The sequence below is a fragment of the Leguminivora glycinivorella genome, chromosome 18, assembly GCF_023078275.1.
Source record: "Leguminivora glycinivorella isolate SPB_JAAS2020 chromosome 18, LegGlyc_1.1, whole genome shotgun sequence".
Lineage (NCBI taxonomy): Eukaryota > Metazoa > Arthropoda > Insecta > Lepidoptera > Tortricidae > Leguminivora > Leguminivora glycinivorella.
This window is the reverse complement of record NC_062988.1, coordinates 3856286-3920578: the sequence shown is the minus strand read 5'-3', so window position 1 is coordinate 3920578 and position 64293 is coordinate 3856286. Positions and strand designations below refer to the sequence as shown.

Here is a 64293-nt window from a genome sequence, read left to right as displayed (position 1 = left end):
ATCCAAAGAGCATTGAATCACTGCGTTTTATAGATATATGTATCTAGGTACAAACATAGGTTACATAGGTTACTGCATTACTGGGGTATATCAATGAAAATGTCTGTATAAATATATAATTCAATTCCCTTCTTTATTCAGTATAGTATACAATGGGTTTATACAACACAATAATGTTATACAAATTAAAAGAACGTCAAATAGGTATTTATATCACTCACGAGGTACGCTGTATTCAAAAATAAAGTAAATTAGGAGTTATGCACTCTGTTTTTCCTATAGTTGCCATGTGAACTATTTAATATCTTACATATTTTAAAGAAGTCTCACTAAGAGCTTCGGATAGATCCAGATGTCGCCAAATATTACATTACGAAACACAGAATGTGTTGACAAGGCAGAAAAAAACACTTTAAATAAAGCATGTGATATGACAGCAGCTGTGTGTCGCCAGTTCGCCACCTGGCGTGATAAACGTCAGTTTGCCTCTTAATTTTAAGAATATTAATTAAATCTTCCAAAAAATATCAAGTAACCATATCAATTGGCAAATTTATCACATACCCTCCCCTGTATCTATGATCCACCTAGCATCTAGCATAACTTGCGTGGTAATGCGCGACTCCCGTATATTGGCATTAAGTCAAGCGTCACATTAAGTACGGAGTCGCGCAAGACAACGAAAGTCATGCTAGGGGCATCTATATGTTTTAAGCCTATAGTAACCAAGACTAACAATCTAGATATTTTAGGTCACAACAAAATACATTTAGGCTATACTGCCAAGTGTGCCTCGATAGATAATCAGACATCCTTGAAAACAACACGGAAAAAACTTGAGCAAAGAGTACACAAAATCAGATCTAACACTACACAAATTCTGGCACCGCAATGGCTTATAATTTATAATACTTAATACAGGCAAAACATTGCTACTGTGATAACAGTGTGTAAACATACTCATTTTTTATCTCACTAGTCCTGGATGTGTATAAACTAAACTTAACTAATCGGACCTTAATTTTCTTCATAATAAGGTTTAAAATTCGTTAGTTGTCTGTATAGACGTTTGTTTTCTTATTGGTTGCAGAAAAAAACTAGGTTTAAGAGAATTATAATCTGATAAATTATAATTATAATCAATATTATTATATTAACACAGACACTTAAATTTATAATTTGGCCTGACTTGAGTTTGCCTGTGACTACTGACGACATGTCACGTCCGAAACGTCGGGTCAAAATATAAACGTAAGTGTTACGCGATGAAGGGCCGGTTGCATCAAACCGTCTGTCTCCGGTAAAGCGTTCGTTAAATTTTATTGTATGGGAAGTTCCATAGACGTCTGCTGCGTGACAATGATGTGTCTGTTAAATGTGGTTGATGCAACTGACCCTTATTACTCCCGTGTTAATTTAATGAGTGACGATCGTGTTAGTTTATATCAGTAAACTTCTATATCATAGATCTGTATTTCAGTTGTCAACTGCTAAAGACGGGCAGAAAATATACGAATTTCTTTCACCATAATCAATTCTATGCCCAGCAAATTGAAATAGCTTCACGATAGAGTCTATTGAATAAAGAATACCTACACTGTCTGTGTAGCTTGTTATTGATACATTGACTTGGAATACTTGTTGACACAAATGAATATGCAACCCGTAACATTTAATTATAAGAAATAACTGAAATAAGTAAAGTTCTTAGTAAACAAGACACATGCTAAGAAATTATTATTTTTTTTCATAAGCAGGATTAATAAGAGCCTTATTTGAAAACTTTTACTTGGTAATTTATCTATGTTTTATCATTTTTTTCATGGTCCTTTTCCTTCACCCTCTATGGCGAATTTACCTTAAAATTCAGACCAAATTGCTTTCATTGCTAAGGAAAGAATACACATACATCATATAATTGAAAATGATGTTTCACAAATTGCCACCACTCCTTAATATCAAAAGGTATTAACTGCTAACACAGATTCTATATAAATTCAATCTTCTTTGACACACTTGATATGAACACAAAATTGGTTTCTTTTGATGTTAATGCCTCCATAATCAATTCTCCTCACACATTCCCACAACCATATACAAAATTATAAGAAAATAAGCATTTCTTAACTATTGTTGACTCTATATTTAAATATATAGAAAGATTGATGTTGAGTTTTAATTTTCATACCTATGTATAGTCACACCTCGGACACTGGCGATCAAATATATGAAAGGGGCGCGTTCCTAGCACACAGTCTAAGCTCCTGTAGGTGAACGCGTACTATGCTTGTATGAGTGAAATATGACAGGTCGACTGTCCGCGTTTTTGACAGGTGGTAACTGCGAGGTAACCGAGAGGGGGTGGGCGGCACTTTTAGTGGGGAGCGGGAGTGGCCATACTGTTTGATAGTACTCTTTATTATACTGTGGTATAGTAGAGCTAATATCGGGTGAATTTATGGTTTAAGTTTTTGTAGTAAACAAAAAATCACCTGATATAAGTTCCCCTGTAAATTGTATTCAAAGTTATTTAGGGTAGATGGTCCAAATAAATCTAATAACAAGTTACAATTCTGCATATTCAGGGTAACAACATTTGTCCAAAGACAATATTTTCTGAAACTTTTGCAAATCAAGGGTGGTCAAATCCGATAACTTGAGCAAACTGGTTTTTGAAATTTGAACTGTGAAGTTCTAGCAAGTTCTTGTTTTAATTAATAAAAATTTAATTGCAGTTTATTGGTTTTTTATGTTTCTCTCTAAAAGAAATTGTTTATACACTTGTGACATTATGGTATATGGTATACCTTGATAACTTGGTTGATATTTTACACAATGAAAATCCTAGACACCCCCACATAGGCATTTACAGAAAAGTACATACCTAAATATATAGAAGATGGTCAACTGTGTAACAATATTATAACCCTTCTAAATAGCAATTACTTTTATAGAATTAACATTAGATAACTAAATATAGAAAAATGAGTAGTAAATGCATAATTAACTATTGCAATATCATAAATGATAAAATGTCATGTAAATTATTGCACTGGGAGTGTTTTGTTCATACTAAAAGTATTGGTAGCTAAAAATATCATAAATCACACTTTAATATTACAATACAAAATAAATTTGTGAGTCAACAATTTTATCCAAGAGTTCAACACAATTTCGCTGTGTTTTTTCTTATCAGTTAAGATGTTACAATATTTTATTGCCCTGCCAATTATTTCTTAACAATAAAAAAATATTTACATCTGTGGATCAAAACCTTGATCATCATTCAGCGCATTTGTGTCATCAATGTCTTCCTTGGCATCATTGTCAAGGATAGGTTCGTTAAGCGGTTCATGTGCATTCAAAGCAGGACTCAACTTAGGAGGCTGTGCAGCCGGGGTAACTTTAGAGGACACTATGTTACCTGCCGGTTTTGTAGCCATAGAGGCTAAAGTTGCCTTCAAATTCTCTACCTGCTTCTCCAAATCTTCTATCTTCTTCTTCCTATCCGCTAATTGATCCGTTAAAGTAACTTTTTCTAATCTCAAAGTCTGGATCACACCTTCTTTGCTCAGTTGAAGATTTTTTAGAGACTCGCGTTCTGCCACGCACAGTTGTTCGTCCATTTTCGTTCTATTAACTTTCAATTCGGTCTCTGTTAACTTATGTTTATAGTCTTTGATGTCGTCAAACAGCTTCCCTTTTTCTTTGTCGAGATCATCGAGTTTTGAAACGTAACCGTCTTTTTGTTCAAGAAGTCGTAGAGACTCTTCCATGCACGAGGTCTGCTGTTTAGAGCATTCTTGAAGTTGTACGCTCATTTCGGCGACTCTGTTTCGCAACACGGTGAGCAAACTTCCACTATTTAATAGTGAAAGGACCAGCAGGATGCACACGGCGAACATCAAATACATGGGCCAGCGACGCATGTTTTCTATACCCATATTATTTCACCTATCGTAATGGAAACTATCACACTTATTTCCACTCACAGTAACATAAATAAAAATATGAATTTATTTATATACCACCAAGACCAAAGAAAAATGCTACACTAGCCAATGATTGACATAAGCCAAAATTGATAAGTTTTGACGTTATGCTTGTTCATGAAGGTTGTCATATGTCAATTTTAAATAATATTTTTCTGTTGCTTAAAACATCTTTATCTCAAATGATTTAATTTGATTTTCTTAAATTGTATTCATGTCAGGTAAAGCAAAGTTAGAAAAACTCATCAGAAACTATTTGCCTAACCTTCATTTCTTAGAATACTTAGTAAACTGGACATATTTCTTATAACGTTCTCTGTAAACGCAACTCATCGTAATCATAGACAAACAATATTTACTTTTAAATAAAGACGACTATTGATGGTACGACTGTCGTTATTACATTTCAACTGAGCTGGTATCACCCAATTTGGTCACGTGACCCACTTATCATCTTTCCGAAAAGCCCATAGACAATCCTTCATCGACTTCTTTGGTTTATAGCCACGAGGTTTTTAGCTATATTTCAATTTATTAGTGAATTAATAAAAATACGCTTCGTTTTCTTTGAACAAAATGCCACCCAGTAATCCTTTGCCGCCCAAAGAAAATGCGCTATTCAAAAGAATTTTGGTAAGTCCAATTGTAAACATATATTTTGGTTCACTATAGCTTGTCATCCTCGGCGATTATATTGAATTATAAAATAAAGCATATCTTTTGAATGACAACCCGGAGCTACATGCAATTGCACTACGCTATTTTTATTTATTGATACTTTCATCTATTCCTGTAATATAAGTCTAGTATCATTATTTGTATCATATATAACTGGCCTTGCATCTTCCGAGTGCCTGTATCTAATAATAAATAAGGTTAAATAATAACTAACTAATGCCTGTTTTTTCAGCGTTGCTATGAACATAAACAATATAAAAATGGTTTGAAATTTGCCAAGCAAATCCTCTCCAACCCAAAATTCGCAGAACATGGAGGTGAGTGTTTTTGCGACTATTTTACGTATAAATAAGTGATTATCTGTGTAATTCAGTATTGTTTTCTGTTATCAATACTTACTTTTTTCCATTTTTGTAGCTGAAAAATATTTTTGTCTAATGTTTGTGTAGTTCAGTGATTCATGTTTGTTTTTTTTTTTCAGAGACCTTGGCTATGAAAGGTTTGACGCTAAACTGCCTGGGACGTAAAGAAGAAGCATACGAATATGTGCGCCGAGGCCTCCGCAATGATCTCAAGTCCCCAGTGTGTTGGCATGTCTATGGTCTCCTGCAGCGGTCTGATAAGAAATATGATGAGGCCATCAAATGTTATCGGAATGCTCTTAAATGGGAAAAGGAGAATATACAGATTCTTCGGGATTTATCCCTTCTTCAGATCCAAATGAGAGATTTGGAAGGTTACAAGGTATTTAATTTTTTTTTAAATACTAATTATAAGACATGCAATGCTGTCTCTAAAAGTTTAAATAATGTGTTACTAGAACATTTCATGCAACATGATAGACATGAGAATTTTTTTAAAAAGCAAAAGGGAATGTACAAGTTTCTAATGGGGTGGCAACGCGCATGTGACACTGATTGTGTTGCAGGCGTCGATGGGTTGCGGTGGCCACTTTACATCAGGCGGGCCGTATGCTTGTTTGCCACCGACATAGTATAAAAAAAAACTACATATTGATTTGAATGAGACAATGCTTTTATTTGAAACATAAGTGTTTTGATACTAATTCATAACTAGCATTGCGTTGTGTCACATGTTTATACTTTATTGTATTCCTACATGAACTACTATTTTCCTATCCTTAATATTTGTATTGAACCACTGGTTACATAATTCATGAAACATTTTTATATATGGCAATAAGTTCACAATAAGTACACTAATTCCAGGACACCCGTTATCAGCTGTTTATGCTCCGACCAACACAAAGGGCTTCCTGGATAGGCTTCGCAATGAGCTATCATCTGCTCGGGGACTATGAAATGGCCAACAGCATTCTCGACGCCTTCCGTACAAACCAAATGAAGGGCCCATACGACTATGAACATTCAGAACTGCTTTTGTACCAGAACATGGTTCTAGCGGAGTCCGGACAGTTTGACAGGGCATTGTCACATTTACACAAGTTCCAGACGCAGATTCTTGATAAATTATCAGTGAAAGAAACTAGTGGGGAATATTATTTGAAGTTGAAAAGGTTTGTGTCAATACCTAAGAAGTTTTTAAGCCACAAAGGTTTAAATTCGCTTTCTTTAAAATGTTAGAAATCCATTTAACTAGTTCACACTGCAAATTCGCTAGTGTGTTAATATAGACATAATGATAACACATGCAATGCACAGCAGTACTGTAATTAGCATAACAATGCCAGTTTTCATTTAGTTATTGTTAAGAACCTACTCTGCCCTGTTATGCAAAACAGTGTATCATATTTCCAATTTATATATGCTGTTTTGTTCTAACAGCAATACCAGATACCAATTTGAGTCTACATTGCATGTGGTCACAAATTGAAATACTAACAAATAATTTCTTTCTGTTCTTGGGCTAATCAAATATGGTCAGTTAAAATATTAGTACTATTGTGAACTAAGATGTTATTCATAATATTGTACTATTCCGTCTATTGTCCAGGAGCTGTAAGTTCACATTTTTGACACATTTGTTTTGAGGTATATTGCGATGTGGCTAAGCCTTACAAGGACGCGAGCGCCTTACAAGGGCGTTAGGCCCTACAAGGACGCGCTAAATTAATATCATAAAATACTCACGAATATCCGCAAAAATGTAACATGTGTTAGATCATGTTTAAAGTAAGCGAAATATTGTTTTTAAGTACTTGATTTTTTTAAATGTTATTACAGGATTATATTTAAAATTTCATTAGGTCGCACGAGTTTACGTTTTGTGGACGCTGTCATGTGTCAAAAGAGGAACTTACAGCTCCGGGACAATAGCTTACTAGTTACTCTTATTGTATGATGGGAATCCTTATCAATAAATTCATGTACTATTTTCAGATTTAAAGAAGCAGAGGCAGTTTACGAAGACTTATTAAAGCGGAACCCTGAAAATGTGATGTATTATCAGAAACTTATAGAAGCTAAACAACTTAGTGATCCTGATGAAAAAGTGGCCTTCTTCGATGTATATAAGTAAGTTTAACCCAGTATTTATAGCTATTGGTTTTAACGTAGAGGACGAATCAATGTACTGATAGTTTTTGCTTCTCTGGAATGAATTTCCAAATAAAGACAAGACAAGAATTTATAATATTTCCAGACAGTCTCATTTAACAGTTTGCCATAATCTAATTAGCCGCCGTATAGAGACACAACTTATTTGTTTGTGTGTGTGTGTGTTTTCTTTAATTTTAATGTTATTTTATAGTGCATTCGTTGAATGTGTAATTATGTAGGCTATTACTATAAAGTTTGTATGAGGAATAATAAATAATTTCTTATGTAAGGTAGAATAAAGCTATATTTGATGCTAATGCTGCTGCTGGCTATAATAGTACAGTTTGTATTAGTAATTACATAATAATTGTACCCAATAAATAACTATAAAGTGGCTTCAAATCTAACAGATTATTACGCAGTCACTGAGATAATACTTAATCTATGTTATTTAAAACCTAACATTGTGAGGCTGCCATGTACAATGCAGCGAGTCAATGCCACTGTGATTGCTGGACAGCGATATAATAATGCGTTTGTAAAAGAGGTAGAACAAATGGTTAAATGTTAAAAGTTATTCATGGTTTGTGTCTTTCAGACTCCTGACTTTATGTAAACTTCATTTTTTTTTATAATCATGCTTGATGATTTTTCAATATTTAAAAAACTAGGGAAAACAAGAGGAATTCCTGGAGGCTCCCTAAATTTATCAGGGTCCCCTTCTACATCTCGACACTATTGCTAGGTTGTCTGTACCTAACCAAACCTTGTAGGCCTAAACAAAAATCTAGACCCTGCATGTATACGTACGCAAGCCTGTTTCCCAGAGGGGTAAGGCTTCACATACTTTCATATGAGCAAAGATATTTGTTGCTGAGTCATGGATGTTTTCTATGTATATAAGTATGTAGTTATTTATTTAAGTATGTATATCGTAGCTTGGCACCTATAGTACAAAGCTTTGCTTGTTTGGCGCTAAGTTGATCTGTTTGAGGTGTCCCCAATATTTTTTATTTATTATTTATATCATTCCTCATATATGCTCGTCGGTCTCGAGTACTTCTGACCTGGCCTTTTTGCAATATTTCCCCGATTTGGTCGAGAATAGTTCGCCTAGGTCTTCCTCATGCAACCGACCCTTCCACTCTTAACCAATCTCTCTCGCTTTCTTTCTCTGTACCCTTCGGGTGTAGGCCTCCTTCAACGTGCGACACTCGTCACGGTTCTGTGCGATCTAGAGCCGCTTCCTCCCAGCATACCTTTTGATATCGTCCGCCCAACGCATCTGCGGTCTTTTTTTCTAACGCATCATATATCACTTGCAGGAAAGAGTATCCCAAAGCAATAGCGCCCCGGCGGCTGCAACTGTCGGAGGCTGGTTCTCCGGCCGTGTTCGCCAAGCTGGTCGATGAGTACCTACGTCACGGCCTGCACAAGGGCATCCCACCGCTGTTCGTTGATATTAGGTAAGGTGACAATGGAATGATGCTCTGATGAGAACTTGGTAGAGATTTCGAAAGCGAATTCTTTGAATAAATCAGAATATTACTGAATAGGTTGTGAAGGTTTCAGGTGTTTTTCATTGCTGACAGCATTTTAATGGTCGGGCTGTTACAGTCTGGCAAAAAGGAATAGAAATAAAAAAGTGGCAACATTGTAGTGTTGTCTCTTAAAATAATCATCAATATACGACCGGTCTGGCGCAGTCGGTAGTGACCCTGCCTGCTACGCCGCGGTCCCGGGTTCGAATCCCGGTAAGGGCATTTATTTGTGTGATGAGCATAGATATTTGTTCCCGAGTCATGAATGTTTTCTATGTATATAAGTATTCATATATTATATATATCGTTGTCTGAGTACCCACAACACAAGCCTTCTTGAGCTTACCGTGGGCCTCAGTCAATCTGTGTAAGAATGTCCTATAATATTTATTTATATTAATATATTGATTAAGTGAATATTATTCAATATATGCTGTGTAAGACACCGGGAAGACACTATCCTGTTGCCACTTTATAATTTCTACTAGCCAGGCTATATAACACTTGTAGCTATATAATAATTATATGTATTTGGGATATTCAAACCCATTAATATCACGTTGTCAGGTGTTGAACAACAAATACTTACCTCTCAATCCCAGACTACCACGCACCATAAATGTCCTGGTACACAACTAACCATATTTTAAACTATTTCATTCCAGATCGTTATACGCGGATAAAAGCAAAGCCGAAACGATAGAAAACCTAGTACTGCAATACATAGAAAACTTATCCAAAACCGGCACATTCAGTTCCGACCCGAGCGAAGCGAAGCAACCTGCAAGCGCCCTTCTATGGGCGTACTATTACGCCGCTCAGCACTTCGATTATAAGAAGGATACGGACCGAGCCTTGAAGTATATTGACGCTGCGATAGAACACACACCGACTTTGATAGAGCTGTTTATTGTTAAAGGAAGAATATATAAGGTTAGTAGACTTTTATTCGGCAGTTTGTGTATTCAACGAGCGTTAGATTAAACCGCTCTGCATTGCCATTCTAAGTCGCATGTAAAATGGGTCATCATCCTCCTTGCGTTATCCCGGCATTTGCCACGGCTCATGGGAGCCTGGGGTCCGCTTTGACAACTAATGCACTAGTTTTACGAAAGCGACTGCCATCTGACCTTCCAACCCGAAAGGTAACTAGACCTTATTGGAATTAGTCCGGTTTCCGGTGATGTTTTCCTTCACCGAAAAGCGACTGGCAAATATCAAATGACATTTCGCACATAAGTTCCGAGAAACTCGCATGTAAAATGGGTATTAGAATTTATTGATGCAACGATGCACACGCCTACGTTGATAGAGCTGTTTGTGTTTATTGTTATTGGAAGAATATGTAAGGTTGGTAGCTTTTGTATACAAAATCTTGTGTATTGAATGAGCATTCGATTAAACCGTTCTGCATGTCCATTATCATCATCTCCTCCTAGCCGTTTTCGGCTACGGCGACTGCGTTTTACAGTTGAGAGCGTCGTTGGTGTGCTCTCAGGTGGCTGACGTAGCCAATTTTTGCTACGAATGTGCGGCCACACTCGCGGCAGGTCAGCACCCCTCCGAAAGTAATAGCCACAGGTGGTCTGGCTTTTAGCTCATCGCGCTTAGCGTCGAGTTCTGTGCGCCGTCTAGCTTCAAACTGACGCACCTGTGTCTGCACAGTATATTGATGCTGCGATTTTCTTTATACAATACTAGCGTTTTTCTGCGGCTTCGCTTTTTTTTAACCGCCTTCCAAATCTCAAAGGAAGGGGTTTTCAATTCGTCTGTATTTTTTTTTTTCTTTTTTTTTTCTTTAATGTTTGTTCCTCGATATCTCCGGATTCCTCAGGGTCGGCGGTAGTATAAATCGGGCTAATGTACCGTATGATGCCAAGCATCAGATTCTGCTACCCAAGAAACATCATTTCACAAATCTGCTTATAGATTTCTATCACAAAACACAATTGTGGGACCTCAAACTTTGCAATTTGCTCTCGCACAGACCTACTGGATCCTGTGTGCTCGCGATGCAGTACGTATGCGTACGCGACGCTGTATATCGTGTATTCGCGCTCGACCTGTTGCGCCACAGCCGTCAATGGCTCAATTGCCTACTACTAGGGTTCGATCACTTCGTCCCTTCGACGAATTGATAACATAATCCAACATTTGAAAGTATTTATCACCAGAACCCCAAAGGAAGGCGGTTTTTTTTTCTTAAAAATTATTTACCCTATATTCAGTGAAGGCTATCACAATGTACCTTGTTTTAACGATACTTTTGTAATATTCCAGCACGCCGGGGACCCAGTCTCAGCCTACCAGTGGCTAGAGGAAGCGCAGGCCATGGACACAGCGGATCGCTACGTGAACAGCAAGTGCGCGCGCTATATGCTGCGCGCCGGGCACGTGGCGCGCGCCGAAGAGATGTGCGCCAAGTTCACCAGAGAAGGTACTAGTACTACTTTTTTTTTAATTCGGTGTTTGGTGAGGGTCAATCGGCCCTCGCTAGGAGTACAGTACACTAGTATAGCAGGCTATTAAATATGATCACTGATCAGCTACCAGTGTAGAGGATCTGCCATGAATGAACAGTACAGGCGTGGTCATAACAGCGGCCGATCCGCAGAGTTTCTAATGGGTTGGCAACGCGCATGTGACACTCCTTGAGTTGCACGCGTCCATAGGTTACGGTGACCGCTTCCCATCAGGCGGACCGTATGCTTGTTTGCCACCAACGTAGTATTAAAAAAAAGGGTGCGGTGACCGCGACACCGACACCACCTTTTCTGCACTGTTAAGTAAACCCCACGACCTCGTACAATTATTAGGGTTGACGTTCTTTTGCTTGCACTCTCACAATTTTGACAATTAGCCAAAAGGGACAGTCTCATGTATTTGAAAAGAACACCATTCGACCCTGTACCGCTGTCAAACTTCGGTTTAATATGCAGTTTATTTTCGGTACGGTAGTATGACATAAGTATTTTTTTTTAACAGGTGTTCCGGCCACAGAAAACCTGAACGAAATGCAGTGCATGTGGTTCCAAACGGAAGCCGCCGCGGCCTACCAGCGCGCGAGGCAGTGGGGCGAGGCGCTCAAAAAAGCACATGAAGTCGATAGGGTAAGTACAATCAAACAACTACGCGATAGTGCTACGAGTATTTTGGCAGGGTCGCCATGTAAATGTATCTAGTGAGTGAGTCTTTTAAAAGGCTGAAATATATATTCTTTTCTTTTGAACATTTATTTCAATACGATAGAGAGTACCACTAATTTAATGTGATGAGCTGATGAGGAGACACACTTTTTCCCTATTTTTTTTCTGGAATATTGCCTTTCATCACATAATATGTATGTAGGATATCAATGTGACTATCTACTTTTGACATTGATGTCCTATTTATAGTATTTTTAGTCTTTGGCCAAAATCAGTTTTGTTTTCATTCAAACTGGGATCCAACGCTGACGAACTGCAACTCAATTACAACTAGTGTCAGTTGCTGGCACAACATACCATACTGCCGTGCACCATAAGGATGAAATTTACTGGCACATAACCTAGATAAACTTTTAGACCTTTCCTCGTCCTTATGCTTAAGTGACAATCTGAAACCTTTTGCTCAAGAACGCCAAGTTGTCATAGTTTTCAGTAGTTGTAACATACCATTCTCCTCTTCCAGCACTTCTCCGAAATAATGGAGGACCAATTCGATTTCCACTCCTACTGCATGCGCAAGATGACTCTCCGGTCATACGTAGGCCTACTCCGGTTAGAAGACGTCCTGCGCGCGCATCCATTCTACTTCCGAGCCGCGCGCGCCGCCATATCCGTCTATTTGAGACTCTACGCCAACCCGCTACAGGATAACGTGCAGCCTCAGGAGCCCGACACAGGTAAGACTATATCCGACTCTCTCACACTAGTGCCGTCTCTTACACGCTCGTGACAAGAGTCAGCCATCGCCAGATGTCATATACACCTTGTTTTTAGGGTTCCGTAGTCTACTAGGAACCCTTATAGTTTCGCCATGTCTGTCTGTCCGTCCGTCCGTCCGTCCGCGGATAATCTCAGTAACCGTTAGCACTAGAAAGCTGAAATTTGGTACCAATATGTATATCAATCACGCCAACAAAGTGCAAAAATAAAAAATGGAAAAAAATGTTTTATTAGGGTACCCCCCCTACATGTAAAGTGGGGGCTGATTTTTTTTTTCATTCCAACCCCAACGTGTGATATATTGTTAGATAGGTATTTAAAAATGAATAAGGGTTTACTAAGATCGTTTTTTGATAATATTAATATTTTCGGAAATAATCGCTTCTAAAGGAAAAAAAAGTGCGTCCCCCCCCTCTAACTTTTGAACCATATGTTTAAAAAATATGAAAAAAATCACAAAAGTAGAACTTTATAAAGACTTTCTAGGAAAATTGTTTTGAACTTGATAGGTTCAGTAGTTTTTGAGAAAAATACGGAAAACTACGGAACCCTACACTGAGCGTGGCCCGACACGCTCTTGGCCAGTTTTTTTTTGTTTTCCGTTAAGTTCTACACGTTAAGTTCATTATCAGGAACCACCCTATATATCACTTTTGAACCACCCTATATTCACCCTATTAAACTCGCAAAAACATTTTTTTCATCGTTTTCATACATAATAAATGAATTAATCAGTGTGAGAGACCCTTAGGGATAACATTTAAGTTGTGTCAAGTGATTGACGGCACATGTCAAAACAAATAACATTAGGAATTTGTAAAGGCTGTCACACACGTGTTCAGTTATTATTTTTATTTTTTTAATAACTGGGTAACCATAAGAGTTTCTTAGAGAAATTAATTGTATTTGATCTAAAGAACCTTCCCTTAAAGTTACAAAATTCAATAAAACACGATGTATACCAAAGATCAAGCAAACGTATCTACTTAGCGTGTCAAATGAACTCAGTAAAATCCACTGAGTTGTCCGTCTTTAATCGCAGCTTGCAGTTTTCGGGCGTTAATTTTTGTAAGTTGAAGTCAACAAAAACATTAAAAATGCCTCGTTACGTCATATGTACAGTCAAGTGTAAAAATATGGGTGCGTACAACTTATCAAAAATATGTCCCATAGCACTTTATGTCGGCGGAATAAGGTCTCGGTACATATTTTTGAGCGCATAAAATCGATACGTATTTTTGCACTTGACTGTAATTGCAACAACACAAAAATTATGAACACTCAAGGGCCTGAGACATATTTAAAATCACAGACAAGTAACAACTTCAGTACAATATCTGGGTACGTAGCCGAATGACACAAACGCTCACGAAACGAAACGCTCGTAGATATTTATCTCTATCGCTCTTGCGTATTGGCGCGCGAGCCAGACTACCTTTCGCGGCGTTTCATTTTCGTTTCGCGTCGCTGAAATGCCATTCGGCTACGGCACCTGATACGCTCGGCCCCTATACAAATAGATGAACTTGTTTTTTTTATCTAAATTTGTGACTATATCCGACTCAGTCACACTAGTGCCGTCTCTTACACACCTGTGACAAGAGTTAGCCATCGCGGGCTATCTGCGACTGTACGGACCCGCTGCAGGACGACGGGCAGCCTCAGGAGCCCGACACAGGTACGACTATATCCGACTCTGTCACACTAGTGCCGTCTCTTACACACCTGTGACAAGAGTCAGCCATCGCGGTCTATCTGCGACTGTACGGATCCGCTGCAGGACGACGGGCAGCCTCAGGAGCCCGACACAGGTACGACTATATCCGACTCTGTCACACTAGTGCCGTCTCTTAAACACCTGTGACAAGAGTCAGCCATCGCTGTCTATCTGCGACTGTACGGACCCGCTGCAGGACGACGGGCAGCCGGGAGCCCGACACAGGTACGACTATATCCGACTTGTCACACTAGTGCCGTCTCTTAAACACCTGTGACAAGAGTCAGCCATCGCGGTCTATCTGCGACTGTACGGACCCGCTGCAGGACGACGGGCAGCCTCAGGAGCCCGACACAGGTACGACTATATCCGACTCTGTCACACTAGTGCCGTCTCTTACACACCTGTGACAAGAGTCAGCCATCGCGGTCTATCTGCGACTGTACGGACCCGCTGCAGGACAACGGGAAGCCTCAGGAGCCCGACACAGGTACGACTATATCCGACTCTGTCACACTAGTGCCGTCTCTTACACACCTGTGACAAGAGTCAGCCATCGCGGTCTATCTGCGACTGTACGGACCCGCTGCAGAACAACGGGAAGCCTCAGGAGCCCGACACAGGTACGACTATATCCGACTCTGTCACACTAGTGCCGTCTCTTACACACCTGTGACAAGAGTCAGCCATCGCTGTCTATCTGCGACTGTACGGACCCGCTGCAGGACGACGGGCAGCCTCGGGAGCCCGACACAGGTACGACTATATCCGACTCTGTCACACTAGCGCCGTCTCACACAACACGAGTCAGTTATAAGAGGCCTACTTCGGTTAGAAGACATATACTGCGCGCGCTCACCCGTTCTACTTCCGAGCCGTCTATGGCCGATATTACACTATCATAAAAATATGATCATAGACAACATGCCGTCCTTTTTTTTCAGCACGTTGGAGAAAAAGGCAGGCATACAGACCAATGATCATATATATGATAGTGTCTGCTACTTTACGCGAACCCGCTACACGACAACGTGCAGTAACCGAACTATTTGGCTCAATACGAATATTAAAAAACTACTGAACATGCCGAATACCAAATATTCGGCCCATCTCTAATCCATACTAAATTGTTGCCCAGGAAAAACTGTGACAATTACGAAGAAAGTGGCGCCCTCATTAATTTTCTACTATTTCACGCTGTGTACTGCACTGCACTGTACTGTATCTCTGGCCTTATGCGTACTCGCTATAGTGACGGCTACAGGAAGCTAAATAGGTATATTCTCCTCTCCTATCTTTATCGTGAAACCCCCTTACGTCTTCATAACCCACAGGGTGAAAATATTAAATTTTCAAATAATTAATTTCTTATTTTCGGCAACTTTTGGAAGCAAACATCATCAATATAAATTTTCATCTAGTCCATATCAATACAATATCATTGCTTAAAATATTCTACTGCTGGCCGGATTACTAGTTCATCTTACCCGTCATATCTATTTAGTCACGTATTGTATAAGAATTCTGATTCTGGGACTATTTGTTTACAATGTCATGTTTTTTTAGTCCCACCCTGGAATCTGAAGAAAACAAACTTTCAAATGTTTACATTGTTTTATTTTATTTTTATATTCTTTGTATTAAAAATACAGTACAAAATCACAATGATTTGTTATTATTAATTTGTTAAAAATAACAATCATCACCATAATTACAACACATCGTCACTCTTATCATAATATCATATCACACATTCCTAACATTTCGAAAATACTGATATAAATAAATAACAAACTATGCATGCACCGCAGTCTCTTAAAATAATTTAATAAATAATTACGAGCGTCCAACAGTCGCTAAGGTCCAACACTAGGGACGCACGTCCGATCGTTCTAAATATGGCAACGCGGGTTCGCCCGCTAGTCTCTCGCTTACACTACTTAGGACACTTTAACATCACATTTGCGCTTTATATTTACACAATACAACTGTTCAGACTAGAGCTTTGGTTTCACCGTCCGTAGCCGGGCGACCGGTACCTCTCGCGCTCGCGCGTCTGCGCCGCCTGCGGCGTCAGGAAGTACACGTGCGCGCCCTCTCCCGGCAGCCGGTACGACACGAACGAGCCCGGCCGCCCTTCGCCCGCCGCGTTCACGGGCGATATCCACTCCGCGTCCGGGTTCACAGGCGGCAGCGGCCTTCTGTAGTTCACCGCCGTGTCACCGGCTAAAGATGGTCTGTTCAAGTCATATTGCTCCCCTGCCGTGTACTGCGGCCTTTGAACCTGAGATGGCACCCTGTACTGCTGTGACCGGTATCCCGGATTAGGTATCGGGATAAACTCGCTGTCAGGGTTGATCGTCGGTCGCGGTAGCCGCTCGTTCACTAATGTGTCATCCGCTAATGACGGCGGATTTTGAGGCTGTATCAGTTCGGCGTTATGATGTCCTATGGGCTCGCTGTTAAGGTTTATCGTCGGCCTAGGGTGACGCTCGTTGACGAGAGTGTCTCTGTCCAGCGACGGTGGGTTTGGACTCTGCGACTCGATTATTTCATATGCGTAATTCAAGTTTATGTTGTTATCTATCGGCGTCCTGACCGTCCCGATAGGAGGAGTCACCGCCAAACCGTTGACGTCGCGAGTACTGTCTTCGATCTTCTTGCCGAAGATGTCGAAGGAGTTCTTAGTGATGTCGTCGAGATATCTCTCGTCCTGCTGCGTGTAGTAGCCGTGGCTGACCGGGCTCGGGGTCACGCTGGGAACCCTGTGGCTGACGTGATGTTGCGCCGGCTTGTCGTTTTGTATCGGGATGTGGTTTCGATTGTTTTTCGGTCTGACTTCCTTGATTATCGGGGCGTCTTCGTAATCTTCGTCCCTGGTCTTCGTTTTAGGATAGTATCTGGTAGATGTGGGTGTCTCAGTAGTTACTTGCACATTCTCTATTAAATATTGCTGATGGGACACAGGCGAAGCTGATGGAGTGATGGCGTTAAACTCGTTATCCAAATTAAATGGTTTGCTGTAGCTGACCATGGGTCTAAAAGGTTCGGGGTCCAATTTTGGCGCTCGGAAACTGAATTGATCCGGTCTCGGTTTCGATTGATAACTAAACTGGTATACAGGTACTTGCACGGGCCGCGCGGTGATTGCCTTGGGTTTGTGGCCGTGCTGTCTGTGTTGCTTGGGCCTCTTAGTTGTAAACAAGTCAATAGTCTGTTGTATGTCAGCTATCTGCTGGTAGAACGCCTCGGGCCGTTTTTGTTGAGGCTGTACATAGACGGGTTTCTGAATGCTGAAGTACTCCTGTGTGAGCGTGCGGGGGCCTTGTTTCTGTGGCCACAAGAACAACGCATCGGCTTGATCGATCGCTCCGTAGGCTACGTCCACGGCCGGGTTATACGCTTGTTGGTTATTGATAGCTTGTTGCTGATGCTGCGGTGTCGGTACAGTTTTATAATAGTTTCTGCCATCAAAGAACGATGCTGGAGAGGGAGAAGTTTTAGGCTGTTCATCATAGAAGTAGAACGATGCCAACGCGTTTTCATTTGGCTTTCGGTTGTACACAGGTTGAAGCTTCGTGATCGGTACGTTGCTGTTTTGCGTGTTCGAGTAGTATGCTCGTAATGGCACTGGGGTTGATGTAACAAAGTTGTCGGTGACGACATCGGGAGTTTTCTCGGGCACTTTGTATACAATGTAAGGTTTCTCCGTTGTAGTAGGCGGATTTTCATATGTATCAGGATAGTCGTATATAACAGACACCGACAAAGGCTTTGACGTAACTTTTCCCCTGATTTTGTACACAGGCTTTTCTGTTTTCGGCCTCGGGTTAATTTCTTCGGGAAGATTCTGGACACGCACAGGGACTCGTTTCGGTATCTCTACTACGGGTTGCGGTCTCAACTTCTGAGTCGGCGTTACTACAACATACTGCGGCGTTGTTATCGTGGTGGGTACTTCAGTTGTCTTGGGGTATTCCGTAGTGGTGGTAGTAGTGGTAGGTCTAGTCTTGTACTTGTTGCGATGTACAGACGGTGTCGGCGACGGTCGTTTTATCGTCGGCTTAGGTCTAGCGTAGGTCGACGTAGTCGTCGGTCGAATGGTCGATTTGGTCGCTGGTGTAGTTGTTTTGTCTTCAGAGGAGCAAAGAAGTCCGGAGGTGGGGGTAGTATAATTCCAGGCACTAACGGTCCAGCTGGCACGCTATTGTTGTAGTCCGCGCGGTAAGAAAAATTGTAAGGCGGCGGATAATAGATCGAAGGGTCGTCTTCGTCGTACAGGTCTGACTGGTTGCTCGGTGGTGGTAGGAATGCTGCGCCCGGAGGAAAGCCTTCTGGAAAAGAGCCGTTCATGGATGGAGGGAAAGGGAATGCTCCTTCGCTCGCATTCCCGGGTAGGAATGGGAACGGAGGAATTGGCAGCGACGCTCCCCCGGCAGAAGTGTTTCCCGGATTTTCACCCGGGGCGTAGGGCGGACCGGGTGCAAAGGGGAATGGCGGAGGATATAGAGGGCCTTCGCCTTCTCGCGTAGCGTAGGGAGGGAATTGGGGCGCAGGGACACTGCCGTTAGGAGTGAGGAAGACGAGCGGTCCGTCGTCGGAGAGTCGTACTGGAAAGGGCGGTGGCACTTTTGGTTTCTGCGGTAGCTTTACTTGCCTTCTGGGCGCCTCGTAATCGTCGATCGGGGGCCACGGCCTGCGAGCGGTCTCTTTCGTTCGCTCCGGGAAGGAACCACCTTTCAACACTAATAGATGGTCCTCCGCTAGCCAAATTTCGTCTTTCTTCAGACCACCTAACGTCTGTATATTATCCTTATCTCTGGTATCCTCGTTTGGCTCGTAACTCACTATTCCAGGCCGTTTAGGTGTTTTAGAGAAAATTTCATTCTGAATGAGACCATATTTCCCTTCGGCCACCTGATCTGAGAGCGTCTTTTTGTCCTCGTCCACCTCTTTGGGTTTGACGGTCTCTTTGCCTTCGCCAGCGCTGGACATGAGCATGCCATCGTCCCATATCCCCTGGTTCCATCCTACGGTGCCGCCCGACTGGTCCGGCACGATCACGCCTACAAACTTTCCGGTCTCGCTCTTGGCGTCGTACCCTATCGAGTTCTTGGGGTTGCCGTACTCTTTATCGGGTTTGATCTTGATGTGTCCGCCGATGAGTCGCTTGATGGTTCGCTGCGACTCAGCGGGGTCGGCGTCGGGCGGAGGGCCGAGGCTCCGCTGATCGCGCACGAACGAGTCGGGCGGCAGCACGTAGGTCGGCACGAGCACGCTAGCGCGCGCCGAGCACGCCCATGCCAGCGCTAGCACGAGCGCTATCGCCGCCCCTCTCACCATCTGAAAGTTTACAAAACATCACATTTTAGTTATACAAGTCACACTACAAATATTACGTCTAAGCAAACACAGGTGTTATAAAACTATGAATGAACTCATCTAAGTAAACAGATTGTTATTTAAATACGTTCCGTAATTGTCGCTCATGAGCGCAAGAAGTGAAAGGACACGAAGACAAAGGCGGCGGCCACTGATTCGGGCACTGCCGCGCCGCGCGCCGCTGCTCGCCTTTTATCAAGTTTTACTGACCACCTCCGACCCGCCTGGCATTGAGAATCAAGCGTTTAATTGGAAATTGAATGGCCAGTAATAACACGAGACAGGAAGGCCGGCCTTAATACGAAAACTGCGAGTGTCATGCTGTTCGGCTTTGACTCCGTATTCCATTTTAGTTTCAATCGATCGCGCCTCATTGTTTTAGTTCGCTCATTCTTCTTTAGCCTCGACGAGAGAAATGCTCATTAGCCGCAATCGCTAACGACATGAAATCTACGCGAGTTTTGAAACAATGATCGGATAATTTTTCAATATCGAACGGCACGAGCTTGTAATGCAATTTTATGGTTGAAGTCACGATTGTGCATTAGCCGAGTTGTGTGCAAAATCGCGTCTCTTTAGATGATTGCGGCGTGGGCGACATGTGACATGGGGCCGAAATGCGCGAAATGGATAAACGACATTGTGTTGCGAAACGAGCGCGTTTGTTGCAGCGAAAGCGCTCGGAGGCTGTACGGAGTGGTTTAATGGTGGAGCTAGATTTAGAGCAGTTAGGGCAGTGAAGGTTGAGTCGCCGGTGTCCGGTGGGCGTTGCAGGGCGCCGTGAAAGGCACGGTCGCCTAGCCGCGATAAGAACACGAACGCTCGGCGGAAAGTGTACCGGCCCATTAAACAGAAATACTGCGCCATCGATGTTTTTAATTGGTTCCATTCTGTTCCAGATTGATGCTAATGATATTACCCCAATAGGTTACACTGACCTTTCCTCTACAAGTTATTTAGATACTAGACGAATTTTGGGGGAAATGCTTGGACGTGAATCACGGCAACCTTGATTTGTTTAATAATCGCATTGTCGCGGTTGAGCAACGCTTGCATAACGCCCACCGGTTGTTTGCTTTCCGAACCCAATAACTACCACTTTACTAAACTATATATCAGCGAAGACAGCAGAGTTAATTTTGCAATATTATCGTACCTATACCGAAGTAAATGAGTAAAGTTCAAAGTAAACATTGAAGAGGCACCTGACATTTGCCGAATCATCCTTTAAGTGCATCCTTTCGTTTATATCTCGTTAGCCTTCATAAGAATTGTCGCGATTGTCACTACCGAACCAAAGGTTTTATTATTAAAAGGCTGTCGTAATGCTACATGAGCGATGGAAACTAAGACAAGCGCGTGGCCTTGCCGAAGCAAGGTGCCCGATTTTTTTTGCGGTCAGTACAAAACGTGCAGTGATTAAACAAAACCAACGGCCTGGGGTTTTATTCCCGTCGATCACCGAGCTCGGGCTAACCAAGCGAGCTGCAAACCAGTATAAGATAGCTTTTCTATTGCTCATAGTTACCACGAATCTTGAGATCACCGATTTTTACTGGTTTAAGTTGCTCAGCTAGCAAATGGAATACGGGCTGGGAGTGTCGCAGCCGCTTTCAACAATGCCCAGCCTTGTGGTTGTTGTGAACACGCCCTAACCACCGATCAGCACACAAAGCCATTGTTTTTCCCCCGATTCTAATGCCGTGAGCTTTCTTTACGTTCTCTTTTCACCAAGCGTTGGGAAACGGCCGGGTGATGCATTGTTGACGATTTGTATTCAGCTCGGATCGGCGACTTTCCATCGGCCTTTGTGTGTGCTTGCGTCCGCACCAGGATGTGTTTCGTCACACGCGTTTTTCAACCTGGTCCTTTCTCGCTAGTTTAGTTACTATTACCGTAATCACCGTGCGGACGTCTCTGGTCTGCATAATTGCATACATAGATCTCCTTGAGCTTACGGAACGACGGAAACCTACGCGTATTTATTACGGCTTACACTAAGTACCGGCTGTTTGCAACCTGTGTTTCTACCATATTATTAGTTTGATAACTTGTCCGTCAGGCTCGGACACGCGTTAATATTGCACAATAACGAATCGATCGTATCAATCGATATTATTAAAAGTACACGTGGCGATCTGGTTTTGTCGCGACTTTCGAAACTGTAACAAATTGTTGACTGTGGCATTGGTGGCCCCGAGCGGCACAATTATGCACTTTGTCCTTATAAGGTAGTGTGTGTGCGTGGCAACAATGTGGTCATTATTGTCCGTATGTCCACCTTGAGTCTTCGGTAATTGATTCGGAAATAGGGTTATAAATAGCTATGTCCGTATCCCTAGCTCCATACCATAACTAGAGAATTACTTTTGAAAAATCAATGAATAAGTGTCGTGTCGCAAAAACAAACCAAACTGGAGAAATGAACGAAAAACGAAACACGAACTGACCTAGAACTTAAAAATGACTCGTGTAACTTAAACAGCAGCAAAAACGAAGTTATTTAAAACTGTTCATATAGTAAAAATGTACAGTGAATCAATCGAAATGGAAAACGATTTTATTTGCTAGATAAAAAACTGTTTCAAATCACAACATGTTTCTTGTAAACGTTCGATATTTACATTCCAAAACAATTTTACCTTGCCACTGCTACTTATTGCGTATTCTCCCATAATAAAAATAATTTCAATTTGCAACTATGATTATTTCTCAAACGACAGGGTTAATTCGTGTTATCAAGCTGCGCCGCGTCACGTAATTGGTCAGTAAACAATCGGTAAATGTTTCGGGTGAGCGGAGCCGTTTAGGATGCGCACGCGTCGCGTTAGCGTGCGTCCATTAGGGTTGCTACAAGTAGAATTAGACAAACTTATATTATTCTAAAAAAATACTATAAAATATAGTGAATTTAGTTGAATTTAAATGTAGTTTCATTTACTAAATCGAATGACTATAAATGCTGTTGCGTGAAGAGGATAACAGAATATCAGTTCGCCCGGATGATATCAGCCTGTTAGTTATTCGCCATTCGCGATTAACTTTGGGCCTACTGTGAATGTAACTAAAAGTAATAACGGTCTTACCAATTTCATGAACGAAATTGACATGAAATTAGATTAGAGTAGGATTTGTTAACTCGATAAAATACTCAACCATAACAAAACTATAAACTGAAATAAATGTCATATACAAAGAAAAAATTAAATATTTCCTATGAAATAATTTAATTTGGTCTTAGAGTGCATAACAAAACTGACTAAAACGCGTATACTTTTTTGTTCATCCAATCCAAATCTTTCTAATCACAACAAAAACCGTCGAGTAATTTAATTCACTAAATGATTTTGCGTAACGCCAACCCTAATCGAGCGCGTGCCGTCTGATTGATCTACAGCCTCATTATATGCTGCTAAGTTTAAAAGGTCGCATATACATCGCGCTTTGTACTTCAAGCGTGACTTTTGTAAGTGACATGGTAGTAGGTATGCTCAAAGATATGGCCAAATAGTTGCATGCCGAAGGTACGATTTTAGACTTTTGTCGCAATTGTAGCAATAAATGTTTGGAGTGGACATACTTATAAGTGTAAATATAGTTTATGGTTTATAATTTAAGCTAAACATATTTTAAAATTGTATAGGACTAGTATTTTAGCTCTAAATTCAAACTAAATTTAATTTTAATGATATTGTTAATGCCTCGTGCTTAACACGTTTTAAGTTGATTTAGTTTAACGATCATTAAACGTTTATCGTTTAACATAACAATTTTATTATAAATGACTCATTTAAAGCACAGTTTTAAAGTCTGGTCAAAAATAAGCTTGTGCCCAACAAAAAACATTGAAAACTAACCCCAACACACAAGACTATCAAGACGGGCCCTTTACTCGACTTATTAAAAGCAAAATGTAAAAGCGAATTCTAAATTACAATGTGACTGCAACTAGAAATCTATGTCAATTGACATGATCGCACTGGATGCGTTCGCAAACAGGTTCCTTCGCCTTGACCGCCGATCCCTGACACTATTTACATCCACTATGTGATGGAACAATAGTAACATTAGAAACTAAACGCAATTAATACTGAAGACGACATTTGCCATCCACGATGCTAACATTCAAAGGGATTCAACCTTTGTCTATGTTATTCACGAAGTCATACGATTAAAAGCTAGATTTAACAAATTCGCGCGTCATTATTAATGACGTAGTATACTGACGTTCTTCGATAAATCATTGCGCTAGATATATTGCTTTAAGGTCATAGAACAATATAAAAAATGTCTATAGGAGAATTTTCTTTGATCTCAGAATTAATCAACTGAGTCATAACAATAAGCGAGATCAATGGGTCTATTTTTACGCTAATTAAGTATTGAGAATTAAATTAATATGTTTTTGTTTAACTCACTTGCGTTAACATTAACACGAAAGCAGAAGTGAATAAGCGCCACAAATTAAATTATATTGAAATCAAAATTTAAGAGCTGAATGTTTACTTTATTACGACTAGTTATGTTTTTTGAGACATTACGATTTTTTTATTACCTATTTCATAATTATCTCTTCAATTAGTTACTGAACGGAAATTAAAGAGGTTTTAATCGATATGTTAGAACCTGTATAGGTACATATTTGGCTTGCGGTCTGTAGTGTGAAGTTCGTGAAAAGTCTAATTACTAATTTACTATATTTTTAAAATATTTAGGTGTTTTCCACTGTTTTAAATAAACATTGTCTAAAAGACGATAAAGCAATATTTGCACAATATTTGGAAAATTACTACTTGCAATGTGAAGTGTCATTCATTATTTTTATCTATAAGTTTATTTTCATTATCTGAAACTACAGGTTTTTAGATAATGCAGCAAGACTATTGTAATTTCATAGTTTTACATCGGTGAATAAATTCGCCACGCCTGGTTAAGGTCCCCTCGGCATCGACCTCGCGTCTTAATTCAACTTAATGTGGGAACTCCTTTATGTCTTCATGAATCAGATTATTTTAGCTTTTAGAAAAACACTAAGGTTGTGTCCAAGTTCATAATATTGATTTTGAATGTAGGCGTTTATGATTATTAGTTTTAAATGCTAATAGCCATTAGTGTTTAATGATTGGAATCCATTTTTGTGTGGTTTTTCCTAAACAGGATTTTATTTGTTTATCAATATATACTGAGTTTATAATTATGTGTCGTATCTAGAATTGCTCTATTATTGTGCTTTTCATAATTTTTTGTAACATTGTCTACCTGAAAGTGATCTTGATCTTTTATAGTAATAAGTTCATTGTTGATAATTTCGAAATACCTCTTTTACATTTAGCTTTGTTCAGTAAAATAACTCGCATACCTATAAATACATGTAAGATTCGCAACGACAATAATCTTTGTTATTTTCATCTAATGGCATGAGATCACCTTGTAAAATCGATCTAGTTCCGAGTCGTGACTGGGTTCGCCGCGCACGCGCCGCTTATATTTCAACTTATTTTTCTATGGGCTCTGTCATGTGGCCCATTGTTAGCAGATTTATGATTTATAATGATACTAAACTCCAAGGTAACGCACATTGTGCAAGTCTTTCTACAGTAATGGATATACAACAATTTTCAAACGATACTTTAGCCTCTTAAGTCCTAAAGTATTTTTTTAGGTTATGAATTTCCTTTCGATTTGAGTTTGTCATTTTAAAAGGACATCGGGAGCTTGAAGGTTAGGCAGGTTCGTGGGTTACCTATCATATCTGTTTGTCTATAGTGGCATTGCAATGCATGTACATAATTTTCAGTGTCACCGGTACAGTAAGCTACAATTAATCTCCATTCTTAGTTGCATTCTTTCTCATTGTTGTAAACGGTGTAACTTGCCAAGGTCTCCGTCTAATATATGTTGTATGTCGCTTTGACCTCAGATTGACAACTATTTAGTAGGCTTGCTTAAATATGAACGAACACGGTTGTATGTTGGCATCGTGTCAAAACACAATACAAAATATATAGTGCTGCGACATTGTTATTACTTCACGTACAAAAATTGTATCTTTTTTTATAACATACATTAAAAAAGATACAATTATTGACTTTTGGGTCCATACCGTATTTTACATAAGAATCCATCCTCATTCATTCAAATGCACACGTTAAATGGAATCTCACCCTTGAGATTTAAGAAAAGAACCTTCACACCAATTATTGTTAAACTTCCGCGTGCTACCTACTTGTTAACTTCGTCTTAAAAATATGTCGTGTGTCCATTATTTTATGTATCATATCTCACCGATCTTGATAGCGATAACATGTTTTCATTTTCCAGTTAATTAAACAAATCTATGTTATCATGTCCCAATTTTCAAATTTATATAACTATTTACACACGTATGGCTTTCTTTTCCCACTAGGCTTTCTTAGCATTGTTTCGTAATTCCGTAAAGTGGTCGCATCCAGCTTTATTGTACGTAATCTGCCGTGTAATGCGCTCCCATGTCATACGTTCGTAATTGCTGTTACAGCATCCTCAAATTTTACATCTCCGGCCCCTAACAGTACGTGGCTTGTTAACTTATGAACTTCCTTATCGACGACAATTTCATCAAATTAAACATTTACTCTCTTTAACATGCATCTTTTTATTGTTGCAGGTAAGTCTATCTATCATCTCTCTGTTATTAGCGGCCAACGATTCAGATCGGAAGGTAAGATCAACACCGCTCTGTGATATACCAGTATGAGGTAAACATCAATTAGCTGATACATAGATAATGCTAGCTATTAGTTAGTTCTGTATTGTTTAATATGAGCGTCTTTTGCAAGAGTTTCAAAATTTTTCCGCCACTATGCTTTACCTTTTGGTGTTTTTCGGAGCGTGGCGCTTAATAGGCAACCTTAGATTGCGCGCGAGTCCTTCGCTCGGTGCGCGTGAAAAGCTGCATATTTTAATATTTGCTACATTTTGTAACATTATTTTCAAGCAATTTGGATAGCTATCAGTTTATCGTTTACGGTAATTATTTCCAAGGTAAAGTTTATACTTCTGGCGAGGTACGTGCGGAACTGGCGACATTATGGGCTGACAACGCAGTACTTATAATAACAGTAATGAGTTATGGTTGCGGTTATTTCGTCTCGTTAGCCGCTGATGACGAAGCGCGACTAACACAACTATTGTCTCAGTCTCTTGCTACATACGCGGTTACAAAAATCATTGTCTTTTTAGTTTGTTTTTGCTATCTCGGTTTTCCCTGATCATAGTTTTTGTACTTATCCAGCCGGATCTTGTACATCTTGACTTGACGTCAAAGATCAACCTATTTTAAATGACTATTTATCATTATTTGCGTATGCTAATATATAATTCACGTTCGGATCGGCACGCGTTCGTCTCGTTTATAGTTTAGCAACGTGTGGGTTACTAAAGCGCACATTGTCGAATCCCGTGTGAAATAGACCGAGGACGCCGGTCTTGTCCACTCAGTCACACACGAAGTCTGATACTGCACATATTGTCTATTATTATAATTATGTTTATTCGACATTTTTTATACCTACACCTAAGGAATATAAGTAGAGGTAAATAACTCCGAAAGCAAGACTTACTAATTTCCGTGACAGGAAAAACGTTGATACTCCCGAGCATGACCGATTCATGAATGATAGATTATTATTACTTATTTTTTTTAAAGCCTTCGGCCACTCTTTAGTAGCATTTTTATAATTTACTTGCTAAGTTAAATGCTCAGCATTACATTATTATTGTATATGCTCAACCCGTTTAGAATTCAAGGCAAAACTTGCATATGGCAAATGACATTGCAATCAGGTAAGACCCAAGAAGGTGACCTATCTATGTAATATATCGATTATCGATGTGTCATCGCTATTTCTATATCTACCATAACGGTTCACGTTTGCACTAGCATCAATGTCTTACGTATGCAGAAACTTAGATGTGTGCGTTTCTACATAAAAGTGAAAATCTCCCTTACTTTCTATGCATTCAAATCGCTAAAGTGCTATGTTTAACATACATAAATTACACTTTAAAACACATATTTGCGGCTATTAGATTTGCAAGCACATACAACCGGCCATATTTGCATTATCGCGATTACGATCTCGGCTGTTATGGTTTTTTAACCGAATTTATCTGGTTTTTACTCACGGACACAATAAACGAATCGTCTTTGTATCCGCGTTTTAATTGATATTTGTGTTATTTTCACACGATTTGCCTAAACGTTCGAATGATGAGGAATCACTATTGTTATTGTTTACTTCCTCAACTTTAATATCACGTTTGTATTGCTTTGGTAAATAAACTATTTACTACCATACCATTCTCATCTCTTCAGATTACATCATGGTGTGTGGCTTTGGTGCATTTATTTTAATACTGGACGCGATCGGAAGTCACCAATTTGCTCTCTAATGCATGATAGCTACATGATCATTATTCATCTTCAACTCACATGGACAGCAATCAAAATCTACATTATCGACTTTCTTCAATTAAAAAATGCAAATCGATAGGCAATTATAAATCGAACCTGCTCTAGATTTGAACGCTCTAGTTATCGATTATGTATTGATATACCTTTAACGATTTGATTATTAACGGGCCAGTACGTGACATAAGAGTTAATCGAGTTACACGTATTGAGCTAATCAAGCTTAAATAGTCACGTAATTCGGATCGACAGTTCGATGTAAATGTCATTAGTATCGCATACACGTTTGCACGCTGCCCCGTTACGATTTTATGTCTTGGTTTACGGCAGAATTCTTAATTCGTATCGGTAATCTAAAGAACACTTCTAATTTAAAATGAGACTAAACCTGATTTGAAAATAAATTGTAAATTTCTAAGCTACCATGGAATGCCATTGTCTTTTGAGCAGTGTGGTGCAATGGAATGCACTCATATGCTATTAAGGCACCGTGTCTTAGACAAAAGTCATTACATCTAATAAAGTCATCTAGCCCATGTTAGGTGGTCTTCGCTGATTGCTTTGAATGAGTTGTTACGATGTTACTGATGCTTAACATTAACACACGCATATCCATTCATAAAGTCCTACGCTTGATTTGCTATCGTTAGAATTGTTTTGAGCGATGCAACGTGTGGGTGAACATTTTGACATTGTAGGCGTTCGGGTCATGTCTTTACTTATTGTTATATATTTGCGAAACTGGTTATTATTCGCTCTTATTTGCATTAGCCGATTATTGGAATTAATATAAAAGGTTTAGTCATGTTCGGTCGAATAGTTTTATAGGTAACCGAGTCTAAGAGTCGATTCGCTGAAACGCGCATTTGTTTGCATTTTCCCACAGGTGTTTCTTTATACGAGCACGTCATTGAGTTTTATGTCGAAGGCTGAGCTCTGTGAAACTTTAAGTTTAATATTTCTGTCGCGATACCGAACCTTATTGTTGCGGCGTTCATTGTTGCCGGCGTCGTGAGATCTGGGTCGGGGCCCTACTGCAGAATTGTCACTATAAAACCATACTAAAACTCATAAAACAGTAAACTTGCGCTTACATTTCTGATAACGGTTGAGGCTGCGGCTATTGTCAACACTCTCGAAATTCAATCGCACATCACACGGATGCTAAAGTCACTTCACTTGAGTTTTTAAATCACTGGTCAGTCACTGGCACATGTCGGGAACTGTCTCGGAGGTCGGTCGGTGCTCGAATGCTGGCTCCCGGGTCCCGTGGTGGGGTGGCACGTGTGGTTCTGTGGTCTCGCGGCGCATGAGTGGCGAGGTGGTAGGGGGCGCGCAGAGTAAATACTCCGGCAGTAGCGCGTGCGCCGCTCACGCACACATTTACAATTATCACCCACACCCGTATAACAATGACGTGTTTAACATCTAATGATGAGTGTTTGATACGAAATTAATGGGGGAGCCCTATCGTCCTCGTGCTTAGACGGATGTCGCCGGTACACTATTGTTCATAAGATGATGTAACGTGTTTATGATCTTGGATTAATTACATCCTACTATATAATTTACATCAGTCGCCCTTTTATGGTATTTTGATTTGAAATGATTCATTTATAAGTAAGATTCAAGATCTAGAATTTATTAATACGTATATTTATATTTCATATGTACAATCGCGACAACAATTGAGGCCAAGCTATCAACAATTACACAAGAAACTGAGAAACTGAAAGCCGAAAACACAATATTGAAATCAAAAATAAAAAACTTAGAAGCAGAATCGAAAAAAAATAACGTTATTATTCACGGAATAGAAGAAAAAGAAATCAATAACACCGAACTCATAAAAATTGTTCTGGAAGTGCTGAACAGCTCGGACAACAAAAAGCAGAGGAACAGCGAAGAGGTCAAGTGGGACCAATGGGAAGTTAGTAAAGTTGAAAGGCTGGGGAAAAAATCTGAGAAAAAACACAGACCAGTTAAAATATCGCTCACATTGGAATGGCGAAAGATGGAACTACTCAGAAATAGAAAATCATACCCAAAAAACATTAAGATAACTGAAGATTTTACAAAAGAAGTTCTGGAACAAAGAAAGGCACTTATACCAGAATTGATACAAGCACGAGAAGCAGGGAAATATGCCATCCTGAAACAAGACAAGCTCATAATAAAAGAGAAAGAAAATGAACAACAAACGGAGAAAAGGAAAAGAGTACCATCATCGCCTCCCTCAACACCTCCAAGCAACTTTAGCAATCCCGAGAAGCAAGACAAAATTAATCAGCCTGCAAAACAAACTAAAATCACCAACACATTCCACTCACAGTCAAAAAACTAATAAATGCCGGCCACCGGAAAGAAATAAAACCAAATAACAATACAAAACAAGTAAAAAAACAACATAAAAATAAAAAAATAAATAGAGAATTAACTTTATCAAAACACAAACAAACAGATCAACTTCCAAGCCGGTTGGTCACCGAGGAAGTTTTAGACCAAAACCTTCCAAAGAACTCAACAAGCCCAGATGCTACGAAAAGAAATGGAAACCAGTTACATTTAATAACATATAATGTAAGGTCACTGTCGTCGCCCGAAAGACTCCTAGAATTAAAAGAATCCCTGGCGAACATAAAATATGATATTGTAGGGTTAGCAGAAGTGAGACGCCTAGGCAACGAAATAGCAGAACATGAAGATATAATTTTATGTCACACTGGTGAAACTCCGGGTCAATACGGAGTTGGATTTATAATAAAGGCACACCTAAAACAATACATTGAAAGCTATATTGGCCTGTCAGAAAGAGTTGCTTTACTTAACATGAACTTTCCAGATGCCACTATTTCTATAATCCAGGTTTATGCCCCTACGGAAGCAGCTCAAGAGGAAGAGGTCAACTATTTTTACAAAACTATATCTAAAGCAATTAACAAGGCACATAAAGATGTAGTATTAATGGGAGACTTCAATGCCAAAATTGGTCAACCTGAAACAAACGAATCCCTTGTAACAAAGCAATATGGATACGGAGAAAGGAACGACAGAGGACACAAACTCATAGAATTTGCCTTAGAGAACAATCTCTCTATCATCAACACCTTTTACAAAAAGAAACCGAAACGACGATGGACCTGGTGCTCACCAAATGGAAAATATAAGAATGAAATCGATTACATAATGTCCAACCAACCAAAAAAGTTCGAGAATATAGATACACTAAATATAACTTATCCATCGGACCATAGACCGCTTCGAGCAGTACTCTTCTTAACAAAACAAATCAAAAGTAGAGCAAAATACCGAAGCAAACACTTCAGTACCCTCAAAAATGAAGAGGAAATATCAAAATACAAGGAAAATCTAGAAAAGTATATACATGATTTGGAAAAAGACAACAAGAACAACACAGTACAAAATTACCATGACAAAATAACAAATGCAATCCAAATGAGTCTACAGAACGCATGTAGTACAACTCAATCGACTCCAGGGCGCAACATCTTGTCAGACCGCACAAGGAACTTGATGAAACGGAAACAAGAGCTTCAAAAAACTGCAAACAAAACCAGGGCAATTAAAAACGAACTTAAAGCTTTGTATAAACTAACTAGCAAATATATTAAATTGGACTATCAGAATCATAGGTCTACAGTACTTGAACAACACTTAAGTCAAAAAGGCAGCCTAAAAAAAGGATACAAAGAATTGCAAACAAAAAGAACTTGGATCGATGGATTGAAGACATCAAATGGAACCAAACATGGTCGCAGGGAAATCATAAAAATTGCAACAGATTTCTACCGGACTTTATATGCAAACTGCGATACAAAAAACCAAGAAAAAGCGCTATTCGATCAAGAAATAAATAAACAAGAAAACAAATCACCTATTGTACCAATAGACTGCAAGGAAATTATTAGGACTACTTGCAAGTTAAAGGCAGACAAAAGCCCAGGAGCGGACTGTATTACAAATGACGCCATAAAGGTCGCCCAGGAAATTCTAGCGGTACCGCTAGCAGCCCTATGCAATAAAATATTGAAAACACAGGAGACGCCCATCCAATGGTCAGAATCGAACATTATATTGTTATATAAAAAAGGAGATCCTAAAGATATAGGAAATTACAGACCCATAAGCTTGTTACCAGCAACATATAAACTCTTTTCTACAATTATTAACAACAGAATACGCGCAACACTAGATAAGAAACAACCCGTTGAACAAGCAGGCTTCAGAAAAGGATTCTCTACCATGGATCACATACACACTCTAGAACTGTTAATCCAGAAATATCAAGAATTTCGACGCCCATTATACATTGCATTCATCGACTACCAGAAGGCATTCGACACAGTCTCTCATGAGAGTATATGGACGACATTAAAGACTCAAGGCATAGAAAGCGCTTACATAAATATACTTAAAAACATTTACAAAAAGGGCAACAGCAGAGTAAAGCTGGATACAATGGGTCCGGCCTTCCCAGTGGAAAGAGGAGTCCGTCAAGGAGACCCCCTCTCACCAACTATTTTTATTGCCATACTAGAGAACGTCATATGCAGCTTAAAATGGAAAAACCAGGGCCTATTTATCAAAGGAAAATATTTAAGCCACCTCAGATTCGCAGACGACCTGGTACTGCTCGCGGAATCGTCCCGTAATCTGCAATTCATGATAGAAGGTCTTCAAAATGCAAGCAAACTAGTAGGACTGGAGATGAATATAAAAAAAAACAAAAACCATGACGAACTCTAAAAAAATAGACATCATTGTAGACAACAAACCATTAGACTATGTTGAAAACTACATATACTTAGGAAAACAGATTGGTTTCAGCAACATGAACAATGAACTAGAAGTGGACAGAAGAATCAAACATGGAACAAATAGTACATGGAACACCTCAATATTGGTTTCAGCAACTTGAACAATGAACTGGATAGGCCCAGCTAAACGCCGAAATAGAGTGCGAACTCGCATAGCGTCAGCTCTCAAAAAGAAGGCTATGGACACGTGCCTCATCCCCAGCTTAACATATGCTTGCCAGACATGGAAATTTACGATCACTTTGGCATTACATTGCGGGATTTTGAAGTGTCAAACAATTTTGCACAGCCATCAAATACTGGGAGGACGCAATGTAATAAAACTCGTATGCGAGTTCTCGTACCATCTAAATGGGCCCTTAATCTACAGAATATTTATAGGAAAAAAATATTTACATACTACAAACATAATGTGAAGAACTACTACAGTAAATATTTTATATTTGTTTCGTTGATCGTAAAAGAGTATTCAGATAAGAAATGCAAGTACTTACTTTGATCTCAAAATATTTAAATTGTTTTCTATTATTTATTTTATGCACTTCCTACGAGTTTTTTATGGATTATTATGCATACCTATGTTATGTATTTGGTTTGGTATGATATTTCGCTATTACCGTCCACGTTTGTCACGTTAACTTTCCATTGTCAACAACCTTAAATTTATTGACAATGACATTACCAATCTTGTTGACAATGACCATGCTTATCTAAAACTTGCGATCCTAGCGTCATTTCTGTAGGTATCAAATAGTATTGATTATGATTTAAAAAAATTATGATTCTCGCGTCATTTCTTGATGTGGTCTTCGATGGTCGGGTTAATCGACCACTGCTGCCACCTGTACCACGCTTTACTCCAATAACCAATTAAACCGTATAACAGGTTACGTAACGTGTCATCGACTCCGCGTCCTCGTAAGGTCGCCCGGAGATCCCCAATTTGCATAATGGACTGTGTACAGAAACATTTTACAGTTGTTTTTTACATGTCCCGGATCTTGGGAGTGCATTCCGGTGTGTAGAGTACTCGACATTTAGAGCAGTCAAGTTTTTAGTTTTGAGAATAGGTCATTGTTGCTTTTCGCGTATTCGCATATGGTGTTTTGGATTAACCTAGGAGTAAGGTTATTTGTAGTATTTTTGGTACATGGAATGCGACTCAGTTGTATGACATCTTTTTATCAAGTGGTCATCATCATGACCATTATCTTAGCCTATTTCCAAGATCGTAATTTTTTATTCGTCGTATTGTTGGGGTCGTTGGCTCTCTGTATCATTTTGTGTCATCAAGAGCTGTCTAAGTTTTTTTTCTGACTACATTCACGTAGCCATACTTACCCAAGCAACGATGGATGGATTGTGTAAAAGAGGATATGAGAAAGAAAGATGTCAGTGTTGAGATGACGAAAGATAGAGGAGACTGGAAGAGGAAGACGTGTTGTACCGACCCCACATAACGTGGGATAAGGGTAGGAGGAAGAAGAAGATTCACCTAGCCATACTTACATGGTTAAAGGTTAATTCAGACGCATGGGATATTTTCATAAAATTAGTATCGGTTTTTAACAATTTTGACCTTTAAAAATCTCTTTTTAATGCAATACTTTGGTATTTCAAGCGTCATCTTGACACCACTTAGCAAAACGCACTCATAAATATGATAAGCATTTCCTTTTATTTTCCAAACGATCTAGCTTTTGTTGACCTTTAGGATTGTATAAAAACAGAGCTAGAAGACGTCCTCTCTGGCGCCACACGTATTTTCCGCGGTAATATTTTATATTTTTCTTCGAATCGTGTTTTGGGTGGCGACGGTGAGGCGGCTCTGTGGTCATTCCATAACTTAGTATTTACCACCTTTGGCGCGAAGGCTTCGTTGTTGTTGTATTTTAAAACACTTAGGGATTTTATTGGGGACAATAAATAAGTTAACGGAACCATTTAAGGCTCACCTTGATAATATTTACGTACAAAAATTAAACTATGAGTTGAGCTAAAAATTAAGAAAACTGAATCAATTGTTTTTATTTCAATGATTTAGTAATAGCTTAGAAAACGGATCCTAAAGGTATTAAAATAGAGGGCTCTGAGTAGCAGATAAATATGTCAGTGCATCAAATGTCAAACCATGTTAAGTTTTTGTACGTTAAAAAAATTCTGCCATGAAACAAGGACACACTAATTAGGTACAAATAGGTGTGAGAAAAATATTTCAGTGAGATACATGTATAGTATACCTATCGCTTCTATCATGTATGCGAACTGTAAGCTAATAAGGATACTATAGCTAAGATGGATTGTTGATACGCATATTTTAATGACAAACACTTTTTATTTCGCACGCATATTAAGCTAATAATTTCAACTTTTTGTAACAACTTCATAGAGACTCGCCACATCAAACCTTACTTGGGGTTTTTCCGAGCAGGCACCCTATGGCCCTACAAGTCATTAGTTCTCATTGCGGACGAGATGCTCGCTTCTCGAGGAATGCGACATCTGAACGTCGATCGATCATGACGTTATCGAAAAATTATTTTGTTTGCAAAGCGACCGTGTGACGGTAATCGTTTATTTGATTTGACCAAATGCAGAACCTGTGATGCTGTTTTTAGGTTTTCCAAGTATGTTATTTTCGCCAGGTTCAAGCCTGTACATATTTAGTTCATTATTTGTGAAAAGACATGCCTACAGAATAACCTTAACTCAAAAATCAACACAAATCCTTTCGTCAAGCAAAGCTTCTACCCTTTCCAAAGTCCATTCAAATGACTAAGCTTTTACTGGAGGTAAAAATGCACGGCGTAAAACAATTCTCCGGTAACACAACAAATTCCGATATGGCGCCTCGGTCATTTAAATTATGTAATTCAATATTCATGTCGATAGGTACAACGCCTTTCCCACTTCCGCACTAGGTTACAGCCTCGATTTTATCGATAGAATCGATTTCACATTGTCTGTGCCATTTCTCATTATCGACTTGACTCGATTCTTTTTTGATATCTTTATCAGCAGCTTCCGCTGTTTGGTAATCCTTGCTCTTTTAATTGTTACGCCAGTTCATGGTTGATAAAATAACAGGTGTGTTTTTTTTTCTATAATACTTGCCAATTTGCGAGTCGTTAAATATTCCGTGACGCGAGCTAGGATGCTCTATTAATTATCAAACGGATTCGTTGTTGTTATGCTTATCATGTAAATAAGTTTATATTGCCATTATAAGGTGTGTGGAATTTTTCTCATATGACGATATTTATATTTGACGTAAAAACTATAACTGGTTCGACGAATTACTAAGAGGCACGTCGCAATAGATTGAAAATTAGAATATCTCTATCATCTAGAATATTCGTATGTCTTTCAAAGTTCACGTCTATATTGATAAAACTTATATGCTCTGGGTTGGTATACCTACTAATTCCGTAGTTCCCTATGTTATGCATACTCCTTTTTGCAGATTAAATATATTTTAGAATAGTTACTAGGTATTTAGATCAAGGTTTCTAAATAAATAAGCTTCCGTAGCGGTATATTTTCATGAATTCGTGTGCGCTAGCTGCTAAATTCAATATCAGTACGTCATTTCGCTCAGAATAGCTTTCCTTCACCCACATCTGACATATGACATTTACGAGTTCAGATTCAGAATATTACGTCTTTATTTATAATGTCAAGTTTATAAGCGTCATGACCGTCATCTTCAGGTTTCTTAGTATTTGTCCCGACGCCTGCCAAGCCCTTTATGAATCAATTTTGTAATTCTAGTATGACTTCTTTTCTGCTTATTCTTATTTCGAGCCACAACGTTTCGTATACGTAATTCACGTCTTTGGATTACATTTTCTTTGAATTGTTTTGACGGGAAGAATTACGTTTATTCATGTTAGTTTTCAAGATAAAATAAAAATATTTTGAAGACGTTGAACATTTTAGGGCATATTAGGACTTTTTTACGTTAAATAATAGTTCACTTTTTTGTTTGAACCCAGTTAAAATTATGAACGAAAAGTATGCACCAAATACATATCATCCACGAAGACGCGACTTTTAGTTTGAAACGTCTTACTATTAAAGGTAAGAATTGACAAATCTGCGCGTCATCATGGATGACGAGATCTATACTTGCTTTCATGTGAATTCAATTAACGCATATCTCTTCTTTGTTGCAGGTCAGTGAACTCCTATTTTTATTAAGGTACGTCAATTAAATCTAAAATTTAATTGAATAATTGATTCTCATCCTAGAGGCTAATCAAAACCGCATGTTCGCACTATGATACATTTAATTCAATTGTTATGTTCTGAATCTTTTCTCAAGTCGTGTTGCAATTCGGGACCTCGCCCTGGTTTTGCGAATTTAGCGGTAGTTAGCACCCTTGGAGCACTTAGTACGGGCGGCGATGAGTAACTTTTTAATTGAACTTGTGAAATTATGCTACATATCTCTATTGGAACATAACAATTGTTTGGCTGTTAATTGGAATCAGAGATGGGCAAAATGTAATCGACTAACGATTAACGATTAAAATTACAAGATTTAATTGCGACTGACGATTGAAAACCACGAATGATCAATCTTAGTTGTATAGAGCGCGACTAATTTAGTTGCAACTAAATTAGTTGCCGATTGATTTCGGACAACTAAATTTTGTAATCGACTAATTAGTTAGACTTATTTCTCGCAACTAATGTTGACAGACTGATTAGGACATCTTAACGAATGTTTAAACATATCATCATGTATTACCTACTTAAGATATTTTAACCATTTCTAAGGAGTTAGATCGGTGTTCTAACTATTATTTTGCTACTACAGTCACTTTGAAATTGGATTAAATTTCTCTTATCTAAGGGTAAATAAAAAATGGGTACTTTGTTTGTGCATTAGTAAAATAATATTAAAAAAACACAATAAAAGTACCCGGTTGACTGGTTTAAATACATTTCCAAAAAAAAATGTTTGATTTATTTTTTGAATAATTCTACAACCGTAAGAGTTAAGTCGCTAGTTTTTTAGAGCAATTCATTGTATTTGACCTACGGAACCTTCCCTTAAAATTAACGGAATTCAATAAAAACATGGTGTATAGTATATACCAAATATCGTGAAATTCGTTGTTGCCATTATATAAATTTGAATGTAGAATGCCGCAAGGAAGATGAACAATAATTAACGCTGAGAGTTCTTTACATTACAAAGAGGTTTAAATATTTTAATGACAACAAAATAGTGCGCGTAGATAATAGATAAACAATATGCAGATGTTTGATTCAATAGAACGTCTTATTTTTAGAAGATGCGTCGGCCCTTGCACCAAAATGAAATTATTTCCAGGTAAGTAGGATTAGTCATTTAGCCCAATGTTTTGTCACCACGTGCCACTAAAAAGAGTTTTACTATCGACAGAGACAGCAAAATACTGGTAATTTCTATGTCTAAGATTTACTCAGTATCGTATAATTTAAAGTATTGCAATAACATACTTAATTGTTTTGTTTGCTACTTGTGAACACTGCAGTTTTTCGCTATTTTTCGTTACCGATATATCGTTATAATATTGCATTGTCATTCAAGCATTACAAATTAAACGTGTATACGTAATTTTAGCTCAATCGGTCGAATATATCTACTTCAAAATAATCCACAAAATTCTCCTGTGCATTCTCCAATGTTATATACATACCTACTTGTAGTTACAAATAAGATATAAATGCAAAAACGGCCGACTGTGTAGTTTTAATGATTTATTCGTGGAATTTAGTCGATTGAAACTAAAACTAATTTAGTTGTTAGTCGAACATTCCCACAACTAATTTAATCGCAACTAAATCAATCGCGATTGAATAATGACGATTGATATTTTTAGTCGATTGATTAGTTAACTAAAAAATCAATCGATTGATGCCCATCTCTGATTGGAATGCAGCTGTTGCTACCAATTGTAGGGTGATATGGTCCAAGTTGCAGCATAAGACCATATTTGTTCTTATTTTTAGAATTACAATTGATACATTTCCAGGAAGTTCATCTAATATTGTTTGGTAAGTCAAGGTTAAGCTCGTTTACCTATTATCGTTTAAATGTCAACTGTCTTGTCGTTTTATACACGTTTATTGAATACTTCTTCTTATTTTAAATAATTTGTGTTGTTATTTTCTGATTGATTACCGGGTGCTTCGTAAGGAAACAAGGTAGTTTAAATGTCAGTCGATTCAGCTATGAAATATTTACTATCGGAGTCTAATAAGGTAATATTGTTCGTTGCAGAAATGTCATTATTGACATGAAATGAATCCAAATTATTCGAATACGGCAGTATGATGCGACAGAGATAGTTCTCTGTACTACCGGAGACCCCTGTATGGTAGGGATTTTCTCTAATATATACATCACAAGTATCAGCCGAGATTATAACCCATTCTTGACTACCCACAGACTAACCCCTATAGACATCTATTACAAGACGACTCGCGGTCACCAGCCTTACTTGTATTTGCCATGATATAAGCGCGGGCGCTCGCCGTGCCCGATCAGTAACGACTAAGTAACCGACCCGAAAGCAGCTCGTGTTTTTCGCAATAAAAAAATATAAAAAGGGTATTTTGATGCCTTAAAGATGTCCACCTGTAGTGTGAAATGGTGTGGAAAGGTAACAAGAAGATCAAATTTAAAAGCAGACGGTATTACATTCCACTAATAAGTCATATTTATAATTTATTCAGAGCCGGCACAGGTGAACTTACACTGGCTACTTACGCGACTCCCTTTTCATCTGGCGCGACTGCCTGCCGTCCTTGAAACGACCAATCGCAGCGCGCTAAACACATTCCCCTCCCGCTCCTCGCGCCCCAAGCACTGGTGATTTGTAGCGCGCACAAAATTTACAATATTGGCACTCTATAGGAGGTTCTCTGTGTGACCACCAAACATAATAATATATGAACTGTTAAACAGCAGTTCATCGCTCAAACTGTTGCCATACCTCACTTATGCAAGCCCAATTATCATGCCTCCCATGAAACCCTTGCGGACTAGTGAGCGACCTTTAGGTCACAGGACCTACATTTTGAAATGAAACCACTTGTGAAACGCATTTTTGATATGTCGACCGTTTCGAAAACGGACTTCTTTTGGTTTATTGCTCAACAGTAAGTGATGTTAATTCCTTATGTCAGCATATCTCTCGACCTTTGTAAAGAGGGTACAGTTATGAATATTGTAATGCGTTCCAGTTATCCATACAGGTATTGTTTAATGTGCAAAGTTCTTTAACATTGTACAGGTTAAATATGGATTATACTCGTAGTATTTACTCCACAATTCCAGTTAATTAATTAATGAGTCCTTATCGAAAATTAATCAAAGTATAGCTACATTGTTTTCATTTGGAATAATCACAAAATTAAAATTTTGAATAACCGACATAGTGGACCGATTGACCCGATTAGTGACCGATTTTTTATTTTAATAGTGGACCGGTGGAGTGGAAACATGGCTCAGGAACAAATATCTGTGCTCATCACACAAAAAAGAATTCACCGGGACCGCGGCGTAGCCTACTAATTTATTTATTTATTTATTTAATCTTTATTGCACAACAAAATAAGGTACAAATGGCGGACTTAATGATCTGCATGCAATATGCATGCATTCTCTACCAGTCAACCAATGGGTTAAGCCAGAAAGATTAAGTAGGTGCAGTGTCTTAACAAAAAGAAGGAAAAGGAAACTGTAACCTAAACTATGGATAATTCAGCTGTCAAACAAAAAAATTCTAAAGCCGTTCATCTGTACGGGAGCTACGATGCACAGACAGACACACAACAAACAGACAGACACGTCAAACTTATAACGCCCCGCCGTTTTTGCGCCAGGGATTAAAAATACGTTGTTAAATACGTTGTTAGCTAACGTATCTCAAAGCCAAACCTCTAATTAATATAAAAAATATTTTACGAGTTTTTTATTGCCTATAAAACTGTTGTTGATATTAGCTAATCAACGCTGATATCATTACATTTTCTATTTAAGCATTTATTATTTTAATCATGTGTGTTTTACTTTTTATAATTGGAAAATAATAAGTTATTTTATTTATAGTGTAAGATTAAACTGGGTCATTCTATCCCGGAACTTCATAAATGCGAATAAATATTCTATAAGATTAATTGACAACCGAGATAGTAAACAGCAATCAGAATACCCCATAATTTCTCACCTATCATTGTCCATACTTATTCATAACGGCGCAAAATTCCAAGGTCGTCGCACTGTAGATTGCGGATTTGGCCCGCGGGCTCAAACTATGCAAAACGGTATGAAAAATACAAACTGCCGGGTTTTACGCGGATACTCTTACCCCTGATACCCAAAACTTCACGAGGTTGGTGTGGCGTGCCACAAGGCGGTGTATTAGGTACCTATTCTGTTCTTATTTGGAATGTTACTTATGCTTATAAATTAATGTTGATTCGACCCTCTGTGCTAGCATGCTAGTTTGACGTAGAACTGTTTTCTTTCATCAAATATTTGCTCAGGATTCATCATCATGTAAAGTTGACCATCTGCGGTTTTGTGTTTGAATAGAGCCTTTACGTAAATAGTTTACGTTTTAGTCATTTGAAAGTAATGTCGGAATGTACATAACGACATTACAACATTTCCTCAATAAATTTTAACCTATCTGACCATATAAAGCTAAATAGACAAATTGTTTGATCCTTTGACCTTCCTTATCGCTTCACAGAAGCATTGACTTTTTTGGATACCCGTCTAATGGCTTTCGTCGCGACAAGCTCCTTGTATTACTTGCTTATTGATTGTCTTGACCGCAAATATTCAATAAGTATTTTGTCTAATGTTCTTGGTCCTATGACCGCGTTGCTATGTGGCCAGTAGGAAAATTATTATCTTTGGAATCACATTCTGTGTAAATGTTGATTGCTTTTTAATTTTGCGGTTTTACTTGCGCGAATAAAGTGGTCAAGCTCAATCATGGTCAATTTCACACGGTGGAACTTTTGAGTACCTACCAGTAATGGCAGACCAGTAACCGAGAGGGGAAAACTAGCGACGAGATAATAGAATAAAACTCGTTTTATAATGGGTGTTCTTCTTCTCTTTAAAAAACCCTCTGCTGGGGTGTAGGGCTCGAATAATATGCCTCCATTGACTCCTGTCTTGGCCAGCTTGGGTAACATCCTTCCACTCCATCCCTAACACCATAAGCTCTATGGTCATATACCATGATATTGACCTACACGAAGTACAAATAGTGCCATTGTGCCAGTTTCCGTCCAGCCTTTCTGAGCGTTGATTTTGCCTAACGTATTGTACAAAAATGATATTTTGCAAGGTGATATTATCAAGTGGAAGAGAACTAGCTCAATGACATATATAGACACGTGTAAATAAAACAAACAAAACAAAACAGTGGCATAAATTGAAGGATTATTGATGGCAATTGAAGGAATCCTTCTTCAATTGCAATTAATGATAGCAATAAATAGTTACATTCCTACAACGATAACATTCCTACATTGACAAGCAAATTGACAAATGCGGGGTATCTTATGTAGTTGATGTGACAAGGTTTCAAATATATGTTTTAGCTTTGGCTAAGTGTTTATTTGTATTAATTATGAATTGTGTTTCAAATACCTGAGCAGCCTGCTAGAGTCACACCAAACTGAGTTGACAGCGAATTTTGATAGCTCCACCTATGCGAGGGTTAGATCAGGGCAAACTTTTTTCATTGGGTGCCAAAATTTGATGGAATTTCAGGGAGGGCCAGATTAACATTAAAAAAATGCAACAATGCTGGCTATATTACAATAAAGACCATGAAGGGTCTCGGTCTCGGTCTTCGGAAGTTTGGACTTCACACGTGGACACACTTATTGGCCAATGTCCTCTATCCGGTTATTCTCTGGGCACGTGTATATTTCGAACGGCCGGTGGCGGGCCAGCAATTGCCCGCAGGCCGTACATTTCCCACCACTGGGTTACATGTTTGACATTTAAAATATCACTTGGGGCTCAAAATTTCTTAAACAAACTATACTTACCTTGATATGAAAAACAATACGAGGAACCTTAATATACTATATGACAAACAATTAAATCCAAGCTCGTGATAAGACAGGAGAGAGGCCGTTACGCAACGGACGTATCCAGTTCCAGCGGACGCTAGAAAGTGGTCTGGGACCACATAAGTCAGCTCTAGGGAAAGGGATCGTTACAAAAACATCCGTCGGAAAGAAACTGACTTTTTGATGACGGGAGTGAACGGCTCCACTGTTGTCATAACTGTTAGGGCTGTTAGACCGTTTTAGATATTGTTTGTACTTTGTATCAAATCTGGTAAAATGATACGTTGCTCTAGATCTAGATTTACATATCACTGTTTTAAAGATAATTTTCCGGTGTTCCGGTGAATTTTTTAAGTTCCTAGGTACTATCTATTTTAACTTTGGCTGATATTAAACTGATACAATGTAGTAACTTTTGACGTTGTCTAAATAAAAGGTGTTTTGAACCTTTTATTTGTGTGTGGTAGTCAGAAATTAGTCAGTTTAAAATTTTAAGACAGTTGCAGTACCTATAGAACAGTTAAACTTGCATATTTTAAGCGGAAAATATAATTCTTCGACGATTCGATTGCAACATTTGTCCTTGACTTTTCTAAGAAAATCTACATCTACTCAATGCATTGATTATCAGGAAAATCATCTCACATAACCTCCCTGACCGAACCGATAACCGTCTGCATATCTTCGTTTAACGTCAACTAGTCACGTTTGCTGTTGTTAATCAGAATCAAGCGAAACGTGCCTTACCGGGTGTGGTTTATAACACGAGCAAATCATACACATTTTAATATCTGGGAGCAGTACATGTATATCTAAATAGTTAGAGCCGTTTCCTATATCCCCGAAATACAAAAATGTAAACCTATTAAAATAGCTTTTTGTAAAGTTTATAGGTGGTTACGTTGAGTACACATTTTACAGGCCACACGGTATATGCCTCAGAACTAATAACTAACTGATAACAAGATATTACAAGGGACGCAGCTTTATCAACTCATATTATTAGAATTCGATCACGTGTAGAGTTTCTAAGATTAGGTGGAATTTGCATATATAAGTCGTTTAAACGCCGCATAGGCGCCTTGTGCTAAATTAATGCGCTAGATATGTCTATATGTCGCAGATACGGATTTTGGGGCAACTTATGTATGGGTAAAATATGGAAGTTACAATCAATTTGATTTACACATTGAGTTCCCAACTTAAGTACCTATCACCCACGTTCTCACACTGGCTGTATAGAAAAGTATACCTATTTGACATCGACTGTAGTACTATCATATATGTTTATCATAGATATATGATCATAGGCAATGCCGTCCTTTTTCTTCACGTTGGAGAAAGAGGGAGGCATACAGACCTATGATCATATTTCTATGATAAACATATGATAGTGGACTATCGGCCTATGACATCCACTGTAGTACTATCAGGTCGTGTTACTGTCTCAGAAAAAACAACGTCAACACGTGAAAATAATTAACGAAATACTAATTCAATTATTATAAATGTATGAAATGTACAATGTGGTCACCGTTTATTTCCCAGCAAAATGTCACCGGAGATGTAAACAACACAAAACTACCTGATATTAATTCATATAAAATGTTCGGGGTAGACAAATAAATATAATCTACCCGCTTTTAGTTAATGTTTATTTCCACCGCACGACACACAAAAAAAAAGAAAAAAAGGTAAAAATAATGTTAATTAATCGCGTTGACCTTATCAAGATGTTTAATGATTTCTTATCAAGTGCTAAAATATAAAGTTTCATGGTTTTATCTTTTTTAAAATTAAGAAATCCCATACAAACTTTCAACCTCTTTTTCAACCCTTCATAACAGACAGACAGACAGACAGACAGAGTTACTTTCGCATTTAGGCGAGTAATATTAGTATGGATTAGCAGTGGATGTAGGAATGAAATGTACGATGTGGTCACCGTTTAGTTATTTTTCAGTACAGATGGTGTTTTTTTTACGCACTAGTGCGAGAAGTGGTTCATTATATGCTAGGTCGAAACTTCGGAGGCTCATCTTCGCGAAAATTCGTAACTCGTGACGATTTAAAACACTCCCTTCGGTCGTGTTTGTTCTATCGCCACTCGTTTCGGAACTTCCTTTTTTACGCACTTGTATCGTAATCTGTGGCTAAATCGTAGCTAAATACTTACAGCTTTTTCTAACGAGGCTGTGCTTAACTGAGCCCTAAATCACATACATGCAGGTTACATCTAACCGTCTGTAACCATAATTATGATCTATAAAATTTTATTGTATGGGAAGTTTCATGGTTGTAACCGTTAATCAGAAAGTCTGTTGCGGTTGGTGCAACCGGCCCTTAGTCTGCTCTAGTTTTCAATGTTTACTTTTTTCCTAAACAAATAACTATATTTTCAGTACAGATGGTGTTTTTTTTACGCACTAGTGCGAGAAGTGGTTCATTATATGTCAGGTCGAAACTTCGGAGGTCCATCTGTACTGAAAAACGTCGTACGATATACGTGCGAAAAGGAAATTCGTTACTCGTGTCGATTTAAAACACTCCCTTCGGTCGTGTTTTAATTTATCGCCACTCGTTTCAAACTTCCTTTTTTACGCACTTGTATCGTAATGTACTATTTCATGTTTTGTTCGCGTTAAGGGAAATTTCCGGACAGCCTGTTAACTTTTCGTCACGATTACCTTTTTTATTTACCTGACAGTGACAGCTATCGGCGAATTGGTAATCCGTGAGCCGCCTAAAACAATGTTACTAGGTAATTTAAAATGACAGTGTTGTATTAAGAAAGTTATTTACTACCAAAGAGAATCGAGTATTAAAGAGAGTTACTGTCAAAGTAAAATGTGTAATCACAGTGCATAGACTGCCATCTCTCGACACAGGCTTAAAACTTTGGAACCTCAGTTTTGACAATTTGGCCCATATTCTTAGCTTGATATGTTTTAAAATGTCAAATATTAATATTAGCGCCATCTAGCCGAGCGTACCCCAAAGGTGTATCGCCATCTAGCTCACCGTACCTTTTTCTGTATGGTTTTGGGGTACGTTTTTTTTCTTAGACTTTATCCGTCTTTACGAAGGTCTTTGTTTACTACTGATATAATCTCTTATTATACTTATACAATATGTACACTGTACACCACTACCGAATGATCGGCTAGCATTGACATTGATCGTAGATTACGCGGTCCGACGAGTAAATCAAACGCTCATCGTGAACTTATGTCTATATGGATCTTTTAAAATAGCTATTAATCAGTAACACATGTAAATCAGTATGAAAAAAGCAAATTTGTCGCATGTACTTAAATCTACAGCTATTGTTCAAAAAATATACTTTTACTGTAAGCCACGGTTTCATAATACTTTTTGTAATCACGGACCACTTCTCTTCAACAAATCCACGACCCCCGGTCAAAAATATTGTAGGAAAATTACCCGTAGGTCATATCAAGTTCGGTAACTGACCTACGGATTCCACTTAAAGAAACCCTGTCGAATGCGTAATATAAAACATGTTCATGTTGTCCATGTTTGTTTGCGACAGAATTGAATTGATACTAATATTTCTGATTTTTCACGGTAAACCAAATGCCTTATTTCCATAGAAGATGATTAAAGACAGAACGTTCCATATTTGAAATATATGCCCAAATCCGAACCTCCGCATTCCATCGCTTGCGTGCGCACGCGGCGCCGTCTCGGCGACACTTACTCGGTACTCATTACGATTACTTTGCAACCTTAAATCTACTAGTATACGGTGTATTTTAATATAAGGTGTTGTCCTAAATGATGACTGATAGCGTCTTCCAAATTGGCCTTTTTTACAAGTGTGACAAAGTTTATTTCGACGTTAGATTTTTGGCGCCAAGAAGAGTTAAAGCTTCTAGATGTGACCATTGAAGGGAGACGTGCAGATACCTATAAATATATTTCTATATTTTGTACAATAGTATATAGTTCTCCGAAATTAAATTTTGGTAACAACTATTTTCTTCACCTACGAGTGTTTACGACGTAGCTTTAAGAATAATGTGTATTCTTTATAGGCCAACATCGGCAACTTTTTCCAAATTCCATCCCTCTGTGTAGCGGGTGACCATGGGCGACGGTGTCTGCTTACTATTAAGTAATGGCCTCTCATATGCTAGAATTAGAAATGAACTTAAAAATGAAATATTTTGAGCATCATTTTCGCCTAGATTTTTGACTCACACGTTTGAGTTGCCGGTCTAGCAGAATTTCTCGAAGAAAGTGTTGAACGAGGGGTTGATTAATGCCAATAATCTAGTAAGTGTTACGTGGGATTTTATGTCGTGACCTGTGTACCTGTAATTTTCTATTTTCGCATGATTAGTGTTAAACTTATGACCTGTTATAACTTTTACGTTAATTACAGTAGGTATTGTCTAGCGCTCGTTAACTAAATTAAAATTTTCCTTTAATTGGTTGATTGATAATTATTGAAAATGGTGGCGGTTATTTACAGTCGAATGAAAGTGAAGCGAACAGGTGAATGAGCTAATGTTAAAATGCTTCTTACTGTACAAGGAACGTCCTACGATTATTCAGCCAGCATCAATAGTAGGCATCAGAATATAAAAGTGGAATTCTGAAGAATCTCAGTCACTTTATACAGTACTTGTCACAAGCAAATAGTAATAGGGTTAAGAACTTAAGATCTATTCTGTACTCGTTTTGTTCTCCAATCTTGCTTTTTAAAATTTTTAGTTCCACGGCAAGAGTGTGTTTGATTATGACTGACTTATTAAGTTAATGCCTATTTGCCACACACAGGTCGAACGCGATTAATTAACATTATTTTTATCTGGCCGAAACGTTGGGAAAAAAGGTAAAAATAATGTTAATTAATCGCGTTCGACCTGTGTGTGACTTTAAATATGTGTACAAAGCGCGAGAAATTAAAGTGTTATAAGTTAATGCCGATTCTGTGAATAATTCAAAAGGCGTGATTAATGTTGGGTCGAATATAAACATGCCGTAAAGTCCGGCCCGCTGCGGATCCGACTTCTGTATTAACATATTTAGCATACCACATATAAAACATTGTTTTTATTTTGCTTCTTCTGTAGCTCTAATGACAAGCATTTTTTATGTGAGTTTTGGTGGAAGAAACTTAATGCTTTATGTACTCTTTGAATTTTTCTTTCCCGGGGACCTAATAAACCTAAACTAAGATGGTAATTATGAATTTCAGACCATCATCACTATGATATAAACATATATAAACGATTGGACATATAAAAACGAATAAGTGCATTGGGGTGATTTCGAATCACAGAAATGCTCGGCTAATTTCGAAATGGGAATCTTGATATGATGATGGTGGTTTTTATACGACTTTCGAAATTACCCTAATGCACCCTATACTCGTAAATTGGCAGACAAAGCCATGCCAGACAGCGAAAAATGAAATAATAATTGATAATGAGCCTAATGAAGAGAAAGATTTCGATTTTTGTTTTCTCACGGTACAGCTTCTTATGACGACTTTTAGGTATTTATCGCATATTAAGTTATGTCGTAAACACTATAATGACGTGTTTTATCTTCTGAATATATTGCAAATGCTTAGTTATGGATTCGCTATTTATATTGTTTTTGTTATTATATTTGGATCATCGACCTTGGATCTTGACCCTAAGAAATTCCTAATATGTCCACCTATTCAAAAACATAAACACATACACAGGAATGTTGTTGATCTCTTGTTTTACCTTTTGCAATAAAATTAGAAAAAAACATCTAAATAGCTATATACATAGCTTCGGCTCCATATCGAACACTTTTATCATAATTTTAACGAAAACGACTGGTATACGTCCTTGAACTTCTTAAGAAATCTGGATATTTTATTATTATTTTAATCTAGATTTTAATGCTACGCGTTCAGAGTTGAATCCGGTTCCAAATTAATATGGTTGGCCATTAAGGCATTATCCAGTTTTAACTAGTTTGACACTTTTGTAGAATAGAATTAGATAATGAAACACTGAAACCCGATGTTTAAAAAACGGTAAACACTAAAATAAAGTTAAATTTTGTCTCAAGATACGATCGGATATGTTAATATAATGTTTGTTTAGAGGCGTAATATTTCTAGAGCATTTCGTATCTTGAACAAATATTTGATTTATCTTAAAGTTTGAATCGAGTTGACAGTATTCGATACGCAATTTGGTCACGGAAAACGAAGTCATGCTAGTTAGTATTCGAATAAGAAAATTATTTTCTGATGACTTGATAGTTACATAAATAACAAATTGTTTATGTTAATGATTGCGGTTGGTTAGTAATAAAAATATAAATAATCGATGGAATCAGGCGTTACTTTGCGGAAATCCATGTTAATCGTAAAAACTAGAACATTCCTTTGCTAATCCGCGAATTGATAACGTGCAAGTTAATCAGTGCTAACCCATTATACTTACTTGCGTATTTTTACATGCAATTAATTTTCCCACCCTCCCACTGCAAAAATAAAAATAAATACGCAAATAAATATATAAGGCCTATAATATATGGCTAATATACTCGTATGGGCCTTTGCCCAGCAGTGGGACACATTATAGGCTATATATAAATAAATATAACAACCAACCACCAAAAATACAAAACTCAACACGTGTTTCGCCTCTCTACGAGGCATCCTCAGGAATTCTGAGGATGCCTCATGCCTTTGTACAGAACCCTCCAAAATATACCCAGAACTACTTAGAATATCTAGATCCATGTCATGTAAAGAATTCATGTCTATTGTTAACATGAACAAGATGAAAGGAATCTGATTAGTCTAATTAGAAACCAGATAAAGCGAGGGAATATTTCACTTTCGATGTACGTATTGTGTTCGGTAGGAAAACCGCTTTTTTCCTACTAATCGTTGCATGTGTAATACTTGCGGTGGGAGCAGAAATGCCCATCTACCGGTGCATAAAGATGACGCTAGAAGGAGCTTTTTCTCAAACGTGCAATGAAATATTTTCTTTACGTTCCTTAAAATGGGCTGGGAAGTATCGCTTTTTGGGCGCAACAACTCGAGAGGACTGTAAAGGGATTTCATATTATTTTTTAGGCCTAGGCCTGCAAGGTAACTTTTTTAAGTAAGCTGTCAGTACTGTCATGTCACTTTTTTTTAATTTTTGTGTGACCTGGATACTTGTCACACTTGACGTTTGAGTGTATTTGTATTTTGTCACTTAATAAATAAAATATTGTCCTTTAGAGCATTTTTTTTATTTCATTGTATGTTTGAGAAAAGCACTATACTTGCCTCGGCGTGAAAACGGATTCCCGGCCTCGTATCCCTATCCGGCCTCGCTCGCACGCTCGCTCGGCCGTATATACCCACTTGGCCGGAAATCCTCATTTTCCCGGCCTCTGATGTAATGTACTATATTTATGATTTATTACATACTAGCTTTTGCCCGCGGCTTCGCTCGCGTTAGAAAGATACAAAAGTAGCCTATGTCACTCTCCATCCCTTAGATGGAGATAGTTATCTCCAGTTAAAAAATCACATCAATTCGTCGTTCCTTTTTGCCGTGAAAGACGGACTAAACAAACAGACACACACTTTCCCATTTATAATATTAGTATGGATAATGTAAATATCTTATAGTGAGTCGGAAAGCGGACTCTGGCACAAGGCCTGTAAAACGCTTGGTTGAAGAAGAATGTAAACATAGATTGTATAGGCGCCGTGACAGACCTTCTAGGAGATGGCGAGACAAACTTAACGTATTTGACAGAGACTGGTAAAAGACTCAAGGAATAGACATCGTGAAGGAACATGAGGCTTTGCGTTTTTCTCATCCGCAAAAGCTCCCCTGTGTAATAATAAAACATATACCTAATCTAACGTTCTAAAGTCTATTGTATCTGAATTAGTATCTGAATTTTTTGTAAAACTAATTTTTGCTAAGACTGTTTACTAAGACTAAATCTCACACAAGTTAAGTAGGTATTGATTGTGCTTTTTAAAAAATATTTGTTAAAGAAAAATGGAAACTATAGGTCTAGATTAAGAAAATAAACTGTATAAATATTTTTGTATGACCGTTTGTTTCATATCCAAATAAATAAAAATAAAAATGAAATACTGTGACCACGGCCAGTGCAGTGGTCTAAATGTCAGAAAAAGCCAAAATAATTTTAGTGATTCGCGTTCGACTCGTAAATGACTAAATGGTTAAATCCGGTTAAATCTAGTTTGTTACACGCTTAAGACACTCTTCCTAAAGAACTAGTTTCATCTCCTAGAATAGGAAATTTATAAAATTAGCTGGATATACGTCGTAATATGATATTTTTTACATATAAATAGATCACATAAATTCTCATTAAGAATATTAACATCATCCTGCAGTATTTGGGTGTAATATGAGACATTTTATTGTCTCTATTAGAATAACAATATGTTCGACCTCCGACGTGATATATATTATTAAATTGATCGACGTTGATTTGTTATTTGCTACCAAGTTACGAAATCGCTTATAACACCTACCTACCCATTATGTTTCGGATTTTCCGAGTTAAGTCACCGATGGGAGATTAGCAGTCTTATTTTGTTGACAATTTTTTTATACTGGTTTTTTGATTTACTGTATAAATTATTATTTACCAAATAGGTTGAGGTTCATGTGTGAAAAGGTAGCACATAGATAGAGTTACTTTCGTGTTAATAATATTAAGAGTCGGTCCAAGCTAATTTGACGCCGATTTTGTTACCACAGGCAGCACCTTATACAATAGGGATGACGACTACATAAAAAAATGGCATTCTGTTTAGTCCGTCAGTTAGATTGTCCAAAAATACTAAACACATATTTTTCGCATTTTTTAATTAATGAGAAAATACAAAGATATAGAGATTATAGAGTATCAAAGTTCCGGAGTGGGGGCTCGTGACGTCATTTCTAAGTAAAAATTGTACCTAGGCGTGACGTCACGCGAAACTTCAACGCACTGTACCGTCGTCATTTTTCGTTTACGAGAAAAAAAGAAAAAATACGTGTCTAAAATTCTTTGATAACCTAACTGACGGATTAATTAGTTTTAGGGTCGGTTGCACCAAACCGTCTGTCACCGTTAAAGCGTTCGTTAAATTTTATTGTATGGGAAGTTCCATAGGCGTCTGCTGCGTGACGATGATGTGTCTGTCAAATGTAGTTGATGCAACTGGCCCTTAGTCGTCTCGCCTATTCATGTCTGTTGTAAAATACTTTTAAATCTCCGTTTCGCATATCCGTGTTCGCTCCGTCCCAGCATTTGAATTAATCCGACGCCGCGCCAAGTATTGTGATGTTAACAGATAGCAGTGCCGCCGAATTTCATTAAGATTGGGATCAGAATGCAGCCTTGGCGTTACGCAATGCAGATTAGAATCGGTTCTATCCCTTGTTAAATATTTTTGGCTGCTGGCCATTAAATAGTACCATACTTTGCATCATAATATAGATTTCAGTTGAGGGCTTGCATTCGATCTTTAAAGTTTACAGAAAACCACAGAGATATATTTGCTCGACGACAATTGTTTCTTCCATTCGATTCAAATCAAAGCTGAAACAGAGACCTTCAGGAACACTTGGTCAATTACACCCAGTCATACGGCTGAAGAGCACAATCTTTTGCGATCAATCATTCTGCCTCAGTAGCTTTTGTATTGCGACTGACTGAAATAGCACGTTCGTGAAAGACGATAATAAAAGATACATTAAATCTGTATACTGCGCTACAAAAATTTACTGAAGGCGTAATTTTTATTTAATGTTGACCGCCTTAACATTTCCGGCGATATTGTCCATATTCAAAATTTACCACCTCCTTATCCACTCTCCCAAAACAATTATCATGAATATATACGATTATTACCTGCATCTTCCATTCCGCCTGACATCCGTCAAGTTTCTCACGGGAAGCGAGCAGCAACAATGAGCGGCCTCGACACTGACAATCGGATGATAACCCGACCACTTTCCACTTTCCCGAGGCTTCCCACAGCGGACTCGTGAAAAGCAACAAGCCGCCGGTGGAAATTATTACCACTACCAAGAGTCTTGTGTATTAGTATTATTACCGCGGGTGTAATATAGGTAAGTGGCTACGACACGACCTGTTCCTCAAAAACATCGTAGAAGGAAAAATAGAAGAAAAGAGAGGAAGGGGCAGACCTAGGAAAAACTATTTTAGCCAAATTAAAGGAAAGGTTCAGGTCGTGTCGTACCCGAAGGTGAAGGAGTTGGCAGAGGACCGGACGAGTTGGAGATTGCTCTAACGACAAGAGCACAGCTCTTAAGTTAGAAAACCGGCCAAGAGCGTGTCGGGCCACGCTCAGTGTAGGGTTCCGTAGTTTTCCGTATTTTTCCCAAAAACTACTGAACCTATCAAGTTCAAAACAAATTTCTAGAAAGGTTTATAAAGTTCTACTTTGTGATTTTTTCATAGTTTTTTAAACATATGGTTCAAAAGTTAGAGGGCCCCGGGATTAGACTTTTTAGGGTTCCAGTCAATTAGAACCTTATAGTTTCGCCATGTGTGTCCGTCCGTCCGTCCGTCCGCGGATAATCTCATCATCTTCATTTTTAAATACCTATCCAACAATATATCACAGATTTAAATATATTTCATATATTGATATTACCTACATGTCACTAACGATGATTTACGACGTTACCTTCTAAAATATATTAGAAATTATCCTAATACCCTTTAGCCCTCTATTAGACGGACTTGGTCAAGAATTCTTTAATTTTTTCCATTTATATTTATTTATCTATTCTTTAATTTTTCCCAACTAGCATTGCTTTATCATCAATCGAGAATTTATAGTAACGCGTCGGGATATCATAGCTTACGGCCACTTAGACTTAATATCGGAGAACATCCATCTCAGTTACAAACGCGACAGTTGTGCCAAATATGTCACGGGTTTCACTTATGAAAATACCTTAGACCTTGTTAATAAAGTGTCTGGACTTTCTACACAATTACTGCTGACTGCATAAAGTTTAATTAACATAGATACCCTGTCTGGTGCAGTTGCCATCAGAGATATCGAAGCGTACAAGATTTTCAGAACATCTGAACACTTCACTACCACACCTCGGACACTGGCGATCAAATATATGAAAGAGGCGCGTTCCTAGCACACAGTCTAAGCTCGTGTAGGTGACGCGTACTATGCTTGTGTGAGTGAGATATCGACTGTTCGCGTTTTTAACAGGCAGTAACTGAGGTAACCGAGAGGGGGTGGGTGGCACTTTCAGCGGGGAGCGGGAGTGGCCATACTGTACGGTAGTACTCTTTATTATACTGTGCCACTACTGTCAAAGCGTTAGAGTCAGTGTTCATATATTTTTGAGCACCCAGCCAACTCAGATATATATGATGGCGGTATGATAAAGCCGTTATAGTTTAATACCGGACGTTGCAACGGATACCCGAGAATGTATTTCACACAGAATTCGCAATCAAACGCTATTTCTATAAACCTTCGAGTATGATCGTTAACTTTTACCTGCACGTGAAGGATGTCTATTTACAAGCAACATTAAATTTCTTGCGTTAATCGTTTAGAAAATGTAATGTCTTTTACTGTTACTACAGTAACATTTCGCCGAGTGTAACATTTCGTCTCGTCTGAATAATTATCACCAAAACTATCCTTATCAGTACAGATAATAATTCAGTATGAAATAAAGTGGAAAGTTTTATTTTTGGGGCATGAATTGAATATATCGATGTCCTGAATCATTTACTAACTAGTTGTTATCGACCCATCTGGGCTCGCACGGGATACGAAAATCTTAACAAATTAGGTATGCATCTTAATCTTCCTCAAGAATCACTCCTCAGTAGAAATCACTAGTTGTTATCAATTGAGACGGGATACGAAAATCTTAACAAATTAGGTATGCATCTTAACCTTCCTCAAGAATCACTCAATTGAGAGGCGAGTATTTTTGAGTTTATCGCGAGCAGACGCGTGGAATTTTATAATACGTATCATAATATAACAAATACGATTCGATCTTGATAGTTTACTAGTCGTGATTGTATTAAGTATCTACACTTGCCGATTACATATACCTATCGGTTTGTTTCCCTACCCAGCAGGTGCTTTACATTTCCGTCCACATTTCAACACCTAATCACTGCACGCTGCCTGCATACCTAGCCAACGTCGCAATCTCTTTCGCTTCGCTAGCGTATCGTAGCTACCCTATCGCTCTTGAGTAGTGGTGCGACAGAGCCAGGCTTTTTCGATCGCCATGTAGAATCAACTATCACTTCGGCTATACCGGCTGTACCTGCACATTTTCTCGGTTTGTTGCGTTACGAATACGATCACTTACTATTACAGTGGTCCGTGTAATCTACATCGTTCTACATTTCGCTACTGCATCGGATTATTATACATAGTACAACGCCGAGGTATACTTAAAATTGTGCTCGAAAGTATACTTTTTCTGTTGTGCAACTTGTGCAAGCAAATCGAGGAAAATTTGCTGTTCTATTTAGCATTCAAAATAACATTAACATCGGAGCAAAAGTAACTTTGACGGAGGTAAAGTACAATGTTTAATAAATGTAGTTGAAGCTTAGGTCACTTAGGTGTATTTTATGCATGTTTATATTTAACCTTCATCCAAAATGGCCAAATCGGTATTTGTAAGTGAAACTTTTCTACAGCCTAGATTTTCTACTGCTTTTGAATCACAAATCAATAACAATTGCCAAAGATAGAAACCTGCAGATTTAGCAAGACTTTTTGGTATTTCAATATTATCACGTCATCTAAATTTATTGACTCCATTTAGAGGAGCAATATAAAGTTTATGATTCAATAACTATCATTGATTCTCAAAATAATATACTTCATTAGTGTCCTATTGAGATTTGTTGCTTTATTGAGCAACAATTTTGGAATCCCCACCATATATCAAACGAACTTGTAAAATATTTTCATGTCACAGCGACACAACTCTTAGGTCTGACCAAACTCGTCGGTAACACATACACGGGAAAACCAATCGATACTCAATTGTTTATGCTTTTAGCAAATTTATTTTGATAATTTTAGCTACCTACTCTTACATCATAAACGTTTTGTTTACCATCTACAAAAGCTGATTTCATCTCAATTAAAATCACCGGCGTCTTAAATGTTCCTCCTCGTTAATTACCACGTTATTAATGATGCTACTTTGCTAATCAAAGTCCGCTAACGGACTATTAGATTACGTGTCATGTGTGGATCCGTGAGGTCGTTCTGTTCGGTGTGGGGTCAAGTTCGAGACTTCCACAATCCACACTCGCGCGGTCCGCCGGCCGCATCCATTGACCCAGCGTGACCGAGCGGGCACGCCTGAGGCGAGATATTGAGGACGGCACCTACTTTATGACTTGAACTTTCAATGAAATGGCTTTTGGCATTGACATTGAAAGAGCTCCCGGGTTTTACAAGTTTTCAAGGACGAATTTCTCGATATATAAGTCCAAGAGCATAAATTTTAAATAAATGCCATGTTGTTTTGCTGAATTATACTGTGTCTAATCATAATAACTCACAATGATAATTATCTTTGTTGTCGTAAGTATCTTTTGTTTTAAAGGTATAATTTATAATTACTATCAAGGTACTCGCACGTTCGTATCCGTAGGGCTTTATAGTCAGATTGCAATTATCGATTCGATGCGAGCATGTTACTATGTTTTTTGAAATGTTACGTATACAAGTTTATTGTGTAGGCAGTTAGATATCGTTTACAATAGATGGTAAAAAATTCTGGTTTCGTTAAAATATTTAGTGATCATTTTATCTTCCATATATTTAACGGGAATTGTTGGCGTGTCATATCGGAAAACCATATCAGGTCCTTCAATCGTAGTTGATGAGAGCATATTTTCTCGCGCTCTGACATATTTATTTATTTGAGGATTAGTTATATTGTGGTCGGAACTAGGCAGGTACCATGAAAGCATGTAGATTGCCGGATGTAAGGAGACTTCTAGCCATGAACTTTCCGGCCAGGCTCAGTTCATTCCTCATTTTTTTTGTGTGCCGAGAGTATAATACAATTTTGCTGTCTTGTTAGTACCAGTTACCAAACAATTTATTCTCTCATGTATTTATAAATTAATATTCTATAAAATGCCACTGTAACCTCGATCAATCTTCTGAACAAAAATAGCACCGGAAGAATTTGCAACAGTAACGCCATTATAAGATCAAAGATCGAATCCTGTTGTTCCATTGTTCTGCTTCAAATCAAGTCAACCGGCTCATAACATACGACAATGACCTCGAATGTCACTATGTAAGTCTATTAGATCATACATTACACAAATGGTTACAGCGAGATCACAATCTCCGACCGTGAATAGTTTAACTAATGTATTTTTAATTTAATCAATTTTTTTTACTTTGTTCACGCGCTAACAGATCAATTTGCACCAATTGTTATCCTATAACTATTGACCTTTGCTTTACTGCTGCCGCTTGCTCTGATTTTGCAAGAATTGAACGCGGGCATGGTACCTTTACTTGATGTATTTACTTATTTAGTTTAGCTTGCAAGTTTTACTATTCTATTTCGATTTGGTTGTTAAGTGATAGTACTTTTCACTGTTCCCTTGTATAGGTACTCATTTCATCACCCTTTTCTTCGTTTTGTTTTTAGTCAACTGAACAAAACCAATATGCATTTGAATCTTCATTGCTTTGAGTTGTTTCTTGGTCTTCCCCATTGTCAGTGTGGGAACCAAATAAGCACTCTTGTGAAGCAACAATTAGCAGAATGAATTTCTATAAAACAATGAGTTAACCATCTGTAGCGTTTGGCATAAAACCTATGACAGTTAAAAAAAAGTAATTTATTTTGAGAAAGTGTTAGCAAAAACCAGCAAAGGAAAGAAAGAGCTATTACTAGTAGTTATAGTTGCTTTCAATGGTTTGCCTCTGACAAGAAGAGCCTTTATTGAATAACTATACACGATGCAAAATTCCTTAGTATCACGTAAAAAAGTCTTAAATCTTTACCTACTACGTACAATGTTTCGACTCAGGCAGACAAACCGCAAAAAACTGTTAATTTTCAAGTAAGCTCGTTGATCAAATTTAATTCGCTATGTAACTGATAGTTGGAACTATCATACGTAGCATTAGACGGCGACACTACGCAACCGATGCGCGCGCGCCGTGAACTTGACCGATTCGGATGCTCCGGCGCCGGTCAGCCTTCTCTCAATATGGCGATCGCAATGCCGATGCCACACCGCACCTTACTGATCTTGATCTTCTCGTATTCTATGGAGATTTAACAAGCTGTTTGCACTACCATTGAATCTATATTTGGGTGCTGTTTTTTGATTGCAAGCCTTCTTGTTTGGTGTTTCAAAAAGAAGTTCAAAGAGAAATTTCTGGTTTTCTGCATAGAGTCAGACCTTGCCAAGATGACAGACTTTTAGGGAAGACTTTGCACGTAATTATTTTTAAAATCGTGACTTAATCGCGTATGACTACATATTAAACTGACCTCCAACGTTTCAGGGACCGCGTTGTTTTATATGTAGTCTTACGCGATTAAGTCCCGATTTTAAAAATAATTATGTGTAATAATCGTGAAAGTTTAAATCAGGACTTTGCACGGGTTCAGTAAAAGCCATTTTTTTCTTCCATTAGAGTTTTACATTATAATAAGTGTGCAGTCTGTGCAACTAAAATCGTTGTTGACTCTAATTGATTTCAAAACTCAATTTTCACCTTTAAAACATTCTTTTAGTAGGTATTATTTTTAAAATATGGGTCAAAATTCACGCATACGTGACATATTTATGCGAAGGCAACGACTTTCGTTGGCCCACAAACACGACCACGTTAGAAATCGTGACATGCACGAGCAAGTTCACAGTTTTACGGTTTTATTTTGCCCGTAATTTATACTTTGATTTATTTATATGCCTGTTTCGACCTCAGTTCAAGTTTGAAATTGTGAAGTTTTCTGCCCGTCGCAATATCCGTTGAATGGGTGTTGGGTTTTACGAAGGTCTTGGAGTTCGTATATTTTTTATAAGTTACTAAAACTTAATATTAAATTTTTATTGTTCAGTTACTTGGGGAAGGGACCTAGAATTTTTTTACTTTGTTTTTTTTTGTAAAATTGGCAACAGGGTATTTCATCTCAAAAAAATTAGGATAATTTTACAGTTCCCGGCCAGTGAAATCTTATATTATTGCAAAAACATAACATACAGAATTACCTTTAAACATTTAAAACACTTGAATACTCGCAATTACTGATTAATAGTGGGTATCAATTTCACTGTAGCTAGTTTTATCAGAGAGAACCTGCTTTACGAGTAAAGCAAAATAACAGTATTCGAGATAAGTTAACCTAGTTTATCAATACTTGTCCTCGTCCCCCGTAATGGCTGGTTGCAGTCTCTCCAGGAGCAATAAAACAGCTCAATTCATATTGCAGTTTCCACAAAAAAATACCCGTATTCGTTGCTCTATATTACCAGTATCTCTCCTAATTGGCACATTATAAACTATATCTCTTTGCGTTAAGGTTCATATCGTTACAAATAATTTTAATAGTGCGGGCTATGGTGTATGCATAAGTTACCCGCTCAGTAAATTTCGTTGCGCCATGATACACTTAACGCCAAGCGCGTTGGTCACGGGCCCATGGTATTTGAAAGACAATTCTCACCGACCTTGCTCGCTCGTGGCTGTCGTAGCCTTTGCATGTAGGACCGCGTTGACACGGCTCTGGCTGACATTGTGTGACAGTTTTATATTACAATATTGGGCTAAGTTTGGCACGAACTCGAGTTTTTATGTCGCTGAAGTCATTATCTGTCAGTATTTGGTTACTTTGCATACAATTGAAATAAATAAATTAGCATTATTCGTGCAATCCTGATGCCACTTCCAGAACTGAAACGAATCAAGAACTTCATACATATAACTCCAAAATGTTTACGCTCCCACGAGCAATAATTTTGCGACAATTTTGGCACCTTCACTTGTTCGGTTTCGTTACCTATCAATAAAACTAGCAGTTAAACAACAACTTTGCCTCCTTGTTAAACAAATAACTGTTTTGGGCCACCCTGTACTTGTAAATTGTCTAGTCTAGTCTAACTATAGCCTCCTCCATTTGTCAATAGTAATTTGAACGTAAACGTTCACTTGAACAAATACTAACTATTACCGATCGCTGCCCAGTTTGTCTTGTTACTCATTTGGCTCCACGCTCAATGAATCATTATCTCGGATTGTAGGCACCAAGGCTAGGAAAGTGGCGGCCAAAGGTCTTGTGGGCGCCACTACTAAGGAAACTTTTATTAATGATCAGATATATCCTTATTTGAACATGTTATTATCATACATCTATTTCTATTGAATCATTCTTCTTCACATTAATCTTGTCTTGATGCAATATTACCAATCGAGAAAACGCGTCTGCGGTTGTAGTTTTTCATTGGGAAACTAGGTACAATTCATTATGACAGGTTATATATATCCTGATGCAAATCCCTGATCGTAAAAACAAGATCGTCAATGTGTCAGAACGAAGTTTATTCATCTGCACGCAACCTGTTGAAATCGTTGCAAATTTATGTCCAAAAACATTAGGTCGGAAATTAATTGGTCCATTCTTATACAAATATGTATCAATACATAAAGCCTTTTGTAAATACTATGCACGTGTAGTGTACAAGAAATGTTTGATGGCTTATCTTTTATTAAGCACCAAAACAATGGGCATATACTTTCAAAATGTGTCGAGCAAAGGTCAAACTGACAACTGACCCTTTCTGACCGACAAGTTCAACACTTGATTTGACTCAATACAGAACACCAGTATAATGTAGTTTCTTTCATAACGACGTGTTTATTGAAACTAATTTAAAGCTCGTAAGTAAAAAAAACAGTTAGTAACCGTTTTAGAAGCAGTCTCTAGATTATCATGATTTATGTTGGGTATAAGTAATTTAAGTATCACTAACAAACATTGGCTAACCTCCATGGCGGCCGCTTACGGATGAAAGAAACGCCTGTCTTCCATTGGCACGGGTGGATGATATTCATAAAGTCACAGGGAACTTTTGGATGAGACTAGCCCAAGACCGGGGTAAGTGGCGTACTCGAAGAGAGGCCTAACAGGCCTGGCCTATACTCAGCAGTGAGCGAGTGTAGAATAAAATGATCCTAATGATGAACTTTTCCATACCTTACAAACCAAACTTAGGACAGTTTTAGTTCAGTTTTAATCCATATTAATAGCTCTTACATTTGAGTCCGCCTGTCGGCCAGCTAGGCGTGTCTCAATACTTCCTCATGTCAAACACGCGCGGCTTTGTTCTAGCCAGACCTATTATATCTCTGCTTTGGGGAATGTTTGTTCACGACTTTTCAATCTGTTGCATTATATGCCGTTTTTTTAACCAACTATATATTATGGTATTATTTTCTATTTCGTAATAGTTTGAGTAATTATAGCTACGAATTGTAGCAAGGCCGGACCTGAATAAGTACAAATGTGTTGAATGTAAGCTCAGTTGTCACGAGCTTTTTGATGTGGTGACGTTTATGGCTATGGCTATCTAGTTTATCCATACAGTTGCGTCGTAAATACTGAAAGCATAAGGTACAGAGGGGCAAATCTCGACTGGGGGATAAATGTAACGGGTCCATTTTTTTTATGTTTTACAATGTTTGTTATGTTTGCATTATTAAATAGTGTCCACCGGTTATATATGGTAGGTATGTTCAGTGGATACATGTAGAACTCAACATCATAGTGTAATAATGGAAAAAATGGATTAGTTACAATTGTCCACCAGTCGAGATTTGCCCCGCTGTACCTTACCGAGTTATTGATATAATTATAAAGTGTTACAAAATATCTGCGGTAAAATGTCATGGTTTTTCTGAGCAAATATTGTTCCTAAACGTTTCGTATTTGTTCAGAACTTGGTAAACATTTACATTACATGTTATACGGAGGAAAAATCGCAGTAGAAATATTGAGGGCTACCAATTCAAATATGTAACTCGTACCGGTGGGTAAGGATTTTTACTAAGTGCTTTTAATTGTAAACGATGTAAAATACCCCGGGGCATTACGGAACTTTTAGTCAATTTGCAATCTATAAGTAAATTATTCTATTATTCCACTGTGAACTTAACAAAGTTACTAAATTGAAATCAGCATTCGCACAAACCAAACAATAGAGTAGCATTTATTTGATGCATGAATTGAATGTGTTTATGCACAATGAATAAAGCTATTCTCACAATGATCGGTTGGGCAATGGCGGCTTAGCAACCTGTCTGCGCAGAAGTGCATTCAGCTGTGTAGGTGTAGCAGGTGTATTGCGAAAGGGAGTTCGGATTTGACAAAAATTGCGGCACTCAAATTGCATATTAACTATAATAAGGGGTTGTTAAAGTGTTTTAAATAAATGATCGATCGTGTAAAATTAAAATGGAAACAGGTATGACGACCATTGATCGATAATGGTTACTTTTGTATATATGAATTTTGCATAGTGAAAAAAAAAATATAGGTCACGATACGATGGCAACACGATTTGCAAACTCAAATTATAGAGCTTGACATAATAAAAATGTCAAGCATACACATATTATATGCTTTTTTCAACTCCCGTACCGTTATTCGTGAGTTACAAGGTCGTGCATAGAACTTTAAAACCCTACATAAAAGATGTCAGGACAAGTATATCTAGTCCATACCCTGACAACATTTCTTGGTCGTAGAAAAAGTATTGTATGCAACGATGTTTAACTGAGTCAAAAATGCTCGTGGCGTCTTTATTATTAACAATTTTCGGCTTCGCCTCAAATTGTTACCCACGCCACTCACCTTTTTTGACCTCTTTTAACCACCAGTTGCATAAAATACTATTAAAGCGATACTATTTAGTACCGTGCAACAGGTTTCGCGATGGTATTTAAAGAAGATTAACATACTGCATCGCAGGCGCAACGCCTGGCTGCGCGTGACCTTGCAAGGTCGCGCAGCGTCCGCCGAGGGCAAATTGCTTCAAACTAGCTCGTATGCCGCGTAGGGAAACTTGTTTCTTTTTAGCGACTTGAAAAACGAGGAGGTTCTAAACTGTTTTCTACAGAACTATATCGTATAGAGATAGAAGGAAAAAACTCGGCGGTTGACAGGGAGACCGAGCGTGTAACTGCGTTGAGCCTTTGACATTGATATACTTCTTTGCTGTTTTATTTAGGTACATTTGGTACAATTCATTAGTTTTGAGTGCTATTTTTCTCTTATTTTCCTTTAAGAGCTGTTTCGATAGTAAGAGGAAAACAGGTGGAAATCGAATTCTGTGAATCTCTTATCTACCGTATGTAGCATTGCACGCTACTTGTGTTTGTGTGTCTTATCAGTTTTCCTAGATCCGACTCGATCTGTTTGTGTAGTGTGAAGTTTTGAAAATATCCGGTAATTTAATTAAGAAAATACTTAAGATTGCATTATGAATGTTATATGATATGACCTATTCATTCTACAATTAGGCGGCATCCCGAAAAGTTACGAGTCGAGTCATAACGCCTTCAGTTGTTTTCTGATTGAATTTTATTATCTCCCAGAATACTTACGTTCAATGTTCTCATATGAAGTAGTTGCCAACCTATAACAGTATGACGAATACGATTCATTGTTAACTTCTTTATTTTCAGCTGCTGATAAACATAATATCGTTAATTATATTTTAAGAAAAGCATTTTGAAACCGTTGGTGCGAACATACCTTAAAAGATATAGTAGAGGTTTTACAAAATGTCTCAAGTTTTTCCAGTTCTTGATGAAATGATACATACATACATACATACATACATACAATCACGCCTGGATCCCACAAAGGGGTAGGCAGAGCACATGAAACTATTCAGGTTTCAGTGCCACTCTTGGCAAACAAGGGGTTGAAAGAAATCGAAATTGTGACATTGCAGTGACAGGTTGCCAGCCTCTCGCCCACGTCACAATTTAACCCATATCCCACAGTCGACTTCTACGACACCCACGGGAAGAAAGGGGGTGGTGAAATTCTTAACCCGTCACCA

At 38.2% G+C, this 64293-nt stretch overlaps 2 protein-coding genes across 2 annotated transcripts; one reads left to right on the top strand and one right to left on the bottom strand.

Moving 5' to 3' along the window:
* The first annotated feature begins 4473 nt into the window (after positions 1-4473).
* LOC125235823 (N-alpha-acetyltransferase 15, NatA auxiliary subunit) lies at positions 4474-26561 on the top strand. The gene is made up of 11 exons (XM_048142413.1): positions 4474-4625; positions 4903-4987; positions 5152-5414; positions 5900-6207; positions 7031-7165; positions 8515-8655; positions 9396-9663; positions 11011-11167; positions 11716-11840; positions 12400-12613; positions 26402-26561. Exons 1-11 carry the CDS (start codon positions 4569-4571, stop codon positions 26476-26478), a joined length of 1830 nt encoding a protein of 609 aa, XP_047998370.1. The 5' UTR covers positions 4474-4568; the 3' UTR covers positions 26479-26561.
* LOC125235824 lies at positions 18293-29648 on the bottom strand. Its single transcript, XM_048142414.1, has 2 exons — positions 29302-29648; positions 18293-19716 (listed from the first exon to the last, which is right to left on the bottom strand). The coding sequence occupies exon 2, from the start codon at positions 19714-19716 to the stop codon at positions 18427-18429; it is 1290 nt and encodes a 429-aa protein (XP_047998371.1). The 5' UTR covers positions 29302-29648; the 3' UTR covers positions 18293-18426.
* Between the last annotated feature and the right edge of the window lie 34645 nt (positions 29649-64293).

What these genes read in the sequence shown, in the direction of transcription:
- LOC125235823 (XM_048142413.1), top strand. Translation starts at nt 4,569, where the DNA reads ATGCCACCCAGTAATCCTTTGCCGCCCAAAGAAAATGCGCTATTCAAA. An exon ending in TTAAAGGAAGAATATATAAG is followed by an intron (nt 9,664 to 11,010) that starts GTTAGTAGACTT and finishes GTAATATTCCAG; the next exon opens with CACGCCGGGGACCCAGTCTC. An exon ending in GCCTCAGGAGCCCGACACAG is followed by an intron (nt 12,614 to 26,401) that starts GTAAGACTATAT and finishes TTATTGTTGCAG; the next exon opens with GTAAGTCTATCTATCATCTC.
- LOC125235824 (XM_048142414.1), bottom strand. Translation starts at nt 19,716, where the DNA reads ATGGTGAGAGGGGCGGCGATAGCGCTCGTGCTAGCGCTGGCATGGGCG.